The sequence below is a fragment of the Rana temporaria genome, chromosome 3 (assembly GCF_905171775.1).
Source record: "Rana temporaria chromosome 3, aRanTem1.1, whole genome shotgun sequence".
In the NCBI taxonomy this organism is placed as follows: Eukaryota; Metazoa; Chordata; class Amphibia; order Anura; family Ranidae; genus Rana; species Rana temporaria.
The window spans coordinates 442,045,772-442,117,860 of NC_053491.1; the positions used below are offsets into that span (position 1 = coordinate 442,045,772).

General features: G+C 44.1%; 1 protein-coding gene across 1 annotated transcript; it reads left to right on the forward strand.

The window, feature by feature from the left end:
- The first annotated feature begins 12,992 nt into the window (after positions 1-12,992).
- Positions 12,993-47,064, forward strand: LDLR (low density lipoprotein receptor). Its single transcript, XM_040346464.1, has 18 exons — positions 12,993-13,227; positions 27,889-28,011; positions 28,127-28,249; positions 29,372-29,749; positions 29,856-29,978; positions 31,268-31,390; positions 31,507-31,626; positions 34,398-34,523; positions 34,646-34,817; positions 34,923-35,150; positions 37,101-37,219; positions 37,336-37,475; positions 38,663-38,804; positions 39,073-39,225; positions 39,336-39,647; positions 41,223-41,303; positions 44,388-44,551; positions 45,555-47,064. Exons 1-18 carry the CDS (start codon positions 13,161-13,163, stop codon positions 45,588-45,590), a joined length of 2,730 nt encoding a protein of 909 aa, XP_040202398.1. The 5' UTR covers positions 12,993-13,160; the 3' UTR covers positions 45,591-47,064.
- Positions 47,065-72,089: the final 25,025 nt, after the last annotated feature.

Consider the following 72,089-nt stretch of genomic DNA (forward strand, 5'->3'; position numbering starts at 1 on the left):
TAGATAAGTCGACAATAGAAGGATTAGACTTTATAGTATACTAAGGGAATGAGACTTTTGTCTTTTTATTTAGGGAGTACATTGAGACTGTTTGTCTATGTATATGTATGTATGAATGTTTAAAGTATTTATATACAAATTATATGAAATGTACTGTAATGGAAAAACTAATAAAGAAAATTTGAACTACAGGTGGAGTGACTGGGTTCCCACCTTTGAGGATCCCAAGCTGTACTGCTGTTCGGTGGGGAGTCAGTCTGAGGAGCGCCATTGAGAGGCTGGCGGTCAATGTACTCCAAAAGGGCCTGGACAAACCACCAGGGATCGAGGTATCCGGACACTGAGGGATTGATCACCTGTCAGTCGGTACCTGGGCGACAAGTTGAAGGAGATCCAGGCGTAACTTATCCAAGGAGGTATATCTCCAAGAATTCAATCCAGAGAGGGCCTGTGGTAGAGGTATCTTTCTGAGGCTCATGGAGGAGGGTCTGTGGCAGAGACTTTTCCTCAAGTTCAAGTTCACCAAGGAGGGTCTGTGGCAGAGACTTTATCCTACAATTGTCCGAGTGATACTCCGGCTGCCAGGTCAATGAGAGAGGCCTGTCCGGGTACACTAAACCCACTCCGGCAGGAGTGGCGCAGAGAAGTGTTACGCTTGGGAGCAGGACTGTTCCCTACCATCACACCTGAATCTGCTATTCTCCCTTCTTCTTCAACTTTACTTTCCTCACCACAAGTTTACTGTTTTTACCCGGCTGGGTAATAAAGAGCACAGCAAAGAGCACCTGTCGTGGACATTCCTTTACTTCTACTATATGCAATACGCATCATTCACCCCTAGGAATTCGGGGTAATGCTACAGCTACCTTCCACCATCTATGAATGAAGAAATTATTATAGTATTGTTAAAACCTAATAAAACTCCTAATAACCCTAAATTATATCGCTCAATTTCATTACTTACCTCAGATGTGAAGCTTAGGCATGTGCATTTCGTTTCGTTCCGAATCGAAATTCGGACGAATTTTTCATTATTCGGACATTCGGATGCATACGAATTCCCGAATTGCCATATTAATGAATTTACCGAATCCGAACGAACGTTTTCGATTCCGAATCGAAAACCCGCGGACGAAATTCGATCGGAATTCAAATTTTTTTTTTTCGAATTCCGATCGAATTTTGTCCGCGGGTTTTCGATTTGGAATTCGAAAAAAAAAAAAAACATTTTTTTTTTTGTGAATTCCGATCGAATTTCGTCCGCGGGTTTTCGATTTGGAATTTTAAATTATTATTTTTTTTTTCGAATTCCGATCGAATTTCGAATTTATATTAGAAAAGAGACTATTTGTTGTCGAATCCGGTCGAAATACTTTCGAATTCGACCGGATTTTTCGAAATTCGGTCGAAAAACGAAACGAAAGTTCCGAAAACGAATTTAACACATGTAACGAACCTAACTTAACGAAATGAATTAAATAACTAATTAAAACGAAACGAAACGAAACGAAATTTTCCCTTTTGCACATGCCTAGTGAAGCTATTGGCAAAAGTGTTAGCCACTAGATTGGTGAAAGTAATATCTAAGATAGCGCATATGGACCAATCAGTTTTCATCCCAAATAGATCTACTGCAATGAATATAAGGCGTTTATTTCCTAATTTACAGGTTCCGTCTGAAAACCTGGATAATAGAGCTATATTGTCAATTGATGCGGCAAAAGCTTTTGATAGTATACAATGGGACTTTTTATGGCATTGTCTAGAAAAATTTGGTTTTGGACCCCAGTTTATAAGGTGGATACCTCTTTTTTACTCTGCCCCAATAGCACAGGTACAAGTAAACGGACAAATATCGGCATCTTTTTCACTGCAATGAGGAACAAGACAGGGTTGCCCATTATCACCTTTGTTGTTTGCTTTGGCCCTCGAACCCTTGGCTGCCTCTGTCCGTCAGTCAACAAATACTGTTGGTTTTTGTAGATCTATGGGAGAGGACAAAATTGCTTCATATGCTGATGATACACTTTTATTTTTGGGAGATACTTTTAGGTAGATTCACATACATTGGCCTAACGTTAGGACGGCCTAGCCTAGCCTGTTTAGGCTACACCGCGGTAAATTAGTTAGGCTAGTAGTGATTTTCAAACCACGTATCTGCTAATCTACGGCGGCGTAGCCTCAAACGAGCGGGCGTAAGGGCGCCTAATTCAAATGACTTGGAGGGGGGCGTGTTGTATGGAAATGACGCTTGAACTCACGTTTTTTGACGTTTTTTGACACTGCGCATGCGCTAGGCGACTACATTTCCCAGTGCGCATTGCGGCTAAGTACGCCGTACGGGCCTATTGATTTCGACGTGGACGTAAACGACGTAAATCCCGATTCGCGGACGACTTACGCAAACGACGTTAACATTTCGAAATTTGCGGCGGGAACGGCGGCCATACTTAACATTGGCTAGGCCACTAGAGCATAGCTCTAACTTTAGGCGGCCTATCCCTTACGGAAACTACGTAATTTGACGGCGTAGGCCTGGCGTACGTTTGCGTTCGGTCGTGAATCGGCGTATCCCCTCATTTACATAATCTACGCCGGCCGCAATGGAAGCGCCATCTAGCAGCCAAAAGAAACATTGCAATCTAAGATAGAACGGCTCAAGCCGGCCTATCTTAGATATGTTTAAGTGTATCTCTGTTTGAGAATACACTTAAACATAGGTCGGCTTAGATTCAGAGTTAGGTCGGCTTATCTGTATATAAGCCGGCCTAACTCTTTGTGAATCTACCTATTTGTCTTCATTGGAGGCAGTGATGTCCTTAATTAATATGCATGGCTCCTTTTCAGGCTTCAAGATAAATTGGGACAAGTCAGTTACCGGTGGACCCTCTGGTTACCAATCTGCCGACCAATTGGCCAATCTCTGCTTCTCAAATTGCTGTAGTTTCTATATTTAAATACTTAGGGATACACGTTACATCCCAAGTGATTACATATGCGGAGGGGAATTTGGCCCCATTACATAAGCGGTTTGGGCAAGTGGGGAAAATCTGGAGCAAACTGCCTTTAACATAATAGGCAGAGCAAATTTGATAAAGATGATATGGATGCCACAATTATTATATCTGCTACATAATTGTCCCGTATGGCCTACCACGGAAATTTTTCAAACAAATAGATACCCTGTTTAGAGAGTTTATTTGGAGATATAAACACTCTCGGATTAGATTGGAAACTCTGCAGCTGCCTAATGCCGCGTACACAAGATCTGATTTTTCAGACGGAATCCAAGGTATTTCCGATATATTAAAGACACATGGACTGAATTTATTTTATTTATTTCATTTTTTATTTTATTTATTTATTCACTTTATTCACATTTTTTTATCAATACTTTTTTTTATTGATAAGTTGCTCTTTCAACACATGCAGCGATTTTTCAACTAACCCAACAACTAGCACTTAAGACCAGATGTAATATTTCAGTATTAAACAATTTGTCACCCAACGGATTTTGCGGAGTCTAGTGCTTTACATTAGAACATAACCTGCTTTTCCAACCTCTCTTTTCTCTCTCCCTCCCCCATCGGTATTTTTGGTGAGTTACTACCACAGGAGCCTGTCCATCACTATCTGTGACGGGGCAAGGCTGGGGTCATCCAGCCAAGGTTGCCAAATAAGGTCAAACTTTCGTACAGTATTTCTGCGACGGTATACTATTTGTTCCCTAAGAAGAAGGGAGTTAACATAATTGATCCATTGTTTCCTTGTTTTCCCTTGGGGATTGTAGATGCCATCCAGTATCGAGCTATGAGTTTTCTAGCCAGGTATAGCAACCTGGTGATCATGTAATACATTCCCTTCGGATACACCTTCACATCAATTGCCCCTAGTAGGTCAGGGGTACAGGTATCTGAAGTAATTTGGAGATACATTTGGGATACCTTCGCCCAATATGGGTGGAGTTTTGGGCATCTCCAAAGCAGGTTTATGAAATCCCCCTGGTGCACCTTGCACTTTTTCTGCATAAGAGGGAGTCCCTTATACCTAACCATGAAACTGTAGTGGCCCTCAATAGGCCCTGTGCAGAATGAACAATTGCAAGAGCTTATTTATTCACTTTATTTATTTATTGAAGCGCAATACAATTGTTTCTATATATTTGTTGATGCAATTATATCCCACGTTAATGGTGCTGCAATCACATAATATTGATTTTGTATGTCCCTAGTGCAGTTTTTCCTGTTTTTACAACTGTACTAAGCAGCATTGTCAAGCTTAGGCAGGTAGTGTGTAAGGATCACACAGGAGGCCACATAATGCCTCCTCGCTGCTTGCCAAATGCCCCCTGAAGAGCGGTCCAATGCAGAGGGCACTGCTTGTGTGAACGAGCCCTAAGAGGAATGTATTGTTAAGCTGGGTATACACTACGGCTACTATCACACTGGGGTGGGGGGGTGTTAGCGGTAAAGCCCTGATAGTATTAGCACTTTTTGGCCGCTAGCCAGGTGCTTTTAACCCCCGCTAGTGGCCGAGGAAATGGTTAAAAGAGCCTGAAAAGCGTCGCTGCTGAAGCGTTTTGCAGGTACTTTGGCAGAGCTGCCCATTGATTTCAATGGCAGGGGCGGTGGAGGAGCGGTGTATACAGTGCTACCCCACCGCCCCAAAGATGCTGCTTGCAGAACTTTTGTTACTGTCCTGCAAGCGCACCGCTTCAGTGTGAAAGCTAAAACGCCTGATAAGCACCCCAGTGTGAAAGGGGTCTTACAGAGGGAAAGATGGGGGGAGGGGGGGAAAGGGAGAAAAGGGGGAGTTGGGGGAAGGGGAGAAAGGGCGAGGTAGGAAGGATAAATAGGGGGAGAAGAAGAGGGGAATAAAGGAGTGAAGATGGGAAAGAGGGGAAGAAAGGGTGAGGGAAGGTGGGGGTGTAGAGAGGGGGGGAGGAAAAGAAAATGGGGGGGGGGTTGAAAAAAAATGGCGGTGGAAGGAAAAAAGGGTGGGAGGGTGAAAGGAAAGGGGGGAGAGAAGGAGGTAAATATGGAGGTAGGAGGTTAAAGCGGGAGTTCTGCTGGAAAACCGTTTTTTTTAAAGAAGTTTTTGTAACACTGATGGTACAACGAAAATTGTACTCACCAGTCTCCTGCTTGCAGCCGCTACGAAGACGATTTCCCCCAAAAGAATATTTTATAAAAATCGATGATGGACATTGCCATCTTGACTGCGGGCACTCTGAAGCCCTCCTGAAGCCCTTCCGGGATGCGGTGATTGTATCAGGCGCACGCACAGTGTGACTGCGAGCAGCGCCGTCAACACTGCGCCGTTGCTAGGACAACGGCCGGCAGCGTCCTGAAAAGGACACTCCCCGCTGTGACTAGCAGACAAGTTACTAGTCACGTGACCCGCGAGATATCGCGGGATTTTCTAACACGGCGCGTCTCCTGGGATTCTCAGGATTAACTCCCAGGAGACATAGCGCTGGTGGGGATTGAAAGCCACGCCCACTCCCGCGGGGAAAAGTGAGTGACAGCTCACTAAAGGCCCTCGTTCAAAGGTAAGGAGGCCAATTAAAAAAAAAAAAAAACGGATGCAGAGCGTACTGTGGAAGCTGGTTTGAAACAGAAAAAGTTGCCAATTAGGGTGAACTACCGCTTTAAGGTAGGGGGTATAGGATAGGGAACAGTATAGTCATACATTGTTTTACTCTAAAATTATATAACAAAAAGACATATCAGAGACTAAGGCCGCGTACACACGACCGGTCCAAACCGATGAAAACGGACCGAAGTCCAGTTTCATCGGTCCAAACCGACCGTGTGTACGGCCCATCGGACTTTTGTCCTTCAGACCAAAGTTTTAGAACTTGCTTTAAAATCGAACCGATGGACGGCTGACCATAGGTCAAAACCGATGGTTAGTACACAAAAGCATTGGTTCAAAACCCACGCATGCTCAGAATCAAGTCGACGCATGCTTGGAAGCATTGAACTTCGTTTTTTTCAGCACGTCGTGTGTTTTACGTCACCGCGTTCTGACCCGATCGGTTTTTGAACTGATGGTGTGTACGCACATCAGACCATCGGTCTGCTTCAGCGGTGAACCGATGAAAACGGTCCGTCGGACCATTCTCATCGGATGGACTGACCGTGTGTACGCGGCCTAATGCAGACAGGATATGGGATATGTCTTTTTGTTATATCATTTTAAAGTAAAACAATTTATGACTATACTGTTCCCTATCCTATATCCCTGACGAAGGTGTGAAACTGGAAACGCGTTGGGTATTGGGGACAACCATCTATCAGAGAGTGACATTGTAATTTCACATAAATTGTTTTTGTCTTTTGTTGTTGTTTTTTGTTATGTGTGTAACCCAGTAAACGTTTGACGTTTGATCATTTCTCTTGATCTTTTATGTAATAATAAACTATTTTTGATACATACCAGTGTTTGTGGCTTTCAAAGTCCTATTCAAGGGGGTCTTTTCTTGTTCTTACACACATTTAAGTGTGAACAAATGCAGCATGCTGTACTTTTTTAAATGCACATGATGGCCAGATCTATATGTTATATACTGTATAATTCTATATATATATATATATATATATATATATATATATTAGGAAAATGTATTCTTACCTGAAATTTTCTTTTCCTGTAGTCCGTAGGCGGCACACCATGGGTTAAGCTTTCCATCTAACCCCTGGAGGAAGAAAACTTAAACAAGCAGTGAGACAAGTTTAAATTGATTAATTGAACACAGCAAGACTACCTGTCATGCACCTATAAATTCCCCCCAAGAACACACACAGACGTATCTTATGCAGCAATAGAATAATTTTAATGGGAGGGAAAACCTGTGCCGCCTACGGACTACAGGAAAAGAAAATTTCAGGTAAGAATAAATGTTCCTATTCCTGGGCGTCCTACGGCGGCACACCATGGGATTTGCAAAGCAGTGCAAGAAAGAAAGGGAGGGACATCAATGTTTTAAGGCACCCTGAAGCACTCTCGAGCCAAAGGCCGATCCCTCGGACGATACTACATCGATTCTGTAGTGTTTAATGAACGTGTTCGGTGAAGCCCACGTAGCCGCCTTACAGATCTGGTCCATTGGAACATGATACCTCTCAGCCCAAGATGCAGCTGTAGACCTTGTAGAGTGAGCTTTCAAAAGAAGAGGGGATTCTTTGTCTTCCAGAAAATAACAGTGCTTGATGGTATCCCTTATCCATCTTGCTAGCGAAGATTTACTCGCTTTTTTCCCCTTGTTTGGCCCTTGGAACTGTAGGAACAGGGCCTCAGACTGTCTGAACTCCGAGGTTCTCTGTAAGTAAGTAGATATGGTTCTCTTTACATCCAAAAGGTGTAGGTCATCCTCAGAATCATCTTCAAACACAGGCAAAACAATTTCCTGATTGACATTCGTGGACGTGGAGACCTTGGGAAGGAAACCCGGCATAGTTCTTAGAACAACTGCATCCGAAAGCAACCTGAGATAGGGTTCTTTGGATGACAGGGCCTGAAGCTCACTTATTCTTCTGGCGGATGTAATTGCTACCAGAAAGATACATTTGAAAGTGAGGAACCTTAAGGATGAACTCTCCAGAAGCTCGAAGGGAGGTGATGTTAGCCTTTTTAGCACTAAAGGTAAGCTCCAAGCTGGTAATGGCTTATGGAAGGATGGTCGTAATTTAATAATTGCTCTGAAAAACCTGCTGACGAGAGGTGTTTTTGAAAATATTCCGTTCAGGCAGGAGTTAATGGCGGTCAGCTGTACCCTCAGAGTGTTCGGCTTCAGACCCTTTTGGAAGCCCTCTTGTAAGAACTGCAAGAGAGACGCCACTTGCTCAGGAGAAGATGAATTCCTGGCGCACCAGGCCGAGTAGAGGGTCCACACTCTATTGTAGACCTTCAGGGTAGCAGGCTTCCTAGAGGCTAGAAGGGTAGCTATAACCTCCTGAGATAGGCCTCGAGCCGTCAAGGCTCTGAGTTCAAATTCCATGCCGCAAGCTGGAGTTTCCCGAGGTCTGGATGGAGCATCTCCGATTGAAGAAGAAGGTCCTTCTGGATGGGTAATTTCCAGACCTGATTCTTTGCCATATTCAAGGCTAGCGGGAACCATGCCCTCCTGGGCCAAAATGGCAGGATTGCTATTGCCCTCACCTTCTCGTCCCGAATTTTCTGCAGCACTTTCGGGATCATCGGAATCGGGGGAAAGATATAGACGAAAAACTTCTTCCAGTTTATTGACAGAGCGTCTATCGCTAGCGGGTTCCCCACTCTGGATAGGGAGCAGAACTGGAGAAGCTTCTTGTTCCGAGAGTTGGCCATAGCATCCAAATCTGGCAGACCCCACATGGACGTGATCTTCCTGAAGACCAGAGGGTTCAGCTCCCACTCTCCCGGGCAGATCGAATTCCTGCTGAGCCAATCCGCTCTCACATTGTCCACTCCTCTGATGTGGATGGCCGATAGGGAAAGGAGGTTCTCCTCCGCCCAGCGCATGATGAGGGCACATTCCTTCTGCATGGAGGGGCTTCGTGTTCCCCCCTGTTTGTTCAGGTAGAACACTGCAGCTAAGTTGTCTGATTGTACCTGAACAGCCTTGTGGAGAACCTTGGACCTGAAATGGATGAGCGCTTTCCTGATCGCCGTGAGCTCTTTCAAATTTGATGACACTTGAAGATCCTTCTGTGACCAGGCTTCTTGTACCCAATGATCCTCTACATGGGCACCCCAGGCTGAGCCTGAGGCATCCGAGGTGAGGACCGTCTGAATCTGAGTTTTGAGAGATCTGCCCTGTAGGAAGCATTGAGGGTGCAACCACCACAGGAGATCTTTCTTCACTGGAAGAGAAATGTTGATATTCCTCTCCAAAGAGTCTCGGCTCTTGTCCCACTGGGTCAAAATGCAGTTTTGTAGCATCCTGAAATGAGCCCTGGCCCATGGAACAGCTTCTAAGGATGATGTCATCATTCCTAGTATTCTCATCGCTTTCCTCACTGAGCAGTGATCGGTTTGCAGGAGACCTTGCACCGCCCGTTGGAGATTGGTAGTCCTCTGATCTGAGAGGGACAACTTCATTAGAAAGGTGTCTATCGTGAACCCGAGGTAGGAAATGACTGGAGTAGGGTCCAGAGAAGACTTTTTCAGGTTCACTAAGAACCCGTGGGTATCTAGCATTTGAAGAGTCTTGTGAAGATGTTGCTTCAAGACGGCTTCTGAGGGGGCCCTGACTAGCCAGTCGTCTAGATAGGGAGTAACACATATCCCCTATAAACGCAGAGCCGCAGTCAGGACCACCACCACTTTCGTAAAAACCCGAGGCGCCGAGGTGATGCCAAATGGAAGGCATGTGAATTGAAAATGGAGAATCTGGTGATCAAGGAGGAGAGCGATCCGAAGATATTTCCTGTGTGCTCTGAGGATAGGGATATGTAAGTATGCATCCTGAAGGTCGACTGACGCTAGGAAGTCTCCTCTTTCCACGTTCGCGATGGCAGACCGAATTGACTCCATTCTGAATTTGTGTTTGACAAAAAACTGATTTAGATAAGACAGGTCTATTACTAGCCTCCATCCTCCCGAGGCTTTGGGTACCGGAAATATCGGGGAGTAGAGACCTTGGAATGTCTCTTGATCTGGAACTCTTTCTAGAGCGTGCTTTCTTATGAAGTCTTCTACTAACTCTAGAACTACTGGATTGGAGGGTTTGTTGAGCATGAACTTCTGAGGTGGGAAAGAACTCAGCTCCAGAGAGTACCCTCTTGTGATGATTTCTGTCACCCAGGAGTCCGACGACGTCTTTCGCCAGACCTGAGAAAAAAACCTCAGCCTGCCCCCCACTGGAGGAGAGGTGCTGATGGCGTCAAGATTCCTTGGGTTTATTGAAGGGCTGTTTCTTGGCTGTCGCCGGATCCTGCCTTTTTTTATAGTAGGATCTTCTGCCCCGAAAGGAATAGTTCCTTCTTGGGGAGTATCTGGATCTCCCAAAAAATGGCTTATTAGACTTTTTCTTCTCTAAGGGAAAAGCAGCGTCTTTTTCCTCATTGTAAGATTTGAGAATATCTTTTAGATGAGGACCAAACATAGAAGAAGGATGAAAAGGCATGTTAATGAAACTAAACTTGGATGGCATGTCACCCGTCCACTGCTTTATCCAAAGCGCTCTCCTGGTTGCGTTGGACAAAGCGAGGGATCTGGACGAAAACTTCAGAATATCCACAGGTGCATCACACAAAAATTCCGCAGCAGACTTCATCATGTCAACCCCTTTCAGCAAAGAGTCCCTGGACACTCCCTCTTCTATATCCAGAGATAATTGGCTCAGCCAGATCCTAAGAGCTCTATCTACAGGAACTGAGGATGCCGCTACCTTGGAAGCGGAAGCTGCGGCTAGGTAGTTCTTTTTAGCCAGGCCATCTGCCTTGCGCTCTAATGAGTCGGACAATTTGGAGGATTCGTCTGAGGGAAATAGAGATTTTTTAACCATCCGGGCAGCCGCCAGATCAAGCTTAGGTGGATTCTCCCATTCGGATGAACATTTGGGGTCCAACCTATATGTAGTTTTAAAGCGGGCCCCCACGTCAGACCTTCTATCAGGGTTGGCCCAGTCCTTCTTAAACCAGTCATTTAAAATAGGGTGAGAAGGCAATCTCATATCCGGGATCTGTGGAAAGTAGTACAACTGATCCTTCTTTGGTCTGGCTGACACGTCTTTAGAAGACTCTATAGTGTCCTTTACTGCAGAGAGTAATTTGGGAAACTTATCCCTGGGCAATAAGTATAAATCATCATCCAAATCGTCGAATAATACTTCCGGACTGGATGAAGAGGCAGAAGATTCCCCAGAAGTTTCGGATGCAGCAGGGGACACATCTCTGAGAACCCTCTTTCTTTTCCTTTGCCCCAGGGAGTCTTTAAGTTCTTTAAAGGTACTACACATCTCATCTTTAAGCCAGGCTAGGAAAGCATTGGTCTGCCCTCTATCTGATTGATTCAAGCAAGTTTCACAGGTGTTTCTAGTATATGATTCTGGCAAAGGTTGTTCACATTTGCTGCACATATTATGTCTAGACTTCCTTGTAGCTTTACCAGAGGGAGCCATCTCTGACCGGCCAAGGGATCTGCTGCCTAGGCTGAGTGCAGCGATTGCAGATCCCACCGGTCAGAAAAGGCCCCAAAACAGGAAATGACACGGATAGAGGGAAGGCCCTGGGATCCCACACAAACAATTCCGGCTGCCCGTACATCAAACTATCAGTGGAAGCGAAATTGTAATTTACCTTGCAGCCATGTTCCTCCTCTTGTGATCCCCATTGCTGACGCGAACTCCGGCACTCCCGGAAGTGCGTCATAACACTGCGCCGACCTTTCCGGAGACTTCCGGTACTGCGGCGTGTATACACCCTCGGTGTCCATCTCGTACCGGTCTTTTCGACGGGAAAACATGTCGGCTTCCTATACCGGACCGAGGGATGTCGGGGTGCAGGCTGAGGGACCGGAGATAGCATCCGGTATACGGCCGCCCCTACGCTCAGCAACCCAGAAGCACCGGGTGTGAGCATTTGCCTCACGAATTCTTCATCTGTAGGTAGGAAGAAAAATAAAATACGTCTGTGTGTGTTCTTGGGGGGAATTTATAGGTGCAGGACAGGTAGTCTTGCTGTGTTCAATTAATCAATTTAAACTTGTCTCACTGCTTGTTTAAGTTTTCTTCCTCCAGGGGTTAGATGGAAAGCTTAACCCATGGTGTGCCGCCGTAGGACGCCCAGGAAATATATATATATATATATATATATATATATAGTAATAATATACATTGTATGTATGTATATGTGTGCGTGTATATATATATATATATATATATATATATATATATATATGCACATGATGGCCATGTAACATATAGCTCTGGCCATCATGTGCATATATATATATATATATATATATATATATATATATAAATGCACATGATGGATAGATATATATGTTATATATAATATATATATATATAGTAATAATATACAGTATGTGTATGTGTGTGTGTATATATATATATATATATATATATATATATATATATACACATGATGGCCAGAGCTATATGTTATATATATATATACTGTATTTATATATATATATATATATATATATATATATATATATATATATAGAGTAATAATATAGTGTATATATATATATATATATATATATATATATAAATGCACATGATGGCTAGATCTATATGTTTTATAATATATATATATATATAGTAATAACATACAGTATGTGTGTGTGTGTATATATATATATATATATATATATAGTAATAATATACAGTGTGTATACATAAATATATATTATATATAACATATAGATATGTGTGTGTATATATATATATATATATATATATATATATAGTAATAATATACAGTGTGTATACATAAATATATATTATATATAACATATAGATATGTGTGTGTGTGTGTGTGTATATATATATAGTAATAATATATAGTGTAAATATATATATATCAATATATACTGTATATACAGAGTAAGATATTTGGCATCTTGTAGTTATAGGTTGCTACGGGCAACCTCTGTGTTTATGGTTACCCTGGCACCAATGTATCCTTGTCAGGTTAAGCGATGGGAATATAACATTGACTCGCTTTGCTCATATAAAATAATTATTTTCTATATATAGCGCAGAATGGTTGATCCCCCGTATAATCGCCCAGATCTATCCCCATTATTCCGATATCCTCCCAGGGTACAGGCATTTGAGGTATGCATGTAGGAGGTCCTATGCTGCCTATAGGAAATGACTCAGCCCCAGGGTGTGTGCCTCCCTCCATTGCCTAGCATAGGAGTGCTCTGCCTATGTCACATCGTGTGTTGTTGGCTCCTCCCCCTGGGTAGGAACAATACCATCTTTAAAAAATCACACCACTTTTTTGTCCCTCCTCCTTACTACTAGTGTGCAAAAAAAAAAAATTAATTGCAATTGACTGGTGACTACCCCAAACACAGTGCAATCAGAAGAGGAGCTGTGCTGATCTCCTCCATCACACAGGGGGAAGCCCACATTACACTGACACACACAGGGGGGATCTACCTTTAATTCTCTATACATAGGAATAAGGATCTAAGGAATGGAGACTTGCAGGTCATCTCTGGCTCTCATGCTGCTTTTATTCCATCTGACATCTGCTAAGTCAGGTAAGTCTGCACTCTGCACATCTGGGTGTGTCCAGTGGTTGGCTCTGTATATGTATGATACCTGTGTGTTGTGTCTGTAGTGCTGGGCTTTGCATTTATGGATGTTTCTATAGGGATTAGTGGAATGACAGGACCGTTATCTATGACCTGAGGGGGGGACAGGTGCAGAATACCTGTGCAGTGCTATGGAGGAGCCCTATATGGGGGGAGGTTCTTCATTGCTAGGTGGCATGCTGGGACTTGTAGTCCTCCTACCTGAGGGCAGCAGCCCAGTGCAGTGCTATGGAGGAGCCCTATATGGGGGGAGCTTCTTCATTACTTGGTGGCATGCTGGGACTTGTAGTCCTCCTACCTGAGGGCAGCAGCCCAGTGCAGTGCTATGGAGGAGCCCTATATAGGGGGGGGGGGCTTCTTCATTACTAGGTGGCATGCTGGGACTTGTAGTCCTCCTACCTGAGGGCAGCAGCCCAGTGCAGTGCTATAGCTCAGCATTTTATAGGTCCTTCATTACTAGGTGTCATTCTGGGACTTGTAGTCCTACTTGGTGACAGGTGTAGCATACCTGTGCAATGCTATGGTTGGGCCTTCTATGGTATAAGGCAGGGGTGGCTCCTTAATTCCTAGGTGTCACCCTGGGCATTCTGGGACTTGTAGTCCTACCAGAAAACAACAGGCAGGACAGAGGTGGCTCCTTCATTCCTAGGTGTCAATATGGGACTTGTAGTCCTACCTGGGGACAACAGACAGGACAGAGGTGGCTCCTTCATTCCTAGGTGTCATGCTGGGACTTGTAGTCCTACCAGAAGACAACAGACAGGACAGAGGTGGCTCCTTCATTCCTATGTGTCATTCTGGGACTTGTAGTCCTACCAGAAGACAACAGACAGGACAGAGGTGGCTCCTTCATTACTAGGTGTCACTCTGGGACTTGTAGTCCTACCTGGGGACAACAGACAGGACAGAGGTGGCTCTTTCATTACTAGGTGTCACTCTGGGCATTCTGGAACTTGCAGTCCTTCCTCAGGACTACAGAGAGGTGCAGCATCCTTGTGCATTGCTATGGGGCAAGGGTGGCTCCCTCATTCCTAGGTGTCATTCTGGGACTTGTAGTCCTACATTTTCAACTTGTATTTTTTCCACATGTGGTCCAGTTTAACCTGTTTTATTATGAATCTAGAAGGCTAAAAGGGCTTGCTGGGCCTTGTGCTTCTACACATGACACGTTCAGGGGCTTCCTAGTTTCTCCTTGTATTATTACAATGTAGGTATCACTGGCCAGATAAAACTGTGCTGGGACTTATGGTTCTTTATGTAGTATTATTATTATTATTATTACTATGGACTAAGGGTGGTTCCCTGCAAGGACATTCTGGGATTTGTAGTGCTGCAAAGATGGCCTCCTGCTATTTTGGGTGTAGCTGGGGACAGAAGCAAATGTGTCATTCAATGCTGGTTTTTCATTTATTATTGCTATGGACTAAGGGTGGTTTCCAGTCTTCTGAGCTTTGTAGTTCTACAAAAGATGGACTCCTGCCATTATGGTCAATGGGTGTAGCTGCTGAGAACAGAACTAAGTGTCAGGCATGGCTGGGTCTTCTGGTGTTGCCTTATTATTATACTTTTATATAGGATATTATTATATTTATTTTTAATATAAAGCAAGGGTGCTTCCTTGGACTCTGGGACTTGTAGTAGCACACACTATGCATACAGTGGCTGTTTAGGTTCTGCCATGCTGTCATGTAATGGGGGTCCCCTGCTGCTGCTGGTGGGAGGGGTAGGGGAGCAGCTTTACCTCAGATAACCGCAGAACTGAGGTAAAGAGGAGGGTGTGACTGTGACGTAATATATGGAACACATTTATGGCCTTATTGTCTGACTGATATGTATTATCATTGCTATCATTATCAATAGGTTTAGGTGATTATATAATGAGAGGGCACTTTACATTGGGCCATGTTAGTGATGACAGTTACACTGGCATTCCCTTTACAGCCACGCCCCAACTCCACACACAGGATGAATGAGCTGACCGCTCCCGTCTTCTGATTGGGCGACGTCATATCTGCCGATGTGAGCTCCCGCCCCTAGACCCGGCGAGGACACGGAGGGGGCGTGGTTTCAGTTAGGCAGCCTCAGTCTCCTGTGAGAGGAATTTCCCGCCCTTGGTCTTAAAGGGACCCGACTTTCACTTTTTAATGGAACGTCTTGCAGCAGTAGAACACGATACTGACATAAAATAAAAGAGAAATTAAGATAGTATAATACATAAGACAGTATAAAAAAAGCATAAATTATGATACAATAATAAAGAAGATAGAGGTTGCTTTTCTTTTTGCTTAAGGAATGGTTCTATGAAATGTGGTATCCTTGATATTCCTTTAACCATGGGCGCTCCTGACTGTCCTGCAACATAGAATGAAGCAATGGGTGCTGCTGCTGCTTCATTGCTTGGTTCTATGGCGCATGACAGCAAGGAGGTGAAAGGGAAGCCGGACAATAATAAAGTTGCATTAATCATAAGAGGAAATAAAACTGAACAGTTGGCAAATTTGTATGTATTTAGCAGTCTCTGGTGACAGGGTCTCTATAAGAAATGGCCCCTTCACCTCACTGCAAGGGTTTTATATCAAATAAAGGTGTGGTGACAACCGTGACAGGTCCTCTTAAAGAAATAGCTCAGTTTCATCATTGCAAGGAGTACATGGCTCTCCTCACTGCAAGGGTTTTAATAAAACATGGAAGTGTGGTGATAGGTCCTCTGAATGAAATGGCTACTTTTCCCTATTGCAAGGGTTTTATAAAAAAAAAATGGAAGTAAGGTGACAGGTCCTCTTTATGAAATGGCTACTTTTCCCCATTGCAAGGGTTTTATTTAAAAAAAAAAAAAATGGAAGTGCGGTGACAGGTCCTCTTAAAAAAAATGGCTACTTTTCCCCTTTGCAAGGGTTTTTCGATTAAAAACAAAGCCTCTTTAAGGAGGTGTGCGTCACTCTCCTCACAAGTGTGTCATGACTTCTGCAGCGAGTGAATCCAGGGCGTGGCGTGCCGATAAGAGCGGCTGCTTACCAGCGTAGTCATACAGGCGAGATTGCTTCATGGCTTTGTAGTTTTTCCGAGAACATCTGTAACTTAGTAATAGAACATTAGTAGAGGTCGATGGTAGATAAGTGGAGGACCTGGCTGGATTTCACCTCTACGAGTGTTTTAATCAGCCAAACGACATTGTTATCCTCGGCCTGCCAAGAACGTGTAAAGGGAAGAGTTAAACTTACCCCCTGGATGTGCAGATCTGTAAAAACCTGCCGCAAAAGTGGTGTTGTTGCCAATAGCAACCAACAAGTGTGCCTAAGGAGTTGCTATGGGGCAACAGATTTTACACCAGTGTTGTTAAACTGCGTGGAGGCAGGGCACTTCTGCATCGTAACGTGGTGCATTCCACCATGTTGGTGGACATCTATGCATTATATCGCTATTCTTTTTTTGCAGGGATGTCCACATGGAACCCCCTGGCTGTTTTTTACTAGCTCTCCCAAGCAACTCTGAGGTTACCAACGCTCCTCGGACGTCATAGCCTGACCTGTGACGCCCATTGGTTTCTTTGCGTACGTGCGGTCACACCTGCTGATCTTCTGGAGATGGAGGGGGGTTGTCGTCAATGGACAGTGCTCATGTAGAAGGAAAGGCAGTACAATAACCCACCATTTTAAAACCTCAGTCACACCCGGCGGTTAGGGACAGACGCACGCTTTTGGGCGCAAGCTGTTTGCATCCAGAGGTGGTCAACTGTCTCTAGCTGCAGATAAAAGCTCCATGGGCGATTTTATCCAGACAGCTGCGTCCGCTGTCAGCCTGTCATTCCTTTGTACAGGTTGACCGGCCGCAGCTATCCACGTCCACCTGTGACTCCAGCCACAGGATACACAGGATTATTGTGATAAAAATTCCATGTGAATGAGGCCTAAATGTTGCCTCCTCACCGTTCTTTAATTCCTTGCATATAGTTACTAATAAACTCAGTGTAAATACCTTTTTATTTTTAATGATCACATGACCGCAAGGCTTTAGCGCATGCTTATGTCTGTGTGGTTGGTGTTTGTGAATTCCCCCTAGGGCAGTGATGGCGAACCTTGGCATCCCAGATGTTTTGGAACTCCAATCCCCGTGATTCTCATGCACTTTGCAGTGTAGTGGAGCATCATGGGAAATGCAGTTCCAAAACATCTGGGGGGGCCAAGGTTCGCCATCACTGCCCTAGGACAACATAGCCTTAGACACCAGTGGGATGATGCCACTGCTCTAAAGATTTGTCAGTGTTATCGGTCCGCCGCTCAAGCTTTGCGGTCGCGGACCGAATAGAAAACTTAAAAAAAAAGGTAATTACAATGTTTTTTATTATTTTTTAGAAACTGTATGAGGAAATTTAAGCGCGGTAGGGAGATGATATTTGATCTCTTGCTGTAACACATATGTGTGGCGGCAAAGAGGGTATACTTCAACACCCACATGTAGACCATATGGTGGCTGGGGTTTCTGTGCTGGGAGCGTGCAGTGAGCTGTTGCCACCCACATAACACATATGTGCGATGGCAAAGAGGCTGGGCTCTTTGCCTGCCCATGGATACCATGGGCGGGCAAGGTTTCTGTGCTGAGATTTTGCTATATGCCTGCTTCCAGCACAGTTACTGAGCAGTCAAAGACAACTCCCGGGTTCTGGTAAGGATCAGGAGCTGGAGAGACCAGCTGCTTAACATGTGACCACTGTGACAGCCAATCGTGGATGACTGTATTGCCTTTTCTTCTACTAATCTACTTTAAGTGTACCTATGGGTGCTCTCCCATACTAAGAACAGCAGGCACCTCTAGATGCCTTCCCGTTGCATCTAGTCCCCCTGGATGGCACCCTTGAAAGAACTGACGGGTGGCTGGCTCTGCCCCACCATCAGTGGCCATTATATCAGTTAGAGAGGCCAACCGTTTCAATGACGGGCAGTATTAGCATCCAGCCTGCGGGAATTATGCTAATAATTGCCACAATGACTGCCAGAGAGCTTGGGCAGTCAGATTCCTTGAGAGCCACTCCTAGTCAGATTACCAAAAAACAGGTCTCTTGAAGAATGCACAGAAATACGTATCTGAGCACACTCAAAACATGCATGTGCTTTCAGAACCAGAACAAATCTGGCCTATAACTTTGCAGGCAGGCGAACAAGTCTGCTGAGCGAAACAAACGTTCAAGGCATTAATGGTGCCTTAACATGCCAATATTCCATGCCTTTCCTGGAGGCCCTGGTTTATTCTCAGAGATAGCACATGTTTATTACTAACGTCTTTGTCTTTAAATAACTCGACGGCCCTTGGTTTATTTTAGCCTACGTGACGGGAATATGTCATGTTACCAGGCCGGAAAAAATCAAGTTTACTGGCAGGTCATTGGAAAATTGTATTGTGGCATTTAAAAGACCTATAGAGAAATACGGATCCCTTGATTGGTAGTAGGATGTAATCTTCACTTATCTCTGAAGCCCAGACCTACAGATCCAAAATGCTGGTACCAAGACATGCATGCAAAGCAAGAACCTTACAAGCTTCTAAGGCAGTGGTTGTCGAGCTATGAGGTATAGGGACCAAGCTGTGGCCCTTGACATCACCAATGGGCTGCACATAATGTTCAGTTTATGGAATACCATAGAAGACTGTCTGTGGACATACCACATGAGATAGTCATAGACAGTGGACATCTACAGATGTGGTTGGAGACTGGAGACCTGGTGTAGGAAACAGATAAAAGTCTGGCAGCATGTAATGTCGTGTACACACGATCAGAATTTCAGACGAGAAAAGTTTGATGTGAGCTTTTGGTCGCAAATTCCGACTATGTGTAGGCACCATTGAACTTTTTCTGTCGGAATTTCCGAAAGCAAAAATTTAAGCGCTGGTTCTCAAATTTTTCGATGGGAAAAGTTCTTGTGGGCTTCACATCTTGTTTTTCGTGTTGTAAAAAATGATCGTGTGTGGGCAAAAACAACGTTTTAAACCCGTGCATGCCCAGAAGCAAGTTATGAGACGGGAGCGCTCGTTCTGGTAAAACTACCATTCATAATGGAGTAAGCACATTCATCACGCTGTAACAGACAAAAAAGCGCGAATCGTCTTTTACTAACACGGAATCAGCTAAAGCAGCCCACATGCGAATAGAACTTTCCCTTTAGAGTGCTGTCGTACGTGTTGTATGTCACCGCGCTTTGTTCATCATTTTTAAAAAACGATGATGTCTGGGCAATGTCGTTTTTAATGATGAAGTTGGAAAACTTCGTTTTTTGGACATGCTGAAAATGTAATTTTTTTTTTTCATGCCGAAAAACGACCGTGTGTACGCGGTAAAAGGGCCAAACAACTACCAAAAGGCCACAATGCCCTTAAGCACATATTGGGCATCAGGGGTCTAAACTGTGCTTGGAGTGCGCTGTCATTGCCTTGAATTGAAGAGTCTCGTTAGCTTTGCAAGTTGCCAACTCCTGGCAAACATTGCAGGCAAGTTCAAAAAAATCCCTTGGCGTCCAATTTATATGCAAGGCAGTCATAAGGTACGTGCAGAAAAAAAAGTCTCTCTTTTGATGTGCTCCGCCATTTTGTGTCTGTCTTTGCAGTGCTGTGTTTTTATTTACACTTACCGTCTTTTTCTTGTTGGATCAAATATATATATTTTTTTATTTTTCCTTAAACCTATTTGCAACTCAGAGTACTGGGAGCAATTGTAAAAATTCTGAGAGCATTGCTCCCCTCACTGTTCTGCGTTCACATTCCTGTGTGTCGACCATATTTAGTAATACAGAACAGTTGTGTTCTGGCATCCACCACGGCGACAACCGTCTCTAGGAGCGCAGACCAGGCTGACACCCATGAGGGCCACGCCCTATGTTGCTTGAGCTCCCGTGTTTACTTACAGATAAGCCTATAACTTGGGGTCTGTTTATAAATGTGTTCACACAACTTTCACCTACGATTCACACATTTTTAATTGAATTTAGTTGTAAAAATGTGTGAATTCTTTGTGAAAGCATTTATAAATCGGCCCCTGCGGCCTGGTTCACACCTATGCAGGTTGCAGTTTACATATTCCAGGTGCATTTTGCGTTTTTCAATATATTTTTTTAAACCATTGAAGTCTATGAAACCAGAAAAAAGTCCCTGATCCTTTCCATAAAATGCACAGATGTGAACCTGACCCATAGGAAACCGTGTAAATTTAGTGTGTTTCTGCAAAACTGAAAACGCAGAAAAAAAATTTTTAGCTTCATTTCCACTGGCGTTTTTACAGCCACTTGTGTTAGCCTTTTTTACAGCTTAAAAACGCCTGTCCAAAAACGGTAGCGTTTTTGAGCGTTTTCGCGCGTTTTTGAGCGTTTTTTAACGTCTGGCTATTTACAGCTCTACTCTGGAGCTTCAGAACGCCCTGGTCCTGCGTTTTTTTTTTACAGCTCAAAAACGCCTATGCCATTTGAAGCTCAAAAGCGCCTATGTGGGCATGATGCCATAGAATAACATGGACAGGCGTTTTTAAGCTGTAAAAAACGCTCAGAAAAGTGGCTGTAAAAACGTTTTATTGATTTTTTAAAAGACATAACACATAACACTTACATCACTCGGCCCTCCGCCAAGTCTAACAATTCGGCCAACATGGCCGGCAGAAAAAAAATAAAAAATACAACATACAACACACACCGTCATTAGACGGCAATACCAACAGAAAAACAAGAAAATAAAGAAAATAACAAAACAAACAAAAAAAATCCCCCCCTGGGACTGGACTGATTGTTGTAATTGTTGGGAAATGCTCTTTGAGTGAGATCATGCGGTGAGGAAACTGTTCAATGTGGCCAAATTTAGTACGTTTTTAGTTTTTTTTTTATTTAATTTAAAAATGTAATTAGATTTTTAGCAGTCATCAGAAATTAATTGTGTTCGCTGTGAATGCTCTCAAACTTTTCGAGAACAAATGCCCGATGGAGCCTAATCCGATCGTGTGTACACAAGTACAAACACACATGCTCAGAACCAATGCTAAAGATCAGACAAGAAGTTGCCCAAAGGGTGGCAGTAAAGAGCTGAAAAAACACATGATTTGGTAAAAGTAGGCTGAAAAAGTAGTGCAAATCTCCCTGCAACCACGATTCCCCCATCAGCATGACAGGGGAATTCCTCCCTAATGAGCAATTGTCTACTCCCAGCAGGGTGGGGGAAACCGTCCCCACTGGGAGAAGACCGTGATTATTGCCACAGCAGCCACTAGCAATAATCGCAAGTGAATCCGGCAGACTGTTTGTACCCAAGTTGATCAATCAATCATATTGGCCTGCCCACACACGGTTCGAATCTCGGCCGGTGAACAAGACACCAATGATCTGTTTATTTGTATTTAAGGGTGGCATTCTGACCACCACTGTAAAGATTCCTTTCTTTCTACTTACCACAAATATAATGAACATATTTCTAATTGAACCCCAATTGATGGGTTTTAGTAAGGGTTCCCCAAGACCTAAAAATTATTTTAGGGGTTCCTCTTTATTTGCCCATAAATTTTGTAGCCTTTTGTAAGGCTTCATGGACTTTTCTCCTCAACTTGACTTGAGAGATAATTTATTGAATAATCTCCAATCCACTATAAATATACAATTACCGTCCATGGGCTAGATTCAGATAGAATGGTCTATCTGTCCGCCCGGCTTAACGTATCTCACGGCATGCGCCGTTCGTGAAAAAATCCCAGTGCGCATGCTCGAAATTCCGCCTCAAATCGTCATTGCTTTCGACGTGAACGTAAATTACGTCCAGCCCTATTCGCGAACGACTTACGCAAACGACGTAATACTTAACATAGGATACGCCTCATATAGCAGGGATAACTATACGCCGAAAAAAGCCTAACGTAAACGACGTAAAAAAATGCGCCGGCCGGACGTACGTTTCTGAATCGGCGTATGTAGCTCATTTGCATATTCCTCGCGTAAATCTATGGAAGCGCCACCTAGCGGCCAGCGTAAATATGCAGCCTAAGATACGACGGTGTAAAACACTTACGCCAGTCGGATCTTAGGGAAATCTATGCGTAACTGATTCTATGAATCAGGCGCATAGATACGACCGGCCGGACTCAGAGATACGACGGCGTATCTGGAGATACGCCGTTGTATCTTCTATCTCAATCTACCCCCATGTGTGCATCTGACGTCCAATGGCCGTCCATCTAAAATCAGATAGGCCACTGATTTTCGAAACCTTGTTACCCATATTTTACCTTTCGTTTTATAAAAGTACCCCAAAATATCAAATGACTGCAACCATAACTACAGTATTTATTTTACCTCTCTGGTTTATCCATTTGCCAGCTTTTAACGTTATATGATATCTTTCTTAGTAGTGGATATAAAATCAGGGTAAAGTTCAGGCGTGGGTGTTTAATGTACCACGCTGTTAATGTGTAAGCCAGATGTGACTCTCTTAGCACATGCTACCAAGAAGACGATGAAACTTTATACCGTAAAAGCATCCTTTACTGTCATAGTCAAGTTCTATTATTCGACTGATCAGCTTAAAGAGAAAACTTTAGTCAAGCGCTACAGATTTTGTCAGTGTCAGCGTGGTTTTCTTCGGTTTTGGGTGCTGTGACGAATGCCATTTTGTTTTTGAAAATATAAAAGCTGGGACCACACCCTGGTGAACGTGAAGCAAATGCTTCTTCAGAGATAGCAAGGCCTCGGCATCGCTGACACGGCTGTTCTGTCACTCAACCACTGAAGTCATTGCCAAGTTTCCTTGTTCCTGCTAACCGTAGATTGTTGTCAGACTCTTTTTTTTTTCTTTTCTCCTCATATTTTCGCACTTCTCGTGTTTTGTGTGGATACACTTATTAGTGGTTTAAATACGAACAGGGAAATATGTATAATATAGGGTATACTATGACTGTGAGGTGGTGACTTGTGAAATAACAGAAGTTTGAGGGCCTTTTTTTGCATGTGTGTTGCGAAAAAACGTCTATTTTACTGCAAATTGCTGCAGTGGTTCACATTAACACGCCACAACAAAGTGAATAGGTCCTTTAAAGATCTGTTTATCCAGATGTGAGTAAAACTACCGAATTGGTGTCTCTTTCGCTTTGGTGGTGAGACCACGAGGCAGAAGGGGACAAAATGATCCAAACAAAGATATATTTAACCAGATTTTCTTCTTAAAGCAGGACTTCACCCAAAAATCAACTTTCTGCAGTTAGATCCAGCATACTGCTGACATCTGCAGTATGCTGGTCTTTTTTTTTTTTCGGTACTTATCGTTTTAGCAGTATTTCTTCTATGGCTCCGAGCGGGGATTACTTCCTGGTATAGGCGTTCCCGAAGACAAGCAAGTTGATTGACAGCCTTCGATAGCGCGTCACGGCTTCCGAAAATACACACGAGTGACACTCTACAATTTACAGCGCCTGCGCAGTCAGCTCTACACGGCAAGCGCAGGCGCCGTAAACAGCCAAGTGTCACCTCGGCTGTTTTCGGAAGCCGTGACGCGCTATCGAAGGCCGTCAATCAACTTGCTTGCCTTCGGGAACGCCCATTCCCCGCAGGATTTCCCGCTCGGAGCCATAGAAGAAATACTGCTAAAACGATAAGTACCAAAATAAAGATAAAAAAGACCAGCATACTGCAGATGTCAGCAGTATGCTGGATCTAACTGCAGAAAGTTGATTTTTGGGTGAACTCCCGCTTTAAGCTCTTTTAAATCACATCTTGTTTTTATTGAACTTTTATGAATATAAAACATAAAAAAAATATGTACACTGTCCCATCCCCGTAATAGAAGAACAAATCCTCTAATAACCATACAGAAATATTCAAATTCAGCAACCAGGAGGATGGCATAAAAACGCATGACCTAACCAGTAGAAGACCCATTATGAAAGTGGAATGTAAAAGGGAAAACACCAAGGTGGAAAATTGCACTTAGTCAAAGTTGAAAACGTTTGGACATTTTATGACTAAGCCTGTTGGTAAGTGAAAATGTGTGAATTTACACATGCTGCCACAAATTGTGCCAACTTGTCCCACAGGGTGGCGATGCACCCTGTCAGCCAAGAAAACAAGAATAGGTAGTTGGGCATGCAGATGAAAAGCTGGTTCTTCTCTCAGTCAAGGAAAAGCTGGCAGATATTGAACATCTCAAATTTCTATCTCCGTCTCACTTGAAAATTCTGCAGTGCGTGAATGACTGGATATATCTATAGACCAGGCTGACTTTATGTCGGGATGGAAGATATTTGCTACGCCTGCTTCCCGCTTCACATGCCTGCCGCCTGCTTCAACTTCACACCTGCTTTAAAAAAAAGTGTACTGTTCTGCTCAGTTTTCCCTGTCCATATCTACTTTCTGATTGGAAAAAATAAGAAACATGAATTTTTTCACCAAAAAAAACGTTTACTATAAATGTAATGGTATTTCCTACGCTAAGTACACTATATGGCCTGACCATCACACCTATATGAGCTTTTGAACATCCCATTCCAAAAGCATGGCCATTAATATGAAGTTGTTTCCCGCCTCTCTTTGTGGCTAAAAACAGCCTCCAATCTTCTGAAAAGGTTTACCACATCCGCTTGGAGCGTGTTTGTGGGAATTTGTGCCCATTCAGCCAAATAAGCATTTGCCCGGCCAGGTACTGATGATAAATCGGAAGACCTGGCTCATAATTGCCGTTCCAACTCATCCAAAAGGTTGTTCAGTGGCATTGAGGTCAGGGCTCGTAGCAGACCACTGAGACTTCTCCGTGCCAAGCTCATGAAAGCATGTCTATATAGACTTGGCTTGGTGCAAGGGGGCATTAAGACGGAGCTGTTCCCAATTCTTTGAGGCTGTATTGGCCTTCACTCTATTTTGTCAAGGCTTTCTACAAGTTTTTGGAGTGTGCCTGAGAGAACTGTGCCTATTCAGCCAAAAGAGCATTTGTGAGATGAGAAGACCTGGCTCCTAATCGTAAAGGCGTTTCATTTTTTGATAGACCAGCCAAAGAAGCATTTGTCAGGCCAGGTAATGATGATGAATCGAAAGACCTGGCTTGTAATTGTTGTTCCAACTCATCCAAAAGGTTGTTCAGTGGCATTGAGATCAGGGCTCGTGGCAGACCACTGAAGCCTCGTACACACGACCGAGGAACTTGACGGGCGAAACACATCGTTTTCCTCGTCGAGTTCCTGGTTAGGCTGTCGAGGAACTCGACAAGGCAAGTTTCTCCATTCCCGTCGAGGAAAAAGAAGACATGCTCTCTTTTTGGCTCGACGGGATCCTCGAAAGTTTCCTCGTCGAAAAATGTACACACGACCGGTTTCCTCGGCAAAAAAAAAAAATCCCAGCAAGTTTCTTGCTGGTTTTTGCCGAGAAACTCGGTCGTGTGTACGAGGCCTGAGACTTCTCCATGCCAAGCTCATGAAAGCATGTCTATATAGACTTGGCTTGGTGCAAGGGGGCATTAAGACGGAGCTGTTCCCAATTCTTTGAGGCTGTATTGGCCTTCACTCTATTTTGTCAAGGCTTTCTACAAGTTTTTGGAGTGTGCCTGAGAGAGAACTGTGCCTATTCAGCCAAAAGAGCATTTGTGAGATTAGGTACTCGTTGGCTGACTTAGATCACAACTGTAAAGGTGTTCAGTTTTACTGATAATGTAATCTGAAGTAGTTAATAAGTAATCAATATTATTCATCCTGTTCCTTTTCGGTGTATTCTCCACCTCCATGATCTGATTAATGTAGTAAGTCTTACATACCGGAAATATGCCCAGTAAAAAACGATTGTATGACATGTTACGGAAGACTACACCTGCCCCCCTAAAGTCTGAAGGACAGTAAACTGGCCTTTTGTTTAGAAAGTTTGGAGACCCTTGGATAAGAGGTTGGCTAGAAACCTTCATGTACAGTTAACTTTTTTTTTCCTCTTTGACACGATCCCTTACTTTATACACAACAAACATAATAATCATTATAGGAGATCTTTCACAAGATGGTCACTGCCAACTTTTTCCGTCTTAAACATGCCAATTGACTTGTGTCAATACAGTCAAGCCCAATAGGAGTAGAGCTGCACGATTCTAGTCAAAATGAGAATCGCGATTCTTTTGCTTAGACTAAAGATCACGATTCTCAAAAACTGAATGCCAGAACCCCCCCCCCCCCAAATAAATAAATAAACCTGTGATTTATGTGAAAATATGAATATTTAAAAAAAGAGACCAGTGATATGTCTATAATGTTAAAGACCATATAACTCCTATGAAAAAAGCAGAATCAAACTTTGATTCTGCTTTTTTTATAGGAGTTTTATGGTCTTTAACATTATAGACATATCACTGGTCTCTTTTTTATACATCAGAAGCAGTACCACCAGCAACCATTGGGTGGCGCATGGATACACACAGTTGTACAGAACTGTGAGAAAGATTAATACATCAGAACCAGTACCGCCGGCAACCACAAGGTGGCGCATGGATACACACTACAGTTGTACAGAACTGTGAGAGAAGCCCAGGCATCCATCCAGCGGCGCAGGCTGCTGACGTCGGTTCCGATATCTGCGCCATTTGCGTTCCACGCTGGTTATGTGGAACCGGCGGTGACACAAAAGAATCGCAGGTCATCCCGCGGGGAGATGGCGGGCGGGGAGAATAGAGATCGCGATTCTCTCCGTGATTAATCGTGCAGCTCTAAATAGGAGTAGGACAAATCCATAGCTTCCCCCGTTTGAGCTAAATGGTGCAGATGAACAAATCTACTGCTTCTGGGTAGTGTATTCTGACAGCCGGCACCCATGGCTATCAGTATATCCAAACAGTGACTTTAGCTGATTGGCTTCAGTCACTATTTGGCGGATTTTTTTTTTTTTTTGCCCACTTCCTTCGATTTCTTAATCGAAGTTTGTTTATTTAGGTGGCTACTCAGCGCTCAAGTTTCAGACTTGTGTGACCAGCTTTAGACTTGGTGATCTGAATAACTCACTTGAATAGAATGGTGTCTCCAAACTATGGCCCTCCAGTTAATCAGGAACTACAATTCCCATCATGCCTAGTCATGTCTGTAAATGTCACAACCTCATGGGACGTGTAGTTCAACAACAGCTGGAGGGCTGTAGTTTGGAGATCCCTGATTACATTTAGCAGTACAATTGGTTACTATTGTTACATTTCCTGGAGCGAACATTTGCTATGACGGGTCTTCAAAGCCTTGGACTTCCCCTTGTAATCGGGGACAGTTTGTATCTAAGATATATAACATCACTGACTTCCTGGTAGTTGCGTTTCTGCATTGCGTTATGTGCTGTTATTTTACAACTTGTTTGATCTGGCTGATTTACTTTTGCAACTTCCTTGTAGAAAAATTGCTGTAGAACCAAAATGATAAGCCATTTCCAAGAAAAATAAAAAATAAAGAATCCTTCCATGATAAACTGAATTGAGTGCAAGGTTTTGTTTTGGGTAGATAGCGGTTTTAACCACCTAGCATTGTCTTTCTTTGCATTGCAGAGTAAGCTGTTGTGATAACATCTTGTAGATTTGGTTGATAGCCATTTTTTTTTACTTCTTAACGTTCATTTGTATCTCTTCTTTGCTTATTTTTTTTTTTCATTCTAGATGTTTCAAAATGTGAAAGAAATGAGTTCCAATGTGAAGATGGCAAATGCATTCCATATAAATGGGTCTGTGATGGCAATGAGGAATGCAGGGACGGATCTGATGAGTCCTCAACGACATGTGGTAAGTTCTGAGACACTAGGATGGAGGGTGGCATAAAGGCAGTAGAGAACAATGGCATGAATTTTTTTGAAATAATTATGAACTGACTTCTTATACCCTGTGGGTCTCTTCTCAGAAACTGTAACTTGCAGCACTCAACAGTTCAGCTGCGGTGGAAGGGTGAACCGATGTATCCCCCTGTCATGGAAGTGCGATAATCAGGAAGACTGTGAGAATGGCTCAGATGAGAAGGACTGTGGTATGTAATTCTTGTGATGAATAAGCATAGCTAACCTCTGCTACTGCATGGAGTTTGCATATTCTCCCAGTGTTCACATGGGTTTCCTGGCACTCCAGTTTTTCTCCCACACTCCAACACATGTTGGCTCCTGTCTAAAGCCTCGTACACACGATAGGGATAGGTTAACCAGAAGATAACGGTCTGAAGGACCGTTGTCTTAGGTTAACCGATGAAGATGACTGATGGTCCGTCACGCCTACACACCATAGGTTAAATAACCGATCGTGTCAGAACGCGGTGACGTAAAACACAACGACGTGCTGAAAAAAACGAAGTTCAATGCTTCCAAGCATGCGTCGACTTGATTCTGAGCATGCGTGGATTTTTAACCGATGGTCGTGCCTACTAACGATCGGTTTTTACCTATCGGTTAGGAATCCATAGGTTAATTTTAAAGCAAGTTGGCTTTTTTTAACCTATGGTTAAATAACCTATGGGGCCCACACACGATCGGTTTTGACCGATGAAAACGGTCCATCAGACCATTGTCCTCTGGTTACCCTATCGTGTGTATGAGGCCTAAGGCTGGATTCACACCTATGCAGTTTTAGTGCTTTTTACATTCCGCTGACATCACTGCCATCAGTCGAGGCAGCGCCTCATCCCGACTTCAGAAGTCTAGATCCGCCAGCTGCCTTGACTGATGCGTGGAGATGAAGAGAGGAGAGATGCTGACCGACAGTCAGCAGCTCTCCTCTCTGGGATCTGTGAGAACCGAGCCATCTGCAGTGTTCGGTGACTCAGTTCCCAGCGCAGAGACAGCAGGGGACAGATACAGCATTGGTCTAAGTATGATACAGCACCTAGGTAAGTATGAATCAAAAAAAGAAATAAAATACATACTTAATATATCTTTTAATATATACAGGGTGGCGTTAATTTGTGTCTCCTGTACCTACTTAGAGTTCAGCTTTAATAATATCTGCTGCCTAAATAACTGATAAAATACTATGCTATTAAACGCGTGTGTGTCAAGTTAAAGATTAGCACTGAACATATTACGTCCTTTAACATTAGTAATCAAGGTCTTATGATGGTTTTTGTGCCGTGTGTCTTATTGGCCTGTCTCATTTTGTGCAGCTCTCAAGCCCTGTGCCTCAGATGAGCAATTCCAGTGCAAGAGCGGAATGTGTATCTCTCTTGAATACGTATGTGACGAGGACCGTGACTGCGATGATGGTAGTGATGAAGAAGATTGCCCGGCCCCAACCTGTAACGAAAACTTCTTCGGTTGCAAGAACTCCACCGTCTGTATCCCCAAGCTGTGGACCTGTGATGGAGATCCAGACTGTGAAGATGGCTCCGATGAGGAGAACTGTGAAGGGAAAGAGCCGATTAAGACTGACAAACCCTGCTCCAACCTGGAGTTCCACTGCGGCAGCGGAGAATGCATACACATGAGCTGGAAGTGCGATGGAGGGTTTGACTGCAGGGACAAGTCAGATGAAAACCACTGTGGTATGTACTGGATGGAGGTCGATACGACCACTTTGGCCAACATGCTGCTGAGGGACAAAAAAGTGATATGTGGTTGACTAATGTTTTGCATCTTATGTACCTACAGAAAAACCAACCTGCAGCCCAGATCAGTTCCAATGCAATGACGGCAAGTGTATTCATGGCAGTCTGCAGTGCAACCGAGAATATGAGTGTGACGATCATAGTGACGAATTTGGATGTATAAATGGTAAGCATACAATCTGTTTTTGAGTACCTAAATAATTTTTTAAAGTGCCTGCATATTCCACAGGGCTTCCAAAAAGAGGATCCTACCACATAAACACACTTCAGTCCCAGTCACTGATTGAGTTCTCAGTATAGTGTCCCTGCCACAGTCATAGGCCCCTTTCACAATGGTGGAGTCAGACAGCAGATCCGCCCGCTCAGCGGGGGATCTCTCCACTGATCGCCGCTGAGCAGGTGGATGACAGGTCCGTGTAGGCTCCTCTGATGCAGAGCAGACAAGGACACAGCCCGATGGGCTGTCGGGTGGAAACGGACCGTCTGTTTGTTTCCATCCGACTGTCATCCGATCCGTCAGATGGATGGGGAACTATCGGTCTGTTTTTAGTGGACAGTATTAGATCGGATATTGGCAGTTGTCCGCCGCTCCATTAAAAGCAATAGATGGTCCAATCGGGTCCGCCTGAAAAACTGAAAGGACGACCCGATCAGTCCGTCAAGCCTTGTACACACGCTCGGTTTTCTCGGCAAAAACCAGCAAGAAAATTGCTGGCAGAGCTTTCTTGCAGAGTAAACCAAGCGTGTGTACGAGGCTTTCAGGTTTCTCGTCTGGAAATCTGGCCAGAATCTCGATGAGATAAATAGAGAGCAGGATCTCTTTTTTCCTCGTCGGGATTCTTGTCGGCCTGTTTCCCGACGAGAAACCCGAGAGTGTGTATACTTACCTGTCGCCGTGGAAACCCTAGCTTCCGCGGCATAGGTAGGGTGAAGCAAGATTGCGGCGACGGCATCGAATGTGACAAGCGCATGCTCGTCGTACGCGATGACGTCACCACGTTCTTGCCTTTCTAAATAACCGCGGTTCTTTTGAAAGGTCTGTGTGTACACTCGGGCGGCAAAAGATTCTTGCCAAGAATCTCATTGGGAAAAACAACGTTTTTTTCCTGACGAGATTTTGGCCCGTGTGTAAAAGGCCTCAGTGTGAAAGGGGCCATACAGACACATATTGGTGCCAATAGAAGGTGTGATCCAGTTGTATGGTTCAGGATTTTTGGAGAAGACCATAGCTCCTAGATTACACATAGGGGCCTATTTATAAAGCAGTGAAGATGACTTATACCGAACATTCACTGTTCATGAATCAATCACTCTCATCTAAATCACATACACCAGGAAGGTTCATCTGCAGTGAATGTCACCCTAGCCCTAGGACCTCATAGCATCCATCATGCTTATCTGTTTTTAATCTACCTATTCTATGTGGCTATAAACTGTTTTTCTTTATCCTTAAAGTGACAAAATGTGAGGGTCCAAACAAGTTCAAGTGTCACAGCGGAGAGTGTATCAACATGGACCAAGTGTGTAATGGTGTGCGAGACTGCAGAGACTGGACCGATGAGCCCATAAAGGGGTGTGGTGAGTCTCTGATTTGTACAATAGATCGGTGTTATCACACCTTCCTTCTCTGTAGTTTGTTAAAAAAAATGTTTATTTGGACCCACTAACACAAATCTCTCCATTTTCTCTTGAAGAGGAAAACGAGTGTATGAAAAACAATGGCGGGTGTTCTGATATCTGCAAAGACCTTAAGATCGGTTATGAGTGTTTATGCCCAGAGGGCTATCGGCTCCTGGATGGAAAGAAATGTGAAGGTAATTGAAGCTTTCTATGATCTTTAGTTGTCAAACTTCCATTACACCTGTACTCAAAATAGCAGATTTTTAAGCTGAACCTAAAGAGGCGTGACTTGTTAAAGTGGAGCTCTGTCCATTGGATTATAGAGATAACGTATTCCATAATGGGGAACCAGAAAATCCAGCTCCTTTATTATCGAGTTACAGTAAAACCTTGGTTTCAGAGTAACTTGGTTTGAGACAAGCAACATTTCTCTTCCGTTCATGGACGGACACAGCAGCATTGACCTTAGGGTTATATATCCTTCCATTCAGGAGAGACTTAGGCTGCTGTGTCCGTTCATGAACTCAGAGAAATGGATTTTACGGTGAGTACAAAAATCCTATTTTTTTAAATACATTTTGACTTGATATACAAGCGATGTCTTGATATAAGAGTAGTGCCATGTCACAACTGAGTATAAAATAGAAGAGAGGAGCTTCTAAGTGTAGCAATATGGTTACATTTAATGAAGGTACAACATTTAGAAACTCATATGGTTGATGATTAATACAGGCACATCTAAGTATGCAGGCATCCGGGATAAAGCTGTCCACATAGACCAGGGGTGTCCAAACATTTTTCAAAGAGGGCCAGATTTGTTGAAGTGAACATGCGGGAGGGCCGACCATTTGGCCAGGCATTTTTTGAACCATTAAAATTTGTTTGAAGTGTGTACGCCTGAGCCATAATACACTACGCAGCAAGAATTCTCTTGATTTTGTGGCTGTGTGTGGTGAAGAGATGAGCTCAGGCGTGTTATTTGGATATACCGTATTTATCGGCGTATAACACACGCCTTAACTTTAGGAGGGAAGTTTCAGAAAAAAAATTAAATAAAGAACTGTGAAGCAAAATAAGGGTCAGTGCCCATCAATGCAGCCTAATCAGTGCTCATCTGCAGCCTCGCCATTGCAATAAATGCAGCCTGATCGATGCCCATCTGCAGCCTCAGAGGGGATGGGGGGGGGGGGCGGGACGAGCACCAACAGATTACATACAGGAGAATCTCCTGTTTACACAGCAGCCTCCTTAATACAATGTCCTGCCTCCTATGATAGACAGAGGAGTTGTCCAATGGCAGCCCAGGAGCCGGGACTTCTTAGTACAGATGCCACAGAGTAAACAGGAGATTCTCCTGTATGTAATTTGTTGACAGCACTCATTCCCCCCTTTGAGGCAGCGCCAATAAATACAATATATATATCTTTTGTGGCCCTGGGGGCCACAAAAGATATATATCAAAATTACTAGGGGGGCCACATTAAACTTGAACAGGGGCCGCAATTGGCCCGCGGGCCGGACTTTGGACATGCCTGACATAGACCGTCCACCTCACCGCCATTGATGTCGTCTCTTCCACGAGTGATTCAAGCCTCGCTTTCAGATCGCTCTACTGCAGGGTAGTCTTCCTGGTCATGATTGTTGACTGATAGTGGTGAGGAGGATGGTCTATGTGGATCTCTTTATCCCAGATGCCTGCATACTTAGATGTGCCTCTTTTGATCATCAACCATGTGAGTTGCTAAATGTTGTACCTTCATTAAATGTAACCATATTGCTACACTTAGAGGCTCCTCTCTTCTCTTTTATACTCTGTAGGAGGCTTCCATTTGTGGATGGACATTTTATAGTTACACAACCTATCACATTGCTATAATCTTTTTATATGGACTATAAACTGAAGGACTTATTATGAATAAATGGTTGTGGAACGAATCTTTTGAGTTTCCATTATTTCTTATGCGGAAATTCGCTTTGATATACAAGTGCTTTGGATTGCAAGCATGCTTCCGGAATGAATAATGCTCGCAATCCAAGGTTTTGCTGTATTACAACTGTCCTCGTATACCTACACTCTCACCTAAGGCCCCGTACACACGAGGAGACATGTCCGATGAAAACGGTCCGCGGACCGTTTTCATCGGACATGTCTCCTGGGAGCATTTGGTCTGATGTGTGTACACACCATCAGACCAAAATACCCACGCACAGAGAAAGCGGTGATGTAGAAGACACCGATGTTCTCAAACACGGAAGTGCAATGCTTCCACGCATGCGTCGAATCAATTCGACGCATGCGCGGGATATCGGGACGTTGGTTACACGTCATAACCAGCGGACATGTCCGATTAGGTGTACTAACCATCGGACATGTCCGACGGACATGTTTCCAGCGGACAAGTTTCTTAGCTTGCTAAGAAACTTTTGTCCGCTGGAAACCTGTCCGCTAGGCCGTACACACGGTCGGACATGTCCGCGGAAACTGGTCCGCGGACCAGTTTCAGCGGACATAGTCTTCCTGGTTATATTTGTAGCTCTTACATACTGTTCTTTAGTCAATTTGGCTTTGTAAATATCTTGCTTTTTATAGAGATAATTCCTAACTTCTGTTTTTTTTTTTTTCCTTCCGCTGTTCTGGTTTAAATCCCCGTACACATGATCGGAATTTCTGATGGACTTTTTTCATTGGATTTTCCGATCCTGTGTAGCCCCATCGGAGTTTTTTCCTTGGAAATTCCGATGAATTCCATCGGACTTTAGATATAGAACATGTTCTTTTTTTTCCGATGGAATACCGATGTGATTTGGCCCGGGCAAAAGCCTGATCGTGTGTGAGAGGCTTTAGAGTATGACAAGGTGCCATCAGGATAGGAAGTGACTCAGACAGCAATAACAGGCTGTTTATTGTGCATAGTTCTTTAATTTTCTACATTTCTTAAATATCATTTTGCTTTGTTTCATACAGATATCAATGAATGTGAACAACCTGACATTTGTAGTCAGATTTGCATTAACCTTGAAGGAAGTTACAAATGTGAATGCAATGAAGGCTACCAACTAGATCCAGCAACCGGCTCTTGCAAGGGCATCGGTAAGTACCCCTAAAAGACACCATCCATTGTTTTTACTTGCTGAGCGGTTAAATCCCTGACTGCACAGAAATGAGATTGTGAAGATGTCTTTCTGAGGATGCCGTATTGTTCGTTTTTCTAGGTACAGTGGCATATCTGTTCTTCACCAACCGTCATGAAGTGAGGAAGATGACGCTGGACAAAAGCGAGTACACCAGTTTCATCCCTCGTCTGAAGAATGTGGTAGCTTTAGATATGGAGATAGCCAACAAAAGAATCTACTGGTCTGACGCAACACAGAGGAAAATTTACAGGTAAGGCAGGAGGGACCAATATTACTGGGAAGTACGTTTAATTAAAAAGAGAGTTGTACAACAAAGATTAGAATTCATTTATTTCCTCCTTCTCTTCCTCTGCAGTGCATTCATGGACAAAGCTCATAACTTTTCTCACCATGAGACTGTGATTGGAAACGAGATCCATTCCCCGGACGGTATTGCTGTGGATTGGATCCATGCCAACATCTACTGGACAGACTCTAACTATGGCACCGTTTCTGTGGCCAACACACTTGGAACTAAGCGTAAAACTCTCCACAGGGAAGGTCTGGCTAAGCCGCGTGACATTGTGGTGGATCCCACCAAAGGGTGAGGCTTTTTTTTTTTTTTACTTTTTCTTCTGTAAAATAGTTTAGCTTCTAGTTTCCATAGTACATTGCTTTCATTTTCTGACATACAATGGAAAACTGGTTGCTATAGACAGAACCAGTAGAATAGTCACAGTACTGCACATATATGAAGTTGAGGGTTGAAAATCGCTATTCAATTCTGGAACCAACTAATGCAGCCATAGGGTCTGCTGGCATGTGTAAAGCCAAGAAGACATGTTGTATTTCCAAAAAGCAATAGTGACCTGTGATTTATCCAGTCCTGATATGAAGGTATCATTCCAGATCAACCTTTCTCAACCCTTTCAACACTGAGGAACCCTTACAATTACTTCTAGAACCCAGGAAACCCCTGCTAAAAATTACTATATCTACAAATCATGATACATTAGTGTGCTGTGATGGTTACTTGCAAGCATGCTTCTTAGGCCCCATACACACGACCAAACATGTATGCTGAAACTGGTCCACGGACCAGTTTCAGCATACATGTTCGGTCGTGTGTAGGCGCGAGCGGGCAGAATTCCAGCAAACATTTGCCCGCCGGGCCTTTTCCCAGCGGGCAAATATTCCTGGACTTGTTTTAAAACCGTCCGCTGGAATCCTGCCCGCTCGGACATGTATGGTCGTCAGTACAGACCTACCGTACATGTCCGAGCGCCCGCCGTCTCTCGCATGCGTCGAATGACTTCGACGCATGCGTAGAAGCATTTAAAAGGCAGGCCCGCCCACGTCGCCGCGTCATCTTCGCAGCGACGGCGCGGACACGCCCCGCGTATTGTTTACGCGCGGACTTCTGTACGATGGTTAGTACAGCCATCGTACAGAAGTCCCCGGGCAGACATGTACGGTGAAAACGGTCCGACGGACCGGTTTCATCGTACATGTTTGCCCGTGTGTACCCGGCCTTACAGTTGTGGTTATTGGGAAGAATTACCCCCTTACAGATAGATGAAAAGATTAATGGTGTCAGTGGAAACCTATCTGAGAGGCAGAATATGCTCAAGGAACCCCTAGCAAATTGCTCATGAAACCCTGGTTGAGAAACCCCATTCTAGATGAAGATCACTTAAAGGGGTTGTAAACCCTTGTGGGTTTTTCACCTTAATGCATTCTATGCATTAAGGTGAAAAACCTTCTGTCAAGGTGCAGCCCCCCTGTTTTACTAAGACTCCTTTCACACTGGGGCGCTTTGCAGGCGCTATAATGCTAAAAATAGCGCCTGCAAAGCACCCTGAAACAGCCGCTGCCGTCTCTCCAGTGTGAAAGGGGCCTTACCTGAGCCCTGTCTTTCTCACCCTGGGGATGAGCACACCAGCTAAGGCTGGTGTCTCGTGTTCTGATTGGATAGATTGATAGCAGCGCAGCCATTGGCTCCCGCTGATGTTAATCAAATCCAATGATGCGGGGGGCGAGGCTGTATCCTGCTGTCTGTGTCAATAGACGCAGCAGCAGGACACGAGAACACGCCTGCACGGGTTTTCCGAAGGAGAGCGCTTATCCGACGGGGGATTTGAGAAGAGGAGGAGCCACCAGCGCCAATGAGGGACCTCAGAAGAGGAGGATCAGGGCCAGTCTGTGCAAAACCAACTACACAGTGGAGGTAAGTATGATATGTTTGTTATTTAAAAAAAAAAAAAAAGGGTTTAGTAACCCTTTAAGTTAAGGGCACTTGAAGGTTGGGGGTCTTCAAACTATGGCCCTCCAGTTGTTCATAAACTACAATTCCCATCATGCCCAGTCATGTCAGAGCTTTACAATGCTTCATGGGAAGTGTAGTTCCACAACAGCTGGAGGGCCAAAGCGTGGAGATCCCTAGTTTAATACACTCAACGGCCCTGACACAAGTGCCGCCACATCTAACTGTAATACTTTTGACGTGCACACTAATGGCTGTAACACTAATCATTCTTGTATTTATGTATTTCAGCTTCATGTACTGGACTGACTGGGGTTTTCCAGCAAAGATTGAGAAGGGAGGCCTGAACGGTGGTGCCAGGCAGACTCTTGTTAGCGAAAATGTTGAGTGGCCCAATGGCATTACTCTGGGTGAGTAAGCGATATATGTTTAAAGGCTGCTTGTTACATGGTAAATGGATGTTTAATGAGTGCTTTAGAGTGCCCTGATACTTAAACATATGTCAATATTTCTGTTTTCATTTTAGATATGATCAATCAGCGGTTGTACTGGGTGGATTCCAAGCTGCATACTCTATCTAGCATCGATGTTGCTGGTGGAAACAGGAGGATAGTCATATTCGATGAAAAACACTTAGCTCATCCATTCGGTCTCACCATCTTTGAGGTGCGTTTATATCCCTATTGATAATTTGCTTCTTGTCTCGTCAGATCCAGAAAGTTTTTTGTTTTTCTTTCTCTAACAAATTTCTCTAACAAATTTTCTCTAACAAATTGGTTAGAGGGGAGCAGACATAAGTCAAAAAGCTTTTGGAAAGGTTGAAACATTCTGTTGTTCAAGGGTTGAAACCCTTTGTATTGTTTCCCTTACTTGCCTGGACCACAAATCAGATCTGGGCATCCAGATATGGACAGAGGCTGGACTACATGTTTTATATGACAACGTTGTCATTTTTTTAAATGGTGTTTGTGGAGGTTATTATTTTTTTAGTCATTTTTGTATCATTAAATTTGTAATAGAGCGAGTTTTTGGGCTATACCGAATTTGTCCTCTTTTGAGAATACTTGTTTGGTGGGCTTTCTATGCCTTAACCTTTGTAGAGGTATGGACAGTCATACCTGGGGAGTCAGATGTCGTAAAGGTAAAGTCTCAGGCAGGTGGGTCTACAGGTGTATCAGCAGCCTACCACTAGGTAAAAAAAAGGATCCCACATTGAGGCCGGGTTCACACTGGTCCGACAAACGCTCTGACATTAGGAGCTCATGTCGCATGACGTGTGAAAATCAATGTTTCCCTATGAGAGCCGTCTTAAATGATCCGACACAAGTCGGTCCGACTTTGAAAATGCTCCCTGTACTACTTTGGTCCGACATTGATCCTACTTCAGCCCATTGAATATCATTGAAGTCGGATCAAAGTCCTTACCATCCGACTTTTGACATCCGACATTGTGATTACAGCAGTAGTAAAATGTATTTATCTCACTCTGGGATTGTTTTGATTGGTCAAAGAACAAGTCAGACTATCACAAAGTCGGATCAAAGTAGTATCCTGTTCATGAAAGATGGATGTAGGACAAATGTAGGACCAATGTCTCGGAAGCAAAGTAGGATGAAAGTCGTACTAATGTCGTGTAGTGTAGTGTGAACCCAACCTAAAGACTTATCACATTAGTGACCGGTTGTAGCCAATCAAAATAACTATTCAGCATTTTTCTGTCTCTGTCAATATTTGCATGTTTTATCTTTGTCTGGTATCACAGGTTGCACTGTTCTCAAACAGATATTACCAATTTTTGGTCATTTTCTTTGGTTTGACTTCTCAATAACTTGCATAATTTTTATTTCTTTTAGGATCTTGTGTTCTGGACTGATACTGACAATGAAGCTATATTCAGTGCCAACAGACTGACTGGAAACCAGATTAGAAAGGTGGCTGAAGACCTTTTATCCCCAGAAGACATTGTTCTGTATCACAACCATGGACAACCTGATGGTAAGAAGAAATTCAGCTTCTGAATTGTGATAGTTATGCCGCGTACAAACGGTCGGAATTTCCGACAACAAATGTTTGATGTGAGCTTGTTGTCAGAAAATCCGACTGTGTGTATGCTGTGTGTATCAGACATTTGCTGTTGTAATTTCCGACAACAAATGTTTTAGAGCTGGTTCTCAATTTTTCCGACAACAAAAGTTCTTGTTGGAAATTCCGATAATTATGTTAAATTGTTTTTTTTGTTCTTTCTTTCTTCTGTGACCTTCAGGTGATAACTGGTGTGCTTCTCACCACCTTGGCAATGGAGGCTGTGAATACTTGTGTCTGCCCGCTCCACAAATTGGCACACACCCACCTAAGTACACATGTGCTTGCCCTGATGGAGAACACCTCGGGCCAGATATGAGGAGCTGCGTGAAAGGTAAGTCATTGATATGACGTGTGCACTTAAGTTAGTGAAAGCCGTCTCTGTGAATGTTACTTTTGTAGACGTGTGTAGGATTGTAACAAGTGTATTGGTTGTGTCTTCAGAACCTGTTAATCCACATGCCACTAAGGTCACCCCTCTTCCGGTTACGACAACGCCTTCCCCGGTCACCACACCCACAAGTACTCTCCTTGCCAAGATTACCTCTACAACAAGGAGGTTTACTACTGTCAAGCCTGAACCGCCAACAACAAAGCCTAAGACCACTGCTTCATCTACCACAGGCCGACCAGTCACTACCACAGGCCGACCAGTCACTACCACAGGCCGACCAGTCACTACAACGGAAAAGCCTCAAATTGCTAAAGCAAATCCCGAACTCTCTACCCCAGAACTTTCTACAATGTCACATCCAGGTACCAGACTCCTCCTGTATCTCTTGTGGTAGAAATCATAAGCTGCTCATTTAGTAGCAGATGTACACCAGGTTGTAGGCCAGGCCCTCATCTATGAAAAAGTTGGTCCTTTTGACTTGGATGTTAAATGCGTAGGACTGATCTAACACGGGCAAGAATAGGTTGGCTTAAAACTTAATTTCAGTTATCCTATGCAACTTCTCTGCTTGTATTGTAGATCCATGATACCGACTGCACATAGTATACTGAGCAATATTTCATAGATGTGCTGGACTAGTAGTGCCGCAGTCTGTTACAACTAATAGCTGCCACTTTTTTCCAGTGCAATTCTGGGAAAAGTGTATTAGTCAATTCTCTTAGGCCTCGTACACACGACCGAGTTTCTCGGCAAAAACCAGCAAGAAACTTGCTGGGAGATATTTGTTTGCCAAGGAAACCGGTCGTGTGTACATTTTCGTCGAGGAAACTGTCGAGAAACTCGATGAGCCAAAAAGAGAGCATGTTCTCTATTTTCTTGATGGGAATGGATAAACTTGCCTTGTCGAGTTCCTCGACAGCCTAACAAGGAACTCGACGAGGAAAACTATGTGTTTCGCCCGTCGAGTTCCTCGGTCGTGTGTACGAGGCTTTACTCACAGAAGGCTGCAATGACATTTCATACCTATGGTCAATTATAAATAAGACTACTACAGTTCTGAATCCTTATCAAAAGAACCCTTAAAAGGTCACCTTTTTTATACCCTGGGCTGGACAACACCTGAGTGATATGCTGGGAATGATAGTGGAAGGCAAGTTATGCAAACATCATATGAAAGCCAACAATGTGTGAGACATAAAACATTATAGATCATGAAATGAAAGGTAAGGCAGAGAAGTCAGATAGAACACTGCAACCCATTAATAACTAAAGAAAAAAATAAGTAAAATACCTCAGGACTTCATTGGTGTATGATGAAAACAGTGTATAGAGCACAGTTACAAATAGATACATTTTAAATATTTTATTACAAAAATAGATAAAAAGCATGAGGGAAAACATTTCATCCATATACAAGTTGTTAGTTCCATTTGAAAGTAAAAGTACAGACACTACCACTCAACATGTTTCTCTTTTTTTTTTTTTTTTATAAGCTTCTTCAGGAGTTTCAGGTGTGATGTATAAATTGCTAAGGACAACAGAAAAAAACACACATTAATCAAAATATTGCCATATTTTAATTATGCATGTAATCAAAGATATTATAGATCATGGTTTTCTCAACCAGGGTTCCTCCATAGCTTTCTAGGTGTTACTTGAGCAATGAGCAATGTCTGCCATTGATCTTTTTTTCTATCTGGGGGTAATTCGTCCCAATGATCAAAAGTGTAAGGAGCATTCGTCCCACTGACCATCACACTAATGGATCAGGAGTTGTAGATATAGTCATTTTTAGCAGGGGTTCCCTGAGACTGGAAAGTTATTCCAAGGGTTCCTCTGTGTTGAAAAGGAGAAAGACTGTTATAGACACTAAGCTGCACATCACTGAAGGCAAATGTACGACATATCACTGACCTCTGCCATGTCTTTACTTGCAGCTGAAAATAACATTGAGGTTAAGATGGAGACTTCAAATTCCCATACCCATTCCAACGCTATTTACGCTGTCATTCCTGTTGGTAAGTTTCCCCTCTTCTTTTTTGGTTCAATATACTCTTATTATAGCAGAAAGATCTTGTTTGTATTAGCAAAGCTGTTTATTGAACTGACCCAACAGATGGGCAGCACACACCATGAATGAAAAGCTGATCCGCCCTGCCTGCTGGGTGCTCATAATTCATCTGTGTACATCAGGGGTGTCAAACTGGCGGCCCTCCATCTGTTGCAAAACTACAAGTCCCATGAGGCATTGCAAGGCTAACAGTTACAAGCATGACTCCCACAGGCAGAGGCATGATGGGACTTGTAGTTTCGGAACATCTGGAGGGCCGCCAGTTTGACACCCCTGGTGTACATTCTCAGCCAAAGGCAAATAGGCTGTGCACTTTGCAAACTGCAGTTGTACTCTGCAATTGCAGTTGCTCCAGAGCTTAGTAAATGAACACATGCTCTGCTGACTTCCATCATCCAATCATGTGCAAGCAAAAATTCATATATTTTTTTTAATTCTCCTTGCATGTGATCGGGTATTCTTTGTCAAGTGAAACTTTACCGCATTTACTAAGCTCTGAAGCAACTGCACTTGTAAAGTGGAACTGAACTTTGCAACGTGCACAGTCTATTTTCTTTTTGTAAATCAACCCCAAAGTTTCTGGTCTTTTCTATTACCTGCATTGTAAGGCCCCTTTCACACTGAGGCGTATTTTTAGCTCTAAAAATAGCGCATAAATAACACCTGAAATAATCCTGCCCCAGCATTCTCAATGTGAAAGCCAGAGGGCTTTCACACTGAGGCGATGCACTGGCGGGAGAAAAAAAAATCTCCTGCAAGCAGCATCTTTGGAGCGGTGAGAGGAGCCGGGTGTTTACTGCTCCTATACCGCTCCTTCCCATTGAAAGCAATGGGAAACTGCAGTAATACCGCCGGCAATGCGTCTCTGCAGAGACGTACTGCCATTGGTATAAACCCTTTTTCGGCCGCTAGCGGGGGTTAAAACCGCAACGCTAGGGGACGAATATCGACGGTATAGCGGCGCTAAAAATACCTATACCGCCACCGCACCTCCCCTGCCCAGTGCTAAAGGGGCCTAACTTAGTTCGCAGCGACAGTAGTGAAAATAATATATTTATCAGCCAAGACATTGGGTTTCTTAAAGTGTAATTTTGTGGATTGATTATCAGCAATATTAGGCTGTTTAAAGATGATAATCTGGCAGCATGTTGGCCAATGACAAATATTTCTTCATTAGCGGATATAGGAACAATCCGGACTGGATATATGATAATATGATGGCCATGTATGTGGTCAACGTATGACTGCATTCTTTGTTCCCTGCACAGCCTGAATGTATGTCTTGACCAGCAAACATCCATGTATGGCAGATTTTTGCCTATCGGTGCTGGAGCCCAAGTTAGACCAGGCTTTAATTGGTGTCCATTTAGTCTTAGGCCTTGTACAGACGAGCGAACATGTCCGATGAAAACGGTCCGCGGACCGTTTTCATCGGACATGTCCGCTCGGAGGTTTTGGTCTGATGTGTGTACACACCATCAGATCAAAATCCCCGCGGACAGAGAACGCGTTGACGTAGACGACACCGACGTTCTCTATCGTGCGAGTTCAATGCTTCCACGCATGCGTCTAATCAATTCGACGCATGCGCGGGATTTCGGTCCGCTGGTTAGATGTACTAACCAGCGGACATGTACGATGGACAGCTTTCCAGCGGACATGTTTCTTAGCATGCTAAGAAACTTTTGTCCGCTGGAAACCTGTCCGCTAGGCCGAAAAATTGTCCGGTCGGCCCTACACACGACCGAACATGTCCGCGGAAACTGGTCCGCGGACATGTTCGGTCGTGTGTACGAGGCCTTAGGGGTTGAATTACTAAAACTGAAGAATGCTAAATCCGGTGAAGCTCTGCATAGACACCATCTTCCAGGTTAATTATTGCCAAAGCTAAATTGAACAAGCTGAAGTTGGAAGCTGATTGGCTACAATGCACAGCTGCACCAGATTTTCCACAAAATCAACCCCCGCAGTGTCAAATATCAGCATGTCTTCTGCAATTGTCTTTATGTTATGTAACACGCTTTTCTCATATTCTGTAATGTTGTTAACCTGCTATTAACCTCCCTGGCGGTATGATTCTTTCAGAAAAAACATGCTAAAAGCGGTACCATTATTTGCAAGGAAATTTGGCGTTTTATATTGTAGGTCTGTAATTTTTAGAAATAACTCACTTAAATCTGACCAAACAAGATTCTAATAGGCATCCCGTGTATTACATTTTTTTAAAAACAAAATTATAAATTATAATATAATAAATAATTATAAATAATTATAACAAATAATAATATAATTATAATAAAAATTATTCAATAATGTAATCAAATCAAAATCACTGAAATTTGCTCAGTTGCAGAATTGTCGCTGTCATTACTTTTATTTTTTTATGACGAATTTCCCCACAAATCGCTATCGCACAATTCTGCAAGTGATTATAATTTATTATCGCTGTTTTTTAGCTGATCTAAAACTATTTTTGACATAAAGGGACACTTTTGGTTGCTATGGACAATCTACAGTTTGCAGGGAGAAAAAAGGGTTTTTATTATATAAAATGACATGCAGGACACTGGGCAGACCACTAGGGACAGGGGGGGTGTGTTTTTTTTACATACAGTACTGTAATCTATAAGATTACAGTATACTGTGTGTATAGTGTTTGTTTACCTTTTTGAATTTGGCGCCGTTCTCCGTCCCCGTGCGTCGTAACGTCGCAGGGAACGGAGATCGGCGTCACACGGAGGCACTATGTGAATCGAGCGAGGTCCCGCTCGCTCACACAGCGCGGTGGCATCGCTGGATCCAGGGACAAGGTAAGTAAAAAGTGCCTGTGGATCTAGCGAGGCAAGCCCGTGACTGACACGGGGTTACCGATAGTAGCAAGAAAATCTAACCCCGTGTCAGTCTCGGGAAGACCGCCAGGGAGGTTAATGGTGAATGCCTCTTGGAGTAGATAAGGCTAGCTGGTTTGTTGATATTTTATAATCAGTTCTTACAGTCTGTAACAAGCTAACGTCTCCTCTTTTCTTTCCAGTCATCCTCTGCCTGGTCGCTTTTGGAGGTTTCCTGTTATGGAGGAACTGGAGGTTAAAGAACACCAACACTATCCACTTTGACAATCCTGTGTACCAGAAAACCACAGAAGACGATGAGATCCACATATGCAGAAGTCAGGATGGTGGATACACATACCCATCGGTAAGATATTGGATTTTGGTCTCTCCTTACTGTATGAAGTTTGCTCTTAGTTCAGTTAGCCTAAAATATTTCTGCAGATAGCACCTACTATCCCACAACCTAATGTTCTACAGCAGCCTTTCTTAACCTTTCTACCCCAGAAGAACCCCTAAAAAAAATGTTTAGACCTTGGGGAATCCTTATAAAAACCAATTAATCTGGGGTCAATGGAAAATCCCAATCACATTGGTCTAAAGTAGAAAGAATGCCACCCTTACAATAGTGGTCAGAATGCCACCCTTACTGACACCTAAAAAAAAGCATTAGTGTCCTGTTGCTTGCTTTGCCAAGTGGTCTTGGTCCCGGAAAAATGCAAGCATCATCAAATAGGAGACCATTCAGCCAGCCACAGCTCAAGGAGCCCCTAGCAACCTCTGGAGGAACCCTGGTGGGAATGGCTGTCCTAGAGCATCCATTCTTAACTAGGGTTTCTCCAAAGGTCGGTAGGGGTTTCCTGAGCTGCGGCTGATTGACCTCCCATCTGATGGTGCCTGCATAATGGCTCCTCGTGGCGGCAACCCCCCCCCCCCCCATGGCCGGGAGAGCACAGCTCTGCAGTAGGGATTCCCCAATCAAAACGCTGGGTTCAAACTATCTTCGCATGCGTCTCACAGCAGGGGTCCGGTGAATCCTCGTTCACCGTTTCAAGTCCGATTTCAGCCCAAATTTTGGGCTGAATTCGGACCTGAAACAGACCAAAAGACTCACCAGAGCCGCAGCCGAGATTTGTGAACCCCGAATCTATAGAGAGGCCATTGGCTTAGCTTTCCTACCACCTTCTTTGTAGAATTGTTTTTCACAAATGACAAGTCCACTTCCAGTGCCACTGTTTATGCCCTTTGAGGTTGCTTGAGCTCAGCTCCCTAAGTAAAGTATCAATTATTTTTCTTCCTATAATGTGTTACTTATTCTATGTTGAGTGTTTTGCCAACCGCTAATTCAGCAATTTCCGTCCTCTTTTTAGAAACAGATGGTGAGTTTGGAAGACGACGCTGCTTGAACAACCCTTAACCACTGTGCCTAACACCAAAACTCTGCTGCTCAAATATGTATCAGGGGCAATGACTGCTAAGCAACCAAAAGATACCCGTCCAAACCACTGCGCCAGCTGGCACAGCCCAGAGATTTTCCAGAATTTACTATTATTTTTTTTTATTTTATTTTTTTTTAACGAACAAAACGGTCCACTATGTACATAAACTTTTTAGTTACATATTTTTGGGTTATTTATGAAGTCGTGCCAACTACATCCCACCCTGGTGCCTCTTTCTACGATGTGAAGAGCTCTTCGAGCCGCGAAGGAGAAAACTTGACGAGGTGTCTGAAGGGACGGGAAGAGACTGGAAGTTACATTTTAAAAAGAATAATAATAAAAGCACTGGGGGACTATGAAGGACTGAATGTGACCTACCTGCTGGGGGTTTACTTTTGTTTGTTTTGTTTTAAAAGCACAAAACCGTTCTAAAAAAAAAAAAAAAAAACACTAAAAAACGTGGAGAGAAAAAAAATTCAAACTGGAGGGAAAATGAGGAATAATGCACAAAGCTTTGTAGAGAAAAGTGTCTATGGAGATCTCCTCAGGGTGTTGACGTGTTTACTGCCTTGAGTTTTTACGCTCTCGGGGTCGGAGTAAAGCCATTTTGATCCGGGGTTCAGCATTCCCGCTACAATGTAGCAAACAGCAACAGGCCGCCAATCACCCAAAAGTGCCTCGTCCACCCTTTGCTTCCGATCCCGTTTCTCTCTAAAAAAAAAAAAAAAATTCCACGTACCTCCGCTTGCACTTTGTTCTTCGTCTCAAGTGTTCTGTATATTATTTTGAAGCATTTTTTATATATATATATATCTATATTGTAGCTTTTATTTGCACAGCTTTATATTGTACAACGTCACGCTTGGCAAACTGCCTGTATCCAACAGGGTATGACGGCAGACGAAGAAACCCGAAAAAGTTTTGACGTATGGAGCCTGGAAAAGTTTGGCTGTTTCTTAAGCTTTAATGATCACTTTTTTTGTACCGGTTACATGAAAACAGGAACTGTTGAAAGTGGTGCTACCTACAAGAGAACTGTGAAACTAGACGTTCAGCCTTGCGACCAAGATGGCGACCGATCTGCCTTAATTTGCAAGTGGCACAAAAAATGTTTTTCTTCTATACTTGAAATTGCTTTCATGGCTGCGCGCGATATTGCCACCACACCAAGGCCTTATCTTATATTCTCTTACCTCTCTCTATCTCTTCTGTCTGTAGAAATTAGCCAATCTTTTATTACAGTATTGAAATCAAAACTATCTGCCTGAACCTGTAAAGAGATTATTATTTTTTTTTTTTCTTTTTGTGAAGGGTGTAAATATTAATTTATGTACATATTGTCATATTGCTTACAGTTTCGATGTACTTGTATATACCTGTAATGATTATGTCTCAACTGGGAAAGAAGAAGTTTAATATATAATTTATTTATTTGTTCAAATGCTTTGAGTCTTGTGTTTTTATTTTATGGATAGGCGTGGACGCCTCGATATGCAACACAAAACAAATACACTAAGGCCCAGATTCTCAATGGCGTTATCTGTCCTAATCTGGCCCCAGGTATCTATGCGACTGATTCTTAGAATCAGTTACGCATAGATACCCATTAGATCTGACAGGCGTAAGGCTCTTACGCTGTCAGATCTTAAAGGCAATTTTTTTTCCCGCCGCTAGGTGTCCCCGTCGTCTATGCAAATTAGGTAATTACGCGAGATTCCCGAACATACGCGCGGTCGATGCTGACATTTTACGACGTTTACGTAGCCTAAGCGACGCGTAAGGTTGCCCCTGCTATTATGAGGGGCAACCAATGTTAAGTATGGCCGTCGTTCACGCGTCAAAATTTCTAAAAATTACGTTGTTTGCGTAAGACGTCCGTGAATGGCGCTGGACGCCATTTGCGTTAACGTCTAAGCAAATGACGTCGGGGCGACGTCATTTAGCGCAATACACGTCGGGTAATTTACCCGACGGAGCATGCGCAGTATGCTTGGCGCGGGAGCGCGCCTAATTTAAATGGTGCCCGCCCCATTTGAATTGGGCGGGCTTGCGCAGAGCGCTTTTACGATACACCGCCGCAAGTTTACAGGTAAGTGTTCTGAGAATCAGGCACTAACGCTGTAAACCTGCGGCGGTGTAACGTAAACCACATACGTTACGCTGCCCAGGAGCAACGTAATTGTAGGAGAATCTGGGCCTATGTGGCCAAAAGTTTGTGGACCCCATCCCCCAACCATCACACCTATATGAGCTTGGTGGCCATTCCGTTCTTGTTTAATGGATTTTATGCAGTATAGTGCTGGGTTCACACTGATGCGGTCTGCCGCATTGCATGTCATTTGTACAGGAATCGCACTGGATTCCAGTATAGATGACATGCAAATTCACATTAAGCAAGCTACACAGGGGGTTATTTACTAAAGGCAAATCCACTTTGCACTACAAGTGCAAAGTGCTGTTGAAATTGCACTGAAAGTGCATTTGGAAGTGCAGTCGCTGTAGATCCGAGGGGGACATGCAAGGAATTTAACTAGGGCTGTTACTGATTACAATTTTTGTGTTCGATTAATCGTTTTTTTTTTTTTTAATCAATTAATCGACTAATTTCGATTAATTATAACGCACATACAGATCCAACTACTTTTAGCTGATCTCCTTGCATTGCAACTCTGCATTAGTCAGTGGTAAATGTGGTATACACTATATACAGTACAATCACCCGAAACTAGTTAGTTTCCACAGTCCGTGACTTAACTTCACAGTTTACACAAATACATTTTAAATTCAAATTGTAGCACTGACGTAAGTAATTTTTTCTTATTAAACTTTAAGAAAAACATAGCAAGTTAGTTTAACTTTAATTATAAAACTTATCTAGTATATTGACTGTCAGTCACTTTATAGTAGGCAAGTAGGCATCACTTTAGCCAATCACACAGACATACCAGAGTGTTTACATTTTCTGGAAGCAGACATGATCGCATTTTATTGACAATATACCCTGAAGAACTGAACAGTCTTCCGCATGGAACAGATGTTGCCGATACACAAAGAATTGTCTGCACAAAACTGCTTAGGACAGGAAAACGATGGTTATTTTTGCCCCCTTCTCCTGATGGAGCCTGATGCATCCTCCTGCTCCACAGATGCAAAGGTACCTCAATCCAATGGGTGCAGTTTGCTCGCATCCAGCAGGGTAAGTCTCACTGTCCAGGCTATCCGGTGACGTCAAGAATTTTGATCGATCAAAAGAATTTTGATCGATCAAAAAAATTAAAGATTAATCGAGGAATTAATCTTTAATTTCCCCAGCCCTAAATTAAACCACTTGCTTTCTGGGCACTTAAACCCCCCTCTTGCCCAGACCAATTTTCAGCTTTCAGCGCTCATGCACTTTGAATGACAATTGCGCGGTCATACAATACTGTACCCAAATTACATTTTTATCATTTTCTTCCCACAAATGGAGCTTTATTTGGTGGTATTTGATCACCTCTGTGTTTTTTTTTTTTTTTATATATATTTTTTTAGATTTTGTTATAAAATTTTGCAAACGGGTAATTTTTCTTCTTCATTGATGTATGCTGATGAGGCTGCACTGATGAGCTGCACTGGTGGGCACCGATAAGGTGGCACTGGTGGGCACTGATCGGCGACACTGGTGGGCACTGAGAGGTGGCACTAATGGGTGGCACTGAAGGGCATTGATGGCACTGGTGGGCACTGAGAAGTGGCACTAATAGGTGGCAGTGATGGGCACTGATAGGTGGCAGTAATGGGCACTGATCGGCACTAGTAAGTTACTATGATAGGCAGCACTGCTACGTGGCACTGATTGGCACCAAACTCTCTAATGGACACGGTTAGAGAAAGACCCCCCTCCAGGTCCCATTAGACTCTGTTGTAGTCTCTAATGGGGCCTGGAGGGGACGCTTTCTAACAGACTGTCTAATGGACACTGTTATGCTGGCCATACACGGGTCGAATTTCGAAAGATCTTTCTTTCAAAAATGTTATCGTTCGGATTTCGCACCATTAGTGGGCTGCAGCAACAGCGGATTTTCGGACGGCCGTCAAATTTTAATAATCCAACCTGTTGGATATTTTTTTTTTACCACTTTATTACCCAGACATAGTCATATGACGTCCACCGATGGGATCTCCCATCCTGGGTGGACGTCATATGATGTGCTTGACTTTGTGGGGGGATATCTGAATGATGCCTGCAGCTAAAGGCATCATTCAGATATCATTCTTTCATGCCGGCGATTCTGTGCACGATGAGAACAAACATAGTGGCAGTTCCGCCGCTTGATCGTCCCCCCCCTTCCGCCGCCAAATCCGGTGCTTCTCCGGGCTCTCCCGTGCCATCGGGGGCACGGAGAAAGAATCGTCTGGCGCCTGATGACGAGCATAGAGATTTCCGGTGACCAGATGGTCACCAGTCATCTCTATGACCGTCTGAGGCCAGGGCGCGACGTTATGACGTCACGCCCGGGTTCCCGCAAGTAAACAAACCCGCGATTGCGGCTAGTAAACATGAGATCTGTGATTTATTTTTCCAGATCTCATGCTTTCCAGCCTGGAGGAGAGATGTGGGGTCTTATTGACCCCACATCTCTCCAAAAAGAGGACCTGTCACACACATTCCTATTACAAGGGATTTTTACATTCCTCGTAATAGGAATAAAAGTGATCAAAAATTAATAAATAAAAAAAAGTGTAAAAATAAAAAAATTAAGTAAAAAAAAAATATATAATAATAAAAAAACGCCCCTGTCCCTGGTAGCTCGCGCTCAGAAGCGAACGTACACGTACGTCCTGCCCACATATGTAAACGCCGTTCAAACCACATATGTGAGGTATCGCCGTGTGCATTAGAGCGAGAGCAACAATTCTAGCACTAGACCTCTGTAACTCTAAACTGGTAACCTGTAAAAAAGCGTCACCTATGGAGATTTTTAAGTACCAAGGTTTGGCGCCATCCCATGAGTGTGCGCAATTTTAAAGCATGTGACATGTTAGGTATCTATTTACTCGGCGTAACATCATCTTTCATATTTTACAAAAAAATTGGGCTAACTTTACTGTTTTGTTATTTTTTAATTCATGAAACCATTTTTTTTTCCAAAAAAAAGGCCTTTGAAGAATTATTGAGCAAATACCGTGCAAGATAAAAAGCCATGACCGTCATTTAATTCCCTAGGGTGTCTGCTAAAAAAAACATAGATAATGTTTGGGGGTTCTGAGTAATTTTCTAGCAAAAGAATGATGATTTGTACATGTAGGAGAGAAGTGCCAGAATAGGCCCGGTATGGAGGTGGTATAAAAGCCCGGTATTTAAGTGGTTAAAAAACGAGTTTCTAATCAATGATGGAAGAATCGTGCGAGAAATGTAATCAAAAAGGAAATACGCATGTGCAAGAAAAGAAAATTCCCGGAATGAAACAAAGGTTCCCCGGAAAGAAAGAAGATTCCCAGACACGAAAATTCTTTTCTGTAGGAACATGAGGTGAAATTGAAGGGTCGGTCTAATTTCGAAATTAACCACTTCCATACAGGGCACGTATACACCTTCCCGCCCAAGCCAATTTTCAGCTTTCAGCACTGTCGCACTTTGAATGACAATTGCGCGGTCGTGCGATGTGGCTCCCAAACAAAATTGGCGTCCTTTTTTCCCCACAAATAGAGCTTTCTTTTGGTGGTATTTGATCACCTCTGCGATTTTTTTTTTTGCGCAACAACTAAAAAAAGACTGGAAATTTTGAAAAAAAATTAAGTTTTTATTTTTTTCTGTAAATTTTTATGTAAATAAGTAAGTTTTCTCTTTCAATTATGGGCACTGATATGGCGGCACTGATGGGCACAGATGAGATGGCACTGATGGACATCGATGAGGTAGTACTGACGGGCACAGATGAGGTGGTACTGATTGGCGGCGCTGGTATGCGGCACTGATGGGCGCTGATATGCGGCACTGATGGGCACTCATAGGCGGCACTGATGGGCACATGGGCGGCACTGATGGGCACACATAGGCGGCACTGATGTGCACATGGGCGGCACTGATGGGCACATGGGTGGCACTGATGGGCACTCATGGGCGGCACTGATGGGCACTCTGGGGTGGCACAGATGGGCACTGTGGGGTGGCACTGATGGGCACTGTGGGGTGGCACTGATGGACACTGTGGGGCGGCACTGATGGACACTGTGGGGCGGCACTGATGGACACTGTGGGGCGGCACTGTTTTCCTTTTGTTGCCAGTCAGTGCCCATTTGTGGGCACTGATTGGCATCTTTATTTTTTTTTTCAGACTTATTTTTATTTTTTTTTCAAACTTTTTTTTATTTTATTTTTTACTTTTTTTTTGCCCCGTTTTTTTTTCTTCCTGCCCTTCCCTGGTGGTCCAGGGTGGGCTTCCCTGGTGGTCCATGTGGCGATCCGAGGGGGGGCTGCGCTGATAAACAATCAGCGCGACCCCCCCCTGTCAGGAGAGCCGCCGATCGGCTCTCCTCTACTCGCGTCTGTCAGACGCGAGTGAGGAAGAGCCATCGACGGCTCTTCCTGTTTACATCGTGATCAGCCGTGATTCGACGCGGCTGATCACGTGGTAAAGAGTCTCCGTGAGAGACTCTTTACCGAGATCGGTGTTGCGGGGTGTCAGACTGACACCCCGCAACAACGATCGCCGCAATGCGCGCCCCCGGGGGCGCGCAGCGGCTCAGAATCCTGAGGACGTCATATGACGTCCAGTCAGGATTCTACAACCACTTTGCCGACGTCAATTTGTCATTGGCGGGCGGCAAGTGGTTAATGGTGGAACCATCGGATCACAAAACGCACATATTTTCTGATTTTCGAAAGAAAGATCTTTCGAAATTCGTCCCGTGTATCGCCAGCATTAGGGAGAGGCCCCTTCAGATGCCATTATACAGTTTTGTAGTCTCTAATGGGGCCTGGAGAGGATGCTTTCTAACAGACTCTCTAATGGATACAGAGACGGCCTCTGTTAGAAAGAGACCCCCCTCCAGGTCTCATTATACTCCTTTGTAGTCTCTAATGGGGCCTGAAAGGGGGTCTCTCTCTAATAGAGCCTCTCTAATGGCGACTGAGAGGGCCCCTGTTAGAAAGCGTCCTCTTCAGGTCCCATTAGTGAATACAAAGGAGTATAATGGGACCTGGAGTGGGGTCTCTCTCTAACAGACCCTCTAATGGCCACTGAGAGGGTCTCTGTTAGAGAGAGACTCACTTCTAGGTCCCATTAGAGTAGCTTCACTTCCTGTATTTTGTTTATTGTTGAATGTGAAGAGATTGTGTGAGGATCCCAGGGAAACGAAAACTCTTAAGGGGAGTATCTCTCTGTTTGAGTGCATTTATACACTTTTTATTATGTTTTTTGATTAGATTGGGTTAAAAAGTTTATATATATTGTGACGCTATGCGAGGTGCGATACATGATCATAGGTACATTTCACCTCGCATACGTTCTATCATGAGAGACTGAACCGGAATCCATTCCGGGTTTTACAGCCTCTGTGCCTGGCTAGGATTCCGGTCCGGATGTTTGGGTCCACTGGAGTCCACAATCAGCTGGACTTTAAATGACCAGGAAGAGAGCACAACAGGGCTCTGGCTTGAAACTCAGGAAGGGACCTGAGTGAGGGGAGCGCTGAGTGCTGGACTAAAAGGTTTGCTTTACTACATGTTTTGTGGGTGTCAGGGACTAGCCCCACACTGTATAGAGAGGAGATCCTGTTTGTTTAGTTTAGCGCCGGACGGCAAGGATTAAATTTATTGTTTTGTTTATTTTAATCTGCAAACCGTGTATAAATAAAATCTGGCATCCGCCAGACTTAAAAGAAAGTGCCTGCTTACAGACTGTGATTTCAGAAAAGGTGATCCCCACGAGCTAATCCCTCACAATATATATATATATATATATATATATATATATATATATATAATTTGACTTATAAAGCTGTATTGTATTTTCTTTTATTCATTTGCACAAAATGTATGGGTCGGGCCAGGGGCGGGGCCTGACAGGGGGACCTTGCTTTATTTGGTCCCTGAGTGTTGTCAGTCCGCCCAGGGCCGGCCTTTGGGGTGTGCGAGCTGTGCGGCCGCACAGGGCGCCATGGGCAACAGGGGCGCCGTGCGGCCATCACAGCTTGCAGAATGTGAGTCGCAGTCAGTTACTCACATGATCATCACAGGAGTCCGACTCCTATGAGTCACAGCAGCAGGCGCTGCCAGGTTTCCCTGCACGCTGCCAGGTCCCCCTGCCCTGGGACTGGGTGAAGAGCAACGCATCGGTTGCGGCACCTGAAAAAAATGGCTGCTGCCGTCCCCCGACAGGCACACTGCGCATGCGCCGACGCTGCATGGGAAAGCCAGAAAACGCTCGGCTATTCTCGGGCAGACGGCGCATGCGCAGTGGCGTCTAAGCACCGGGCGGCGCCATTTTTAAATGCAAAGCCGTACCGTCCACCGAAAGGTAAGTCAGTTAAGGTGACCAGGGGGTGAGGGTTGAAGATGGGGGGCGCCACAGGATTAGCTCGCACAGGGCGCCTGAACACCTAAGGCCGGCCCTGAGTCCGCCCCTGCCTGAGTATATCAGAAAGGGACAAAGACCCATTTGTGATGCCTCAAACCCTCAAGTTTAGAGCAGGTTAGGGATCTGGGATTTCCCTGAGGGCAGCAGCTGGATTCCTGCACAAGAGGGTCCATAGGGAGACTACAGGTAAAGAGAACCAGTCATTAGGAAACATAAGGAATAGACTCTTTGCACAACTGTCTGTCTATAAGAACTGAGCTATTGTGTTGTAGCTGTATGATAAATACACCGGTAAGTACACATTTCTTAACCACTTCATTACTGGGCACTTAAACCCCCTTCGTGTCCAGACCAATTTTCAGCTTTCAGCGCTGATGCATTTTGAATGACAATTGCGCGGTCATACAACACTGTACCCAAATTATATTTTTATAATTTTTTCCCCACAAATAGAGCTTTCTTTTGGTGGTATTTGATCACCTCTGCGCTTTAAATTTTTTGCGCTATAAACATAAAAAAACAGATTTTTTTTAAAAAAAAACAATATTTTTTACTTTTTGTTATAATAATATCCCAATTTAAAAAAAAAAAAAAAAAAAAATTTCCCTCGGTTTAGGCCGATACGTATTCTTCTACATATTTTTGTTAAAAAAAATCGCAATAAGCGTATATTGATTGGTTTGCGCAAAAGTTATAGTGCCTACAAAATAGGGGATAGATTTATGATTTTTTTTTTTTTTTTTACTAGTAATGGCGGTGATTTGCGTTTTTTTTTTTTTTTTTTTTGTCAGGCCTGCGATATTGCGGCGGACGTATCGAACACTTTTGACACAAATTTGGCACCAGTGCTATAAAAATGCACTAATTACTGTATAAATGTGACTGGCAGTGAAGGGGTTAACACTAGGGGGTGAGGAAGGGGTTAAATGTATACCCTGGGTGTGTTCTTACTGTGTGGGGGGAGGGGGGTGACTGGGGGAGGTGACCGATCTGTGTCCCTATGTACAAGGGACACAGATCGGTCTCAGGACACACAGAGCTCCACGTCCTGCTGTGTCACCGACGATCGCGGGTGTCTGGCGGACATCGCGCCCGCCAGGCACACGCATCGGCTCCCGAGCAATGCGCCGGGCACGTTGTTTTCCCGCTGCGCGCCCCCAGCGGCGCGCGTGGGGAACGACGACAAAAGGACGTCTTTCGTCCATAGCGCGGATCCCAAGTGGTTAAAAAAAATTAAAATATGATATATATCATATTTTTTTGAAGATAGTGCACCTTAAACTGGCTTCATGCAGTCTTTGTCTTAACCAGCGAGGAAATAGTGTTGAGCAGAATATGCCATATTCGATTTCGCGATATATCTCGAATATATATTCGAATATTCGAGATATATTCGCTAAATTCGAATATTCGTGATATTTTATCGAAATTAATAGAATGCGATTTTTCGCTATTGCGAATGCGAAAATAATTGCGATTTTTTTAATAACTGCGGTAGGAGCGCTCTGATTGGCTTAGAATATTCGTGATATTTTATCGAAATATCGCAACATGCGAATGCGATATTTATTGCGCAATTTCGAGATATGCTGGAGGAGCGCTCTGATTGGCTCAGAATATTCGTGATATTTTATCGAAATATCGCAACATGCGAATGCGATATTTATTGCGCAATTTCGAGATATGCTGGAGGAGCGCTCTGATTGGCTCAGAATATTCGTGATATTTTATGGAAATATCGCAACATGCGAATGCGATATTTATTGCGCAATTTCGAGATATGCTGGAGGAGCGCTCTGATTGGCTCAGAATATTCCTGATATTTTATCGAAATATCGCAACATGCGAATGCGAAATTTATTGCAGATATTTCGAAAACTGCTGTAGCAGCACTCTGAAATCGAATATGTATGATATTTTAACCAAAATACATATTGCGATTGCGATTTTTCGATCGCGCATGCGCAATTGCGCGAACAACACGCGACCATTTCCTGGAGCCTTGCCAGTTTCCCAATATTACAGCAACATGGTGGGAAGCAATTTCTCAAAGTCTGAGGAAAAGTTGCTGATTTGTGTAAGTATTTTGACCACTGTTATTTCATCATCTTCAACTGCATTTAAGTCTAGTTTAAAAGTTAGTATATATGATCAGATATTAGTATTTAACCAAAAATGTGTCTCCTGCTTTTACAAAACTACAAGTCCCAGCATGCCTGGACAGCTGCAGACACCCTGGTTGGCAAATGTGTATTTAGGCACTTTTCCTTGTTATTTAGCATAATGAATTTAAAAATTTTTTGGACATAGGACGTATGCGAACGTCCTGACTTCAGTGTCCTCAAGGCCCAAGGACGTTCGAATACATATTGCCCTTTAGATGTTGCAGAACTACAACTTCCAGCATGCCTGGGAATGCTGGCACTTCTAGTATTGTAAGTTCTGCAGGCCCACATTTTTCAGGCCTTTATGCACGGGTCTCTAAACTGTGGCACCCTAGATGCAGCAAAAGTAAAATTCTTAGCATGCACTGAAAGACCGTGGCTGATGGGAGTAGTAGTTTTGCAACAGCTGGAGGTGGACTGGTCTTGAAACCCAGAGTTAGGTAACAAACCCGTAGTGTTTTGCAACCATTCTGCCTCCAGCTGGTTATTTTCTGTTGAAAAGCCTGTGGCGTGCAAAACACAACCCAAAAACTCCACCCGGTGCAAGGAAAAATTTGCACACACCTAAAGAGTGACATCACAAAAAACTGCGACGGTTGCATACGTCAGTGGTCCTCCGAAAAGGGCCCGTCTCTGACCCCCCGGGGCGTTAGGCTCCTAGGCTCCTGACAGGGAAAAGAGTTACTGTGGTCCATACAGCCGAAGCCATATGGACCCATCTCGGTCCAAGCAGCGCAATCAACACGCGAACAACACGCGACCATTTCCTGGAGCCTTGCCAGTTTCCAACTTATGATCGCAGCGCAATCACACAGCAACATGGTTGGAAGCAATTTCACTAAGTCTGAGGAAAAGTTGCTGATTTGTGTAAGTATTTTGACCACTGTTATTTCATCATCTTCAACTGCATTTAAGTCTAGTTTAAAAGTTAGTATATATGATCAGATATTAGTATTTAACCAAAAATGTGTCTCCTGCTTTTACAAAACTACAAGTCCCAGCCCAGCCCAGCATTTAAGTCTAGTTTAAAAGTTAGTATATATGATCATATATTAGTATTTCACAACAAAAGTGTCTCCTGCTTTTACAAAACTACAAGTCCCAGCATGCCTGGACAGCTGCAGACACTCTGGTTGGCAATTGTGTATTTAGGCACTTTTCCTTGTTATTTAGCATAATGAATTTAAAAATTTTTTGGACATAGGACGTATGCGAACGTCCTGACTTCAGTGTCCTCAAGGCCCAAGGACGTTCGAATACATATTGCCCTTTAGATGTTGCAGAACTACAACTTCCAGCATGCCTGGGAATGCTGGCACTTCTAGTATTGTAAGTTCTGCAGGCCCACATTTTTCAGGCCTTTATGCACGGGTCTCTAAACTGTGGCACCCTAAATGCAGCAAAAGTAAAATTCTTAGCATGCACTGACAGACCGTGGCTGATGGGAGTAGTAGTTTTGCAACAGCTGGAGGTGGACTGGTCTTGAAACCCAGAGTTAAGTAACAAACACGTAGTGTTTTGCAACCATTCTGCCTCCAGCTGTTTTTTTCCTGTTGAAAAGCCTGTGGCGTGCAAAACACAACCCAAAAACTCCACCCGGATGCAGTGAAAAATGTGCACACACCTAAAGAGTGACATCACAAAAAACTGCGACTGGTACATACGTCAGTGGTCCTCCGAAAAAGGTCCCGTCTCTGACCCCCCGGGGCGTTAGGCTCCTGACAGGGAAAAGAGTTAGCAACGCATATCTCCCCTATACGTGTATCCTGTGTTGTTAATAATATATTCATAATTATGCAAATGATAATGGCTGCTATATTTATGCAAAAAAGGTGGCGACCGAAATGGCAGGATATAAAATCTTTCATGTTACCCCTGTCATTGATTAATAAGGCGAGAATGCTTCCAATTGTTGAATAGCATACATTTACGTCATATATCCATAAGGCTGTCAACAGAAGTATTACAATATACTTTGTTCTTCATCTTGCAGAAGTTCCTGGAAACAGGATATGATGACCTGCGGCGGCAGCCACAGAAAAGGGCTGTGGTCAGCGCCCTAATCGCTGACTTTGGCGGCCAACATGACCACAAGGCCATTGTTAAGAAGTGGTCTGACCTCAAGAGGCGCCAAATGGGTAATGTCAGACGTCTTCGGGCTAAATATCATCCAGGTAAGTTATTGTTGACAGTTATGTTTTTTTTTAAAAAAGTGTATTTTGTGCGTGAACTCGAAAGAGAGAGGAGCCGGCCTGCAGGAGTTGGGAGGCCTCCCCCAGAGGCAATCTGCCACCTTTCTCCATGCCCCGGTTGGCAATGGCGGGTGTGAGGGGGTCCTCCCAACCCAACCTCGCATAGCACACCCACCAGTGGCGGGGCTGAGACCACCAAACTCAATTCACAGGTAGCCGAGAGCGGGATCCGAACCCCTAGCTGCAGAGGTGAATCAGTTGTCAGTGCAGTGGCAATCGCGTGGAGCCACCGCAGCTCCTTTGGTGACAGTTATGTAAGGTCATATGTAATTCATGTAAGGTCAGATGTTGTTAACCAAGATGCCATGTTGTGCTAACATATATCACCACCGGCCAAGGTATTCATAGTACTGTTGAAAAAAGACATGGGGCAGCAGACAGGAACACAGAAGTTATGTGGGAACATAATTTTCCCATTGCTTTGCATGGGACTTTAAAGAAAAACCCCGACCATGGCAAGTGGGGGTGGGTAAGGTTTAAACCACCTATCCTATGTTTGTGGCTGACATATAAGTAACCTGTGTGCCAAGTTTCATATAAATATCTTTAGCCGTTTGTACGTGATGCTGGAACATACATACATACATACATACATACATACATTTATGCACACACACACGTTGAGTTTTATATATATAGATTACCACTAAATTCCTGTGTTAGGAGTGGGGTTGTTATAGTAATCCCGTGTGCTCCATCAGGCCCTTTTTTTAACATGAGATGGTCTGAACAAAACAAAGGAGACAAAAACAGCTCATTTTAACATGGTTGCATCCCAGCTCACGCTCAGTCCCCTGTAGTGCCCACAAGACCCTTTAATATAACATTGTCCCATTGGTTAACTGTCTATATAAATCAATTTGTATTCATATACAATACAGCAGAGTACACAGAATTTGCATACGTCATTAGAAAACATTTTTATAATATATGAACATTGTGTTATTATAGGAGCTCCAATGCCAGTTATCCGCGCCAAGCGCAGAAGGCGCCAGGCCGATGAGGAGGAGGAGGAGGATGCGGCAGAGGAGGATGCGGCAGAGGAGGAGATGGATGAAGAGGAGCAGCCAGGGCCCTCCCACTCCCCAACCCCAGCTCCTGCTGAGGAGCAAGCTGAGGAGATTCCCCCCCCCACCACCCCAGCTTCTCAAGCGGAAGAGCAGGAGGAAGAGAGCGGTCCTGTGAGCCTCGCTCAGGAAGGTAAATATGTGCACAATGATTAATAACATTTCAACAACAAAATGTAGATATAAAAATGGACAACATATAAAGCGCACCTGTCAGATTGTAGAACCATAATATGGTATTGATGCTAGAAGTATACAGGTAGTGCATAATTATTAGGCAAGTTGTATTTTTTGAGGATTCATTTTATTATTGAACAACAACCATGTTCTCAATGAACCCCAAAAACTCATTAATATCAAAGCTGAATTTTTTTGGAAGTAGTTTTTAGTTTGTTTTTAGTGTTAGTTATTTTCGGGGGATATCTGTGTGTGCAGGTGACTACTATTACTGTGCAGAATTATTAGGCAACTTAACCAAAAAATAAATAGATACCCATTTCAATGATTTATTTTTAACAGTGAAACCAATATAACATCTCAACATTCACAAATACACATTTCTGACATTTAAAAACAAAACAAAAACAAATCAGTGACCAATATAGCCACCTTTATTTGCAAGGACACTCAAAAGCCTGACATCCATGGATTCTGTCAGTGTTTTGATCTGTTCACCATCAACATTGCGTGCAGCAGCAACCACAGCCTCCCAGACACTGTTCAGAGAGGTGTACTGTTTTCCCTCCTTGTAAATCCCACATTTGATGATGGACCACAGGTTCTCAATGGGGTTCAGATCAGGTGAACAAGGAGGCCATGTCATTACTTTTTTTTATTTAATACCCTTTCTTGCCAGCCACGCTGTGGAGTACTTTGACACGTGTGATGGAGCATTGTCCTGCATGAAAATCATTTTTTTCTTGAAGGATGGTGACTTCTTCCTGTACCACTGCTTAAAGAAGGTCTCTTCCATAATCTGGCAGTAGGACTGGGAGTTGAGCTTGACTCCATCCTCAATCCGAAAAGGCCCCACAAGCTCATCTTTGATGATACCAGCCCAAACCAGTACTCCACCACCACCTTGCTGGCGTCTGAGTCGGACTGGAGCTCCCTGCCCTTTACCAATCCAGCCACGGGCTCTTCCATCTGGCCCATCAAGACTCACTCTCATTTCAGTAGTCCATAAAACCTTAGAAAAATCTTTCTTGAGATATTTATTGGCACAGTCTTGACGTCGCAGCTTGTGTGTCTTGTTCAGTGGTCGTCGTCTTTCAGCCTTTCTTACCTTGGCCATGTCTCTGGGTATTGCACACCTTGTGCTTTTGGGCACCCCAGTGATGTTGCAGCTCTGAAATATGGCCAATCTGGTGGCAAGTGGCATCTTGGCAGCTGCACGCTTAACCTTTCTCAGGTCATGGGCAGTTAAGTTTGCGCCTTTGTTTTTCCACACGTTTCTTTTGTTTGATGATCACGCTTCAGAAGCTTTGCAATTTTAAGAGTGCTGCATCCCTCTGCTAGATATCTCTCTATTTTGGACTTTTCAGAGTCTGTCAAGTCCTTCTTTTGGCCCATTTTGCCAAAGGAAAGGAAATTGACTAATAATTATGCACACCTGATATAGAGTGTTGATGTCATTAGACCACACACCTTCTCATTACAGAGATGTACATTACCTAATATGCCTAATCGGTAGTAGGCTTTCGAGCCTATACTGCTTGGAGTAAGACAACATGCATAAAGAGGATGATGTGGTCCAAATACTCATTTGCCTAATAATTCTGCACTCCCGGGATGTGTTAGACACATAACAAGTGTATACACATGATAATGATTGATTAATAAGCAAAAAAAATATTTTATTTATTTGGTAACGTTCTTTGAAATCCAAATGTTTTTTTATTATATCCTAACAGTAGCAAGAAAGATGATGCAGCAGCACGCGCTGCTAAAGAAGACACATCAGAGGATAAAGGCAAATCATGAACAAATTAAATACCTGGTCCAGCAAAATACGCAGCTAGACCAGCAGCAATTAGAATATCTTGCTGAGCTGGAAAGGCTTCAGAAGCTCATGCTCAGCTATGTCTGAATTAATTTTTTGATTAAAAAATGTTATTTTTTGGAAATGTTTCATTTCTTTTTGAGATCGATTTTTAGGTTTTTCAACACATCTAACTTCACATCGAACAAATCAACATCAACACATCTAACTTCATAATAAGCAAAAACATTTTATACTATCATTTTATTTAACACAAACCTAGGACAAACTAAAGCACACGGACACAGACACGACGAACACAAAATAAACTGTTGAAAAATGAACATAACAAAAGCAACAATAAATATATATATATATATACAGAGAGAGAGAGAGAGAGAGAGCAAGAAAGAGAGAGAGAGTGCAGATTTGCTCTTGCAGACAGCCTAATGGTTGCAGTATAAAGGCCGCAAACCAGGGTTTAACATAAGGTTAATTGTTTTAGTTACACTTGCTGTTACGATCCGGTCTGGTAGCTTGAAGCGGAGGCTGTTGGTGAATCCGCTGTGCCAGAGAGGTCATGAAGCTTTACTCAGCATGGAGGCAGCAGCAGTAGTATTAAAATATAATGTAACTAGACAATGCATTTCCTGAGGAAAATGCGAGTGGGAATGCTGAATAGCTTAATTGTTGAGCCCCTTGCCAAAGACATTCACCATAACCACTACACTATCTTTAGGACACACAGCTTCTTTCTCTATCTGCAAAGTATAGAGTATGCTGACTTCCTGGTCGCCCCTCCCCCCTCAAGAGGTTTCCCCTCCCCCCCAGGTCAGTGAGGAGGAATATTGCACTGAGGTCAGGAAAGTGATTTATGGAAAGAAATAACATTACAAACGCTTTTAATTCACAGATCAAATACATGATTTAAGCCTCCAAACAAAGCTTAATAAATCCTCAACCGTACATGCGATCGATACAACGACTACACCGTTTGAAATACACGGCCCTTGTGAACGCATTGATATGAAATTTATGTTGATAAACTTAAAAATGTGGCCATGTCTGCGATTTAGAAAACAGCGTCTTTGTGAGTTTTGCAGCAACATTTTTTAGATAATTTAACATGAGAGTCTATGAGACATAATTTCTGGCTGTTGCTCCAATAACTAAAACTAAAATACGTATCGCAGAATTGATCACATTGCCAGAAACCAGACAAGCATAGCTACGTTTTGATATAAAAATTGTGTATGAAAAGTAGATCTTGTGGGCGTGAGACCATTTTGTTTCCCCTTTTTGTAAAGATATTTTTAATTACAAAGATCTCCAATGTTAAGGTCACATGACAGACTCTAAATCCCCTCCATAGGATTACATTATAACCTATCGCATTTTTGTGAAAAATTCGCAAAACGTAAATTGCGTTTTCAACAAAAAATTGTAAACGATGAAGATCTGAAAAGTCATAGCCGGATAGCTAAATATTTTGTGACCGCTTTACAGTTTTTTCAGTGTCTGTAAGTGAAAGTATGAAGTAGCTGAAACTTTTGGCAGGGCATGTGAATTCAAAGGGGAAAAGGATGTTCTCATTGACTTCAATGTTAAAAAAAGGGTCTAAAAGCTTAAAATTTATAAAAGTGTAAAAAGTAGAAAAAAACTTGAAGAAGTCCCATCATTAGCTGAAAGAGACGAACATTTTTACAGTTGAATGGTCTCAATAGCTGAAAGTATGCCGAAGTTACGCAGAACCAAAAAACGTAAGGAATAATAAGATTACTAAATTTACGTATATCAATACTGGAAATGTTTATTAAAGCATTCACACTAATTAAGATTAATACATTTACGGGTATCCATACTGGGAATGCTTATTAAAGCATTCCCACTAAGTATCACACAGGCATGATTTACAAGCAGTAGTGGTAATAGTAATACATAGCATAAAAACACTTGGGGAATACTGTACAGCATCAGTAGTGGTCATAGTAGTCAATAGTGTACCAAAAAATTGGGACACAGGTGTCTTGACTGAGCTGTAATAGTAGTAGTAGACATTGACAATACAGTGTCAAATCACTCGGGCAAGAGGTGCCATGATGAACAGCAGTCTTAATAAGAGTATATAGGGTGTGAAATAACTGCTGACATAGGTGTATTGACTGGGCAGCAGCAGCAGAAGCAGCAGTAGTATTAACAGTAGTAGTTGATACAGAGTCATATCACATGGGCAGGAGGTGCCATCATGAACAGCAGTAGGAATAGGAGTATATAGAGTGTCAAATAACTGCTGACATAGGTGTATTGACTGGGCAGCAGCAGCAGAAGCAGCAGTAGTATTAACAGTAGAAGTTGATACAGAGTCATATCACATGGGCAGGAGGTGCCATGATGAACAGCAGTAGGAATAGGAGTATATAGAGTGTCAAATAACTGCTGACATAGGTGTCTTGACTGGGCAGCAGCAGCAGAAGCAGCAGTAGTATTAACAGTAGTAGTTGATACAGAGTCATATCACATGGACAGGCGGTGCCATCATGAACAGCAGTAGGAATAGGAGTATATTGAGTGTCAAATAACTGCTGACATAGGTGTATTGACTGGGCAGCAGCAGCAGAAGCAGCAGTAGTATTAACAGTAGTAGTTGATACAGAGTCATATCACATGGGCAGGAGGTGCCATCATGAACAGCAGTAGGAATAGGAGTATATAGAGTGTCAAATAACTGCTGACATAGGTGTATTGACTGGGCAGCAGCAGCAGAAGCAGCAGTAGTATTAACAGTAGTAGTTGATACAGAGTCATATCACATGGGCAGGAGGTGCCATCATGAACAGCAGTAGGAATAGGAGTATATAGAGTGTCAAATAACTGCTGACATAGGTGTCTTGACTGGGCAGCAGCAGCAGAAGCAGCAGTAGTATTAACAGTAGTAGTTGATACAGAGTCATATCACATGGGCAGGAGGTGCCATCATGAACAGCAGTAGGAATAGGAGTATATAGAGTGTCAAATAACTGCTGACATAGGTGTCTTGACTGGGCAGCAGCAGCAGCAGAAGCAGTAGTATTAACAGTAGAAGTTGATACAGAGTCATATCACATGGGCAGGAGGTGCCATGATGAACAGCAGTAGGAATAGGAGTATATAGAGTGTCAAATAACTGCTGACATAGGTGTCTTGACTGGGCAGCAGCAGCAGAAGCAGCAGTAGTATTAACAGTAGTAGTTGATACAGAGTCATATCACATGGGCAGGAGGTGCCATGATGAACAGCAGTAGGAATAGGAGTATATAGAGTGTCAAATAACTGCTGACATAGGTGTCTTGACTGGGCAGCAGCAGCAGAAGCAGCAGTAGTATTAACAGTAGTAGTTGATACAGAGTCATATCACATGGGCAGGAGGTGCCATCATGAACAGCAGTAGGAATAGGAGTATATAGAGTGTCAAATAACTGCTGACATAGGTGTATTGACTGGGCAGCAGCAGCAGAAGCAGCAGTAGTATTAACAGTAGTAGTTGATACAGAGTCATATCACATGGGCAGGAGGTGCCATCATGAACAGCAGTAGGAATAGGAGTATATAGAGTGTCAAATAACTGCTGACATAGGTGTCTTGACTGGGCAGCAGCAGCAGAAGCAGCAGTAGTATTAACAGTAGTAGTTGATACAGAGTCATATCACATGGGCAGGAGGTGCCATCATGAACAGCAGTAGGAATAGGAGTATATAGAGTGTCAAATAACTGCTGACATAGGTGTCTTGACTGGGCAGCAGCAGCAGAAGCAGCAGTAGTATTAACAGTAGTAGTTGATACAGAGTCATATCACATGGGCAGGAGGTGCCATCATGAACAGCAGTAGGAATAGGAGTATATAGAGTGTCAAATAACTGCTGACATAGGTGTCTTGACTGGGCAGCAGCAGCAGCAGAAGCAGCAGCAGTAGTATTAACAGTAGTAGTTGATACAGAGTCATATCACATGGGCAGGAGGTGCCATGATGAACAGCAGTAGGAATAGGAGTATATAGAGTGTCAAATAACTGCTGACATAGGTGTCTTGACTGGGCAGCAGCAGCAGAAGCAGCAGTAGTATTAACAGTAGTAGTTGATACAGAGTCATATCACATGGGCAGGAGGTGCCATCATGAACAGCAGTAGGAATAGGAGTATATAGAGTGTCAAATAACTGCTGACATAGGTGTATTGACTGGGCAGCAGCAGCAGAAGCAGCAGTAGTATTAACAGTAGTAGTTGATACAGAGTCATATCACATGGGCAGGAGGTGCCATCATGAACAGCAGTAGGAATAGGAGTATATAGAGTGTCAAATAACTGCTGACATAGGTGTCTTGACTGGGCAGCAGCAGCAGCAGAAGCAGCAGTAGTAGTATTAACAGTAGTAGTTGATACAGAGTCATATCACATGGGCAGGAGTTGCCATGATGTACAGCAGTCTTAATAAGAGTATATAGGGTGTGAAATAACTGCTGACATAATTGTCTTGACTGATCCAAAGGAGTCATGGGAGAAAATCATGTGGTCAGATGAGACTATAATATAATTTTTTGATCATAATTTCACTAACCGTGTTCGGAGGAAGAATAATGATGAGTACCATGCCAAGAACGCCATCCCTAATGTGAAGCATGGGGGTGGTAGCATCATGCTTTGGTGGTGTTTTTCTGCACATGGGACAGGGTGACTGCACTGTATTAAGGAGAGGATGACCGGGGCCATGTATTGCAAGATTTTGGGCAACAACCTCCTTCCCTGAGTTAGAGCTTTGAAGATGGGTCGAGGCTGGGTCTTCCAACATGAGAATGACCCAAAGCACACAGCCAGGATAACCAAGGATTGGCTCTGTAAGGAGCATATCAAGGTTCTGGCGTGGCCTAGCCAGTCTCCAGACCTAAACCCAATAGAGAATCTTTGGAGGGAGCTCAAACTCCGTGTTTCTCAGCGATAGCCCAGAAACATGACTGATGTAGAGAAGATCTGTGTGGAGGAGTGGGCCAAAATCCCTCCTCCAGTGTGTGCAAAGCTGGTGTAAAACTACAAGAAATTTTTGACCGCTGTAATTGCAAAGAAAGCCTACTGTACCAAATATTAACATTGATTTTCTCTGATGTTGAAATAGTTATATTCAGCACTGTAAATACATCAGGTCCGGGGCTTCATCAGGGAATGCATGGCAAGGGACCCTTCAGCGCCCTGAACCGACGACGGGTGCCAGAAAGTCACCGCCGATCCAGGACTCATTCATCTTTATGAATGTGAGTCTGTCCACGGACTCTGTGGACAGACGGGTCCTCTTGTCCGTGACCACCCCACCTGCCGCGCTGAATGTCCGCTCAGATAGTACGCTGGAGGGGGGGCAAGACAATAACTCCAGCGCATACTGAGCGAGCTCGCGGCAGGTGTCCAATCTGGCAACCCAGTACTCCATGGGGTCGTCGGTGCTCATACTGTCAGAAGCACCGACGGACGCCATGTAGTCTGCCACCATGTGGGCCAGCCGCTGGTGGTGACTGCTGCTGCTGCTGCTGGTGGTGGTACTGGGTCGCTCTGTTTGGAAGAACATCCTCATCTCTTCCATTAGGTCCCCTGCTCGGCTGCAGCTGGGTGCAGCCACCTGCTGGGTGAGATGAGGGGGGACAACTGGAGGCCGGGGAGTTGCCTGCTCCAACCGTCTGACAATGGCTGCCTGCAGTTCCTCCATCCGGTGCTGCCTCCGGCTGGCTGGGATGAACTGCTCCAGTTTCCCCTTGCACCTGGGATCCAAAAGGGTGGCCATCCAGAAATCATCCCTCGTCTTGATGGTCTTAACCCGGGGGTCCCTCCTGAGGCATCTGAGCATGTGGGCAGCCATGGGGAAGAGCACAGCCCGCTGTGACTCCTCAATGCTGGCCAGGTGAATGAGGTGCGACTCTTCTTCCCTGAGGCGCTGCTGGTCAAACTCAGACATGCCCAACCCCCGGACTATCGGTGCCCCCAACACCGGCTCTCCCTCCTGACCAGGCCCTGACTCCGGGACGACACCAGCAACCACCTCCTCCTCCTCTTCATCATCATCCTCCTCCTCCTCCTCCTCCTCCTCCTGGTCCTGGCCCTGGTCTCGGTGGAGCATTGCTGACTCCTCCTGCTCCACCAAGGCACTCTCCCCAGCCTCGAGCAGGCGATCTAGTGTCCTCTCCAGCATGAACAGTATTGGCAGCACGCTATTGAGGCCAATTTGCTCACTGCTGACCATCTTGGTCGCCTGCTCGAAGGAGGACAACACTTGGCAGACCTGGTTTATCTGCCCCCACTGCGCACAGGCGATGAAAGGGAGTTGTGGTGAAGCCCTCTGAGTGCCTAGTTCCATCAGGTACTCCCTCACCGCCCTTTGCTGCTCCCACAACCTCTTCAGCATGTGGAGGGTGGAGTTCCACCGCGTCACACTGTCCACAATCAGCCTGTGAAGGGGCAGATTGTACTTCCGCTGCAATTTGGACAGGGACGCGGTAGCGGTTGGGGAGCGCCTGAAGTGGCTGGCAATCCTACGCGCCTTTGCCACAATGTCACTCAACCCTGGATAAGTGCGCAGGAACTTCTGCACCACCAGGTTGAGGACATGTGCCAGACAGGGCACGTGCGTCAGACTGCCAGCATGGAGGGCGGCGAGTAGGTTGCTGCCGTTATCGCAGACAACCATACCTGGCTGGAGCCTTCGGGGTGTCAGCCACTTCTGGACCTGAGCTTGAAGTGCTTTCAGCACTTCTTCTGCAGTGTGTCTCCGGTCCCCTAAACTAACAAGCTGGAGCACGGCCTGACAGCGCACGTGCCCCACACTTGAGTAGCTACGGGGGCGCTTGCTGGGAGGCTCAGCAGCTGCGGAGACAGTGGCTTGAGGGAGACCAGCAGTTCTCCCCTGGACACCCCGGGGCGGCACCACAAGATCGGTTGCCGACGATCCCTCACCGACGCCTCGGAGGGAAACCCAATGGGCCGTGAAGCTGATGTAGCGTCCCTGCCCATGCCTGCTGGTCCAGCCATCCATTGTCAGATGAACCCTGTCGCTGACAGCGTGATCCAGCGACAGGGTTACATTCTGAACAATGTGCTGGTGTAGGGCAGGGACACCAGTCCTGGCAAAGAAATGGCGGCTGGGGACACGCCATTGGGGTTGGGCCTGCTCCAACATCTGCCTGAAGGGGTTGCTGTCAACTATGTTGAAGGGCAGCAGATGTTGGGCAATAACCCTTGCCAGGAGCCCATTGAGGGAACGCACACGTCGGTCTCCAGGGGGGAAGGGAGTGGTGCGGTCAAAGGCGTCTGAAATCGACGCCTGGCGCCGGACGGCAGTGCGGGACACAGACGTGGAGGGTGCTGTGGAAGTAGAGGTCTGGCTGCCGGTACCAGTACCTCTACTAGAGGGAGCGGGGGGGCATGACCTGCTGGAAACAGATGAAGATGTGGCAGGGGCTGCTGTACCCTGCTCACTTGTGGTGGTGGCGCTGCTACCACCACCACGCTTCATCTCCTCATACAACGCCCAGTGGTTTATCCTGAGGTGCTGGTTCAGGGCTGTGGTACCCACCCGAGCCAAACACTTCCCTCTCTTCACCCTCACTTTACAAATCCGGCAGATGGCCACGGTAGGGTTGTCTGCCACCAGGGTAAAGAAATTCCAGACAGGTGACTTCAGCACCGCCCTCCTGTCAGATGGGGTGACGCTTACTTGCACCTGCTGGGATTCGGTGCGCACAGGTGGAGCTGCCTGCTGCTGCTGCTGCTGCTGCTGCTCCTCCTCCTGACACCTCCTGCTGCCATCACCAGTGGAGACCCTGACGATGGTCTCCCTGGTGGTGACCTGGCGCACCGTTTCACCAGGGTGCCTACCTTCCCCGTCGTCACTGACGTAGTGAGCCGACGCGTCAGATGGCAACCATGATGGGTCACCCTCTTCGCCCCCAGAGATGTCAGACCAAGGGCTGAGATGTGTTGGTCTGAGGGAACCACGTGACATGGAGCCTCTAGCCTGGCTCCGCTGTCCCCTCACCCACGCCTGGGTCTGACTAGGTGCTGCTGTTTCCTGCACCAAAACAGCAGCACCAGTTTGAAGGGATGTCTCTGGGATACTGCCAGCAGGTATCCCATCCTCCTCATCCATCCCTTCAAAAAGGTCCTGACCATCAGGACAGAGCTGGAGGTCTGCCTGATGCATGGCCTCCCCCAAGAGATCCCTATCACTGTCGCTGTCGAACAGTAAGATGCTGGACTCTTGGGGGCTGGGGGGGGGTAGTACAGGCAACGGTGTAATGGTGGTACTACTGTGAGTCGGGACCGACGACTCAGTGGCACTGCTGTGCCCCATGTAGTCCACCACTACTTGAGCCTGAGATGGCAATATCGGGCGGCTGCCCGATGGGAAGAACTCCCGGATCAGGCGTACTCCCCTTGCACCCGATCCTCTACCACTAGTAGGGGCACGAGAGGTACCCCGTGCTGGCAGCGATCCAGCACTGGGAGTAACTCCCCTACCCCTACTGCCACGGCCACGGATGCCGCTCATAATTGCTGATATGTGTGTGGGGGGGTTAAACTTTATTGGGGGGGAAAATGTGAACAAAATGTGTTTTTGTGTTTTTTTTACAAGACAGGCACGCAGACAAAGACGTACACAGACAGCTACTAAACTATAAGAAAAGTAGTACACCAGACAAGGACTACAAAATTAAAGAAAAAAAAAAAAAGCACTAAACAAACACTAACTTTTTTTTTTTTTTTTTTTTTAAACACAAAACACAGACACTAAACACACACTAAGCTAAGCTAGATGAAATAAATGTACACTAACAGTGTGTACACTTACTACACAAAATTTAACTAAACTGAACACAAAACTTAGCTTTTATAAAAGCTCTTTAGGGAAAACTAAACAAAATTTGAACTGAGATGCCTATCAAATATCACTGAACAGTGAACCTGCAAGATCTGACAGTAACACAAGATGAACAAAACTTAGCTTTTAGAAAAGCTCTTTTATAAAGCTCAGATCAATATGTGTTCTGAAATCTCTTGCAAATATAACTGAACAGGGAGGATTGCAGGATCAAACAGTAACACAAATGAAAAAAACAGCACAAAACAGCACAAAACGTAGCTTTGAAAAAAGCTCTTGGGTCTATTGCTTTGAAAAAAGCAGTTGATATACTGGAAAAGATCCACTGGAATCACTAAATAGCAATGCTGGTGATGATCTAAATCAATCAAGAACAAAGACACAGGAAACCAGGAAACCAGGAACACAGAAACAGCCTCCACACTCTATAGCAAGCTTCTGAATCTGCAATGAAATGGTGCTGGGAGTGAGCTTATATAATGTCCATGCAGGCAGGTTCCTATTGGTTGCTAACCTGTGACGAGTGTGGAAGGAGAACTCTGATTGGCTCTGATGCAAAAGGGCGGAGCAAATAATCGCGCAATATTCCTATTGCCGAATATTCGCATTGCGATTATTCGGCAATATAAAATGATCGCTTCAGCTACTCGGCCCAATGGCTCTAATCATACCAGCAATGCTTTCAGACGTCTATGGAGATCACTAGGATGTGATCTGTTTTAAAAATGAAACTGTAAAAATCGCTCTGATGCGGACGATCGGGGCGAGGAAAATAATCGCGCGATATTGCGTTTGCCGAATAATCGCATTGCGATCTTTCTGGAAAATTCAATGAACGCTTCAGCTACTCGGCCCAGGGTCTCTAATGATACCAGCAATGCTTTTAGACGTCGATGGAGATATCTAGGATGTGATCTGATTCAAAAAAAAAATTGTAAAAAATCGAATATTCGGAATTGCGAATATTCACCGCGAATTTCGAAATATAGCGCGATTTCTCGAATATGCTATATTCGAGTCGAATATTCGCAATGCGAATATTCGTGAGCAACACTACGAGGAAATAGTCAACCAGTGTTATTGCGAGAAGAACACCAGGTAACCGGTTACTCCATTACATAAGATCTGCAGTGTCATTGAGCGCCAAGGTACAAGTCAACATTTACATCTCCCCAGTGACCAGAATATATAACAGGAATACGGTGTGGAGGACCATGACGTTTCTGATATGTAGTTCATGAACAACTTTCTCTTCCCTTTTTTTCTTGTTTGTCACAGCTGTGGTGCCTCATCTTCAGCAATAACCAATACAAAATCAACTTTCATCATTTTAACTTCACTAAATTGCTGAAAGTTAGCATATGACTGGCTGCTATTGGCCTCATCATATCAGTGCTGCGTTTGCATTTATTTTCCAACTAGGGTTGCCACCTGCCCGGGGTTCACCCGGACAATTCGGGTTTGGAATTATGTGTCCGGGGTTCAGACTGCCTGAAACCCGGACACATTATTCAGACCAGACAATGCCTTCCCAGCAAGGTTACTGGATGC

Bases quoted from the DNA above. Each gene is read 5' to 3' on its own strand.
- LDLR (XM_040346464.1), top strand. From the start codon at position 13,161: ATGGAGACTTGCAGGTCATCTCTGGCTCTCATGCTGCTTTTATTCCAT. The intron at 13,228-27,888 runs GTAAGTCTGCAC...TTTTCATTCTAG, and splicing joins TCTGACATCTGCTAAGTCAG to ATGTTTCAAAATGTGAAAGA. The intron at 39,648-41,222 runs GTACCAGACTCC...CTTTACTTGCAG, and splicing joins TTCTACAATGTCACATCCAG to CTGAAAATAACATTGAGGTT.